The following is a 72,089-nucleotide window of genomic DNA, read 5'->3' as shown; positions in this document are numbered from 1 at the left end:
CATGACCAGCTGTACCCGATCATAATTATTATAGTGGATACCTCTGAATGATAATATGGGTACCCAAATGACTAAATATATGGGCTGTCATAGTTACAAGAGCAATGCTGTAGAATACTGCAGTACAGTTTATCTTTTCAGAAGGAACATTGAGTTCTATTTCCTAGTGTGTGTTCAGTTCAGTGGGCAATGGCTACATGCAGTTTCTGCATTCACATATCACTTCAGCTAACTGACTGTTATCAGAATGAAATGTGGCAGGTGCGACTTGAAGTTGGTGTAATTATTGTACAAACAAAGCCAGGCTAGATACGATATGTACCCATGCTTGCCTTAATTGGTTAGTGCTTGAATTAACAGCCTCAAAGCTGTAGTATAAGGAAGATAATTTGTTTATTGCAAAAATACAGAATCCATCACCTCTGTATAAGCCTGATTTGAAAGGAAACATAAGTGTTCTATCAACATCTTAGTCAAACGTTGGCCTACCTGTGCATTTTATTTTAGTTCAGTATGCAATATTGCAATCACTAAAGTGCATTATTAGGAGACTACATATATTTTGTTGTTAAAAATTAAATCAGTCTTTTAGATTAATAGGTATTACTAGTTCCAGATTTTGTTCACGATCTTCTTTAGGTCTATAAATATGCACCATTGTGATTTAACATTGCACTGTTAACATCCTTACTGCAAAATCATTTTCTCTGCTAATATGTTTACATTATAACTTTTTAATAAAAATGAAAACAAAAATGCAACAACCAACATGCCTTATGTATGTCTAGAATATTCTATTTATGAAATCTGATTAATGGTTTACAAAATCAAATGTAAAAAAAAAATCACTTACAGATTTGCTAAACAGACAAGAAGCAAAAGGCAAGTTTAACAGAGTATTCTTATGTACCAGTGGTAGTACGACAGTGTCAAATGTTAAAGTATATGACATTTAGCATCCAGTCAAGCACAGCACAACATGTAAACTATGTATGAATCATATTATTCAATGCATTTCTGAAATGTATTACAGCCAGAAATTGAATTGCATAGATTTATGTTGCAGCAATTATGTCTGATAGCTTTATATTGTGTTGTTCTACTGTGGCTTGAGTGTCACAGAGTCTCATTACAGTTAGTGTGACAAACATACAGCAATGAAATAGTCTTTTTGAATCTGTTTATGCAGTCATACTGCAGCAAAAAAACTTACTGCATCATCATTTTGTATGACTGTATCACAGCACTCTTTCAGTACTCATTAGATTTATTATGACTGAGTTAGAATTAATGAACATGTCCAGAGTATTCAGGTTTTTAAAGGTTGTTGTTCTTTGCTTGGGATCATTGACTTACTAGGCTAAGAACCATAGTCTGCAGAAACAATGATGCATAACCAATATACAATAGCTCACTAATGCTTTGATTTAAATTCAAACAATTTAGTATCAATTACATTTGAAAGACCATAGATCTGATGCCTTCTTACGTAAAGTGCTAAAAGAAAGAAAAACAGAAATGAATGACAGCAATCTAATGCATTTAATACAAACACTCATTTCTGTTTTATCAAGTTCATGACTGCGGGGACGCATCTGAGTGATTAGTGGGTAAACATCAGGAAAAAGTAATAACAGTTTACCTATATAATATCTTTTGGATGTGGTACAGAATCACTCTACCCACTCAGACACAGGAAAGACATGCAGAAAATACACATAACACAGTCCAGCTTTAAAATGGAAAAGAGATCAAGGATCTAAAAAGCAGTAGTGCAAACTACTGTGCCACAGTGCTGCTTTTAAAGCCATTTAATAGTGTTACCCTTCTTTTTCTACCCAGCAAGATGAGCCACAGTAGAAACTTCATTACTAATACGTTGGATAATTATACTAGGATACTTTGCTTTCTTTAGTAAAGTGCAAACCACAAATTAAATTAAACAATACACTAGTTGATCCAGTGGGCATTATTAATTTCAGGAATTGTATTTTGATCTAAAATAGACTAATGAGTCATTAAAAATAATAATACAATAAATAAAATACATAAAAAATAAGCAAACAAGTATTCTAACATTTATAGCTAAGCCTTTAATTTAATTTATTTACTTATTTGTATTTGTTTTCATGGGCCACTGACTTCCATGTGCCATTTTGAGACTCAGCCAGTCAGCAGTGTCTGGTTAATTGACTTGCTTAGAATTATACATTTGAGCAATGGAGGATGAGTGAATCAATCCTCGCACCACTGGACCATGGGAAACAGCTCATTAACAGCTCCATAATCCTCTAATTTTAATGAATTAATAACATCAAAATACCTTTCATTAATATTTTTACCAAATATTATTGAAATTTTACCAAATATTACTGATTTTTTTTAAGTGCCATAATGTGCTCAGTTACAAGCTTTTGTTTAAATGATTGCAATATCACTAGTTTTGTGTGTGTGTGTGTGTGTGTGTGTGTGTGTGTGTGTGTGTGTGCGTGTGTGCGTGTGCCTGTGTGTGTGTGTATGCGTGCATGGGTGTCTGTGTATGTGTAACAGCATGCACCAACAGGGAAAACACAGAAGACTTTAAACCTACCAATGAAACCATGACATTCCATTCTGTTTATTCAAAACAAAATAATTTATTGTTGGTAAAGATATTTCTTATATTTCCTTTCTGTCTAAACACTGAAGTCTGCACAAATGTATTTTTGTACTTTCAAAAATCATTTGTAATGACATCTGAGTACTACATATTTACTTTTGTCATAAAGTTTTCAGCGTATTAATTATTTACATTGCCTGAGCCATATTCCTGTTTAAAAAACATTGGCCATTGAGCTAGTATATCCTGCCTATCAATTAACTAAAGATATTTGTGTAGGAAGCACAAGCATATATGTTGGTTAAGTGAAAGAGAGCTGAATATTCACATTTCCTGAAATAACTCTTGAAGGCCAAAAATTTGTAATAAATTAAGAAAATGTGGGCATTTATCATCCAACAAGACAACAATAAATTAATAAAAAGTACCTCCACTCAATAGCAAATTAGAGGCATTAAGTGTGTCTTTTCCTGTTTAGCTATAATATCTAAATATTCAACTTATTTCTTTACACTTTAAAAATATAAGAAAATGTGTTTATGCACTGTACAGTCATTGAGAAATACAGATCACTAGATGCACTGGCCTTCAGTCTTTCAGTTTTACACCAAACCATTATAATCAACATTATTTTTGTTATTTTTTTATTGAAAATGTTTTATATAAATAGACTACTAAATGTAAAGCATAACTATCTTCAAACATCAGCTCAAAATAATAAAACACCAAATATGTTTTAAGGAATACACAGACTGAAATGATGGTGCAGATTCAATAAAGCTTACATGGTCCGTTAAAAACCTGTTCATGTCGCGGCTCTACAAGCACATGATAGCATACCATTTTGTATTCAGTAAGTGGCTCTACACATCTTGTAGAGTCATGTAAACATAGTAAACATCATGGCAAGCTAATTATAGCATAAGCAGCTGAATTGTGTGCTAATCAGCAAATCAAGATGGAGCAGCTATTCAGCAAGCTATAAAGCAACTGTGTAGACTATGTGCTACTTTTCACTGCGCATTCCCAAACTTATTGGAATACAGCCACAAAAACTAGTCTACACAGAAAGCATGTTAGGGGCTGCTGTTGCTTTTCTTCATGTGTATGTGCAACAGGCCCAAGTCTATGCTGCTGCTGCTAATAGACCAAAGAAAGTAGGATAAAGGTGTTTAGACTTCATTTAAATTTTTACAATCTGCATGAGATGGAAATTGTAGAGTGCTACAGGGTAGACAGAAAAACTACAGGAACTCTGCAACCTTTGTCTTCCTCAACTGAGAGCAAAGGCAAACCGAGGGGAACCAATACTAGTAGAGACTAAGGTATGTGTACCACTTCGAATTTTAGTGACAAGATCCTTCCAGAAGCCAACAGGAGACATGCTGGGAGTGTCACAGGCATCAGCATCCAGGATTCTACATCAGCTCCTGAATGCTATGCTACAACATGCCAGTGACTATATATATGTTCCCTGTACACATGAGGACAGAGCCATATCTATGCGAGAGTTCTACCCTGTAGCACACTACCCTGAATCCTGGGTGCCATAGAATGTACACATGTAGAAATCAAAGCACCATCAGGAAAACAGGGAAGTGTGTACATAAATACACAAGATTTCCACTCCATTAACTGCCAGGTCATGTATAACACCTAGGAAATCATCCCAAATGTGTGTGCTAGCAGCCCAGGCAGTTACCCTGACTCACATATCTGGTACAACTCTCAACTGCATGAGACGTTTTCTAGGGGGGATATCCCACAGGGTCATTTACTGTGGGATGCAGGTTATGCACTGGAACTGTGGCTGATAACTCCCATCAGAAATGTACACACACACACACACACACACACACACACACACACACACACACACACACACACACACACACTGAAGAACACTATAATGAGGCACACGCTCAAACAAGAAATATCATAGAGCATGTGTTTTTGCTACTGAAGTTGCAGTTCTGGTGCCTAGATACATCTGGGGGAGCCCTGCAGTACAATCCCCATACATGTGCAGTAACCTTCACTGTCTGCATCATACTTTACAACATTATCCTGAGAAGAGGACCAACAATGTGACGGGCCACACATCCTACCACCACTGACAAGGTCACCACAGCCACAGGTAGGTGAGGAGTTAGAGGGGGAACCAGCAGCTGCTCTAGGTGTAGGCAAATATAGGCATACACAGTATGCCCTCACTGTGGCTAAGAGGCAATGGATAGCACACATGCTCACCACCTAAGGAGCAGAAACCTTCATCAATGCACATACATACTGTGAAATTGATGCTAGGTAATACTCACAACCTTTACTTACCCATGTAGTGGCTATGGACTGATAGCATCAGACAGAGTCAGCCCCAAAATAAAACTCTTGCAACTGATGGATTTCCAAGGTAAATGTTGAACATGGGAACAGAACAACAAATTACTAAGAATACAAATGAATAGGACATCCTTGCATACTGTTACTTGCTAATGTTAGTAAGTATAAGGTGGGTGATTTTTACAGGAATGATATCAAGATGTGACAGCAGTGACATGTGAATACAGGTGTCCTCTATCAACTAATAGGCCTCATGCATCAAAGATTCACACATTCATACCTCTCAAAAGTACAGATTTTCACAGAATGTCCACTGTTTGGACTCATGCTTTTGTACTGGCAAATCATTAAACAGTGACGTTAAAAAATAATGACGCACATTTCAGTTTCAGACTTCACATCCATCAGAAAAAATCATAAAAATAGTAATGCAAAGCATGCTATTCTATCAACTGCCTAAGTTTGTAAGACCAAAATGTTTAAATGTTCTCACTATTGTTGAGCCTTTGTCCCACTTTTATTTATGACTTGGTCAAGCTTTGTTGGTCTAAGACATTGGGAAGGATGCACACATTACAAAAACCTGTAAGAAAGCAGTGCAATTTGCAAAACAGTATCACAAACACAGATATACTAAGCACTAAGTCAGCTGTGCACCCTGAGCATCAGACAAAAGACTTATATATCACTGAATCCAAAAGATATAAAACAAGGATATGACTCATTCATCATCATTTTCACAGGGTGTTGTTTGGGGATCAGGAGGCCAAGAATGACACAAAAGGTAGTGAGTGCATGTGAGTAAAAAAGAGAAACAAGCAGACATTTGGATAAAATATCAAATGGCCACTGAGACAGAATGAGCTGCAAACCTCATGACTGACCCATTTAACTGTTATGTGTGTGTGTATCTGTATGGGAATTCCAGGTGAAATCGGTGTATGAGTGTCTGCAGGAACACAGCCGAGCTGTGTATAGCTCTACATCCTGGTATATCAGACAGGAGTGAACCATGCATGGTAGAAGTGACAGTTCATCATCATTGTCCCCGAAAGGAACTGGCCCTGCCAGGAGTTGCACTGGCATATTCATGCACATGGTCAGATACAGTGCTGTTACATGAGCATGACTAATGTCTTCTGGATAAGCTTTCCTCATGAGTATGCGCAGGACCATGACCCCATAGTTGGCTGTGTCTAGGAGTGGACACCTCAAACACTGATGGAGCAGTGGAATATTGCCACTATGGGAGCATGATCAGGTACAGCCACATTGAGTAACATCAGCTGATGCATCTGACCTATGTTTGCATGAATGCCGCCCCATCCCAGCAGATGTTTCATCACAGACACCTCCCATTTCAATGTGTTAGTCATCTGATCCATTGAATCAGCAATATGCTGGAGGCAGTCATGCATATCAGACTGTGCCACACCTACAACCCTAAGCATTTACTTGGAGGCCCTATTGAAATGTGCCTGCACCTCCATGGTGACCCTAAACATAAGTCAAGAGGCATGGAAAGACACATCAGGATCAGGGGGAGGGTGGACAGTAGGTTTCATCCAAGCACTCCTAATAACCCTACTGTGTGGCTCCTTGCCCACACTTTGACTACAGCCAGAGTCAACAGGCACTGAAGCCCCAGTAACCACACTACACTGATCAAGAGTTTCACCTTCCACCTGTCCAATATCAGAGGGCTCAGTGGAATAGGTTTGCATAAGCCCATTGGTTGTGTCTGATGGAAATACAGGTGATGGCTGAATGTCATCCTCAGTGTCAAATTCAACCTTTATACCCATCAACTGTGCCTGTGTTTGTCCACCATCAACATCAGAGTCTGCTGATACTGTGAAATCAAGTGGAAAGTGTCTTACACTTCCACTGTCAGGATCACCCATGACAAAAAAAGAAGCAAACACAGGAAAGAAAGTAATAGCTACACTACTACAATGTAATATATGCTAACAAAATCACACTGGTGCCACTATCACAGATGGTAGAGCAATACACACGCAGTCTTGATACCCACCTCACAAATATGGATAAATGAATATTTCTGTCAAATGCTCATTAGTACTGAAATATAAATGCTTGGCTTACCATGTGCAGGTGACTCCACACTTGCAAATGAGAATGGTCTTGGGAGTTGTTAAGCAAAATATAAGGGCAACATCATCAGAATAACAATAACACGGGGAACTATTTATTGCCTTTATATGTACTTTAACAATACATTTAACTGAAACTTGGATGACACGTCCACCCCAAGTCCATGTGCAATGAACTGGAATGTGTTAACTGTATCAGTCTATTAATACCCCCCCCCCAAAAAAAAAGAAAAGTTATTAAAGAAACTTAACTGTTGCTTTCAATATTTTACTATACAAGATTTTTTTTTTAATTGACATATGTAAGCTTACCTGGAAGCTCCTCCTTGGACATACTGGTCCTTCCTGAAATAGCAGCACCACTGTCATTCACATGCTGTTGTGCACTTTTCACTGAGTTCTCTGGATCCCTGACAGTGGACAAGACCTTGATGTCAGTGGTGGCTCTGTAGCAAGACTCCCCTGGTAGCCAGCTGTCTACAGGCCACCGCAGCTGCTCTCCTCAGGGCCAGTGAAATCATATGGCTGGCCCTATGATGTACCTGATCTTATGACCTGCTGTGCCCCCCCAAAACCATCATTGTTATTCACCATCTGGTTCCAGATCTACATTCGGCCAAACATTGTCACACATCCTCTCTCAAGCAAAAAGGCACCATGTTGCTGAAAGGCTTGGACAATCATATCATTCTCAGTCACTAAAGGGGGTCAGTGGGAATTGGGACACTTGGGTACCATAGTCCTATGTGACATAAAACACAAAAGAAAGATACTACACATAAATATTACATAAATAAAAGTCCTGCTTAAATATGACACGTTAGTTTTTCAATATTAGTCACTGGAGAAACAAAATTTTGGTTATTAAAATATTAAAAAGGGTCATGTGGTTGTAACATATCAAAGTTATACACAAACCAAGGTTTGATCCAAGACACAGACTAGCAAGAGCAAAGCTAACATCTGTAAAAACAATGTTTTTGTTGTGGCAACACAGAAATGGAACTTGGCTACCGCACCCTCAAAACAATAGGCAAATGACAGTTTGTACAAAACAATGAATAACACATCAGTCAATTGTTGTAAGTACTTTCAAACGGTTACAAAAATGTGTGCACATTTACCACAGAAAAGTCAGTTTTATGTAATTACCAGTCACCTTTACCTGTGACTAGCACTCCCCTAGAGGTGTCTATGGGCCATCCTAGAGGGCTAACACCCCTGTGTCATTTACAATATAGGGCATTTACATTTAACTGAAATAACAAATCTGCTTCAGAAAACTGACAAACCAAAAGACTGAATCCCAAAAGACTAAAAATTCAAAATATTGAACACATTTTAATGCAGAGGGAAAGTGTCCCTTCACCCCTCATGTCAGGTGCTGTGCCCCCACACCCCCTGCTAACTATCTATACCAACCCCAAGATTGCACAACAGTGGAGAAGGGGCAAATTCCATCATTCAGTATTTTGAATTTTAAGTCTTTTGGGATTCAGTATTTTTTTTTCAGTCTTCTGAAGTAGACACAAAATAACAGAGTGTGAAGAGAAACATTTGAATCAGCAGTATTTGTGATAAAAGTAAATAAGGCTGTAAATCTGAGAAAGTCAAATGCTTTGACAAAAATGCATATGCCATCAGTAAACTTCTAAGAAGTGAAACACAGATAAAAGTTGCTTTTGTTATTGCATATACTGTACGTGTGTGTATATATATATATATATATATATATATATATAGATATAGATATACCCCCGGATTCATGAAGCTTGGCGCAAGTCCGGCAAGTCTTGCGCCGGCCATGCGGCGTAGATGTGGAGTAGACGCGCCATATGCATATTAATGAAGGCGCGCAGCTGCCACAGCCACGTGCATAGGAAACGTGCGTGAGTGCAAGGGGCATATCGAAGTTGCGCAGGGAGGCATGTCAATGTCGGCTTCTGAGGAGCAACCTAAACTGCTGAATATTATATTCTGCCAGCAATAGTAATCGTACCTATCAGTGTCCGTGGAGACTGAAACGTATGCAAAGCAGAGTCCCTGCTAACAGAAAATGAAGAGTCAAACACAAATGCACGGTAGGGAATAACGGGTCCCTACCCATGAACAAATGACAGGAAAACCATGTGCCTGTAGTCCAACGTAGCTATACCATGTGGAAGTGAAACATAAAAGATGTTAACGCGCCACCAGTAAGTACGTCCAGTCCAATGGAGTGGGTCACCAACTGACCCATAATATGAGGGAGGGAACATAGCTGTGCAGATGTGTCCATAACAAAATACATGAGGAGAAATGTAGATATAGGTAGTGACCGTATGTCTGAATCATATCCCACAAGCCATGTAATAGTCACTTACAAAAGGTATGTCCGTATTTCACATACCAAAAGTGATAGGAAATAGCATACGCATGCAAACGAAACAGAAGGAGCATATAAATGAGCCATAACAACACGGACACATGTAGGCTGAAAGGAACAGTATGATCCATACCATCGACCAAGATTACCACCTGTCCCATTTTGCGAGTGACAGTCCCTCTGTGGGCAGATGTGTCCTGACACAAACATGTAAAACTGGCAAATGTCCAGAGAATATAGGACATAATTCCTCCGTAGACATCATGCAATAGTTGCAGTAAACATATTTCACTGGACGTATAATACAATAAGATACTGAAATGCTACAAGAATAAGCTTAGATATAGGCAAGAATTGTAAGTTCTATCTGCCGAACTGACCTTGGGTATGTGTCAGCCTGTAAAATATGCTGTGTTCACCGCAACTGTCACAGTAGGGTTGCCACCCTTACAAATGGCCAAAGTGGGACATGTTTGGTACAGACATCAGACTGTACAGGCCGACACATACCCACGGCCAGTACAAAGGACTGAACATAACTGTTTTGCCTACAGAAAAGCGTATGCCTGTAGCATTTTAGTTGCTTATTCTGTTTCTCATAACAGTCAGGTATTTCAGATACAGAATTAACTGTTTAATGCAACTATCACATAAAATATAAGAAATATGTGTGTCCTAAAATCTCAGAGCATTTGCCATGTTGACAATTACATGTCAGGACACAACTGCTCAAAGAGGGACTGGCCCTCGCAAAGTGGGCCAGGTGATAACCCTATGTCACACTGTGGCCAATTGAAAAGGTGGAAACACAACCGTTCACTGTGGGGAGGCAATGTCCACAACGGTCGGATATGTGTAAGGATTAGCTTGGACATAGGAAAAGGTGCCATCCTACCAATGAGTAGAACAGGCTGGCAAAATCCGGAAGTCAGCTGTATAATCCGAATGTGTATGTGACACAGTCGAACGGGTAGTACCCGGATACACCAACCAAGTAATGAAAGTGAAGTAAGGGCGTGTACCTATGTGTGTGAGGTATAGTATATGGAAAGCAAACATGGCAGGGTAGTCCACACAACCATAAAGGTACCCGACACATGTAGGGTAGTCAATGTGTAACTCTGGCCGTGTCATGGGTCAACAACCAAAGTAGTGCTCTATGGGGTGTGAGTAATTCACGTGTGAGGGTGTGTGTTTAATGATAAATTCCTCAAAGGCGATACGTGTGTCGTATGCAGAAAAGGTTAACCGGAGGTGTATGAGGGGGCAGCGGGTGAAGCGGAAAGAAACACAACCTCATGTAGAAATAGCTGCAAGATAAGCAGACAGGCCATAGTGTAGAACACAATCTCACAAACATATGAATATGGAAATATGCGAGACAAATGTATAGATACCGCACCGTCACATACCCACAGATGGGTCCTGATGGAACTGGCCATAACAAACGCAACACACCTGGATGCATAATAGCCTACCTAGCATACCCTCCACAACACACAACCTGCCACTATACCAGAACGTCCACCAAATCCAGCCGTACTTGGTCCACTGGTTTGTTGCAGAAACAGCTACACACAGTGACCCCTACACATATGTAGTAGGTATTGTCACCCTAGGCAGTGTCAGGATTGCAAACCATGTATCCCCTGCAGGTAAAACCCCCTGCACGTTTTCGTGCATCCACAAAAATCTTCGTTATCCAACATATTTTCGTCTTGAGCAATTTTTGGGATATCCCTCATGGGATGACCAACTTGTGTAAATAGTAGAATGGGTATGACGACATGATATCTGGACACAAGTCAGAACGTGCAGTGGAGGTCCATGACACTGTTCAGCCCTAAGTGGGCATGCATAACCTACCACCCAGGATAAAATACCTTCCCGTGATGCACATGTCCAGACACGAATAGGAGGGAGAATATAATGCACACATTTGCAAAGTGGAAAATGGCATGTGGGCAAGGAAGACACTATGTAAACAGGTCAACCCTGATCAAGTATGAGGGACACTGACTGTGTGCAGTCGTGACTGACCATACCTGTCAACCTGTGTGAGCAAGATATCTGGACAGAGCCGTGAATATAAGTGAGACAAAGGTCCAAAATCAGGGACAATCTGTAAACATATCTCTTAGAAACATAGAATTTGATAGAATAACAGTTTGCACATTGGCATTAATGTCTGGAGTATGAAGTCTGAAACCCAACTGTCTGTCAGCACGTTCCGACTGCAGTCTTTAATGCTGAGCTACTGCTGTGCCAGAACACAACAGCATATTACAGAGGTCTGTGCCATACCACCCAACTGTCTGGATATTCGCAGAATGACTAGGGTCACCAATTGTCCCACTTTGCGAGTAACACTCCTTCTGTAGGCAGTTGAGTCCTGTGAAATAAATCAACACATAGCAAATGTCCTGAGAGTTTATTCCCTAATTTACTTTAATAGTCGCATAAAACGGTTATTATGTATGAATCCTCAATATGTTATGTGAAGTAGCATAAGCAATTCAAATGTTACTAGAATAAGCTATTATATGTACAAAAAAGGTTAAAGTTCAGTACTATGCATGGCTGTAGGTATGATTTGTCCTGGAAAATCTGACATCTCTACAGAACATGTCCCACTTTGGGCAGTTGAAAAGGTGGCAACCCTAAGAATGACCATAGGTTCGCCCCATAGTGTTGGTGTGTGCCTCCGACAATCTGCACCAGTGTGGTAAATAGCTGGGGATTGACGTCACTAAATAATGAGAAATATCCTGAGTATAAGACTCCACAACCTGCACAACAGTCATGCTAATGCAAAACCTAGCATTCTATCAACGTTCTAAGCTTGTAAGAGCAATTGTTAAAATGTGTCCCTAATTGTCCCACCATCGTGTAGGTTTTGCGCAGGTTCAGTGCTCTAAGAGGTTGAGAGGTATGTTCTGTCCAAATTTACAGGAACAGCCCTCACACTTGTGTAATGTACAACTGCATACCTGTAGTCATTTCATGTCCAAAAATAATAATCCCCATATGACTGTATACAGGTAATAGTCAAATGTGAATGGGAACACCCCTCATCGTGGAGTATAGACTATAACAACCACACCCATAATATGTAATGCCAACAGAATAAGCTGCTGACAGGTGCCCAAACACCTGTGTCTATAAACACAGGTAAAATTTCAAACTAGGGAGATAATCCCTGTCCATATGCTTCGTCTGGCATTTGACCTCGGCCAGGGAAGTTCTGTTCACCAGGTGGACAAGCCTAAACCCAGATCATTACATGACATGACATGCATGAAAGGAGAATACCCCGATGGTTTCCGAACTATTACACGGAAAGTACCAGTGTGACAGGGCCTGCAAGTTCTACACGTTAAACATGAATGCAGGTGTCCTTTGCAGGACGCCAAAAATTTATCCTGTACAAAGTGTCAACCGTCATTGATGCAAAAGAAGTCACACCTGCAACTACGATATAGGTGTACATGCAACAGTAGCAGGTGCAAAGGTAATAACACATGGGTCGATTGAATGTATGACATACGAGCTGATATCCGCAGAGTGGGGAGTGCTCAGAAGAGTCCCATACTTTATTATCGCTCACATTAAACATGTTTAATGGGTACTGTGGAGGTGTGTCAGGTATGGGAATCATGGGTATGCAGAATTGGGCCAAGGTGTTGGTTGGCATAGATCCATTAGGTACGCCCCATGGGAGTGATCAATATACCTATGTGGGTATAGCACACGCCTACATTCTCCAAAACGGTGCAACCCATCTACTGGATATTGTGTAAACCACTGGGGGAAGATGTAGGTACCTATATCAGTGTCATGTAGGCAATTATCATGGAAGGACACGCGTATGACCAAGATGGTAACCATACCTGCCAGAATGTCAGAATAAGACAGCTGGACTAAGGCATAGTACATGACAGACAAATAGGGACTATATTAAATATACCTCAGACAAAGTCAGACCATTGATAGAATAATTGCGTAGTCAGGAATACGAATGTTATGAGAGTTAGTAATCATGAAATAGAAATGTCAGTCATGATTACCTAACCGCACAGTCCGTCATGGCTTGCCAGCAATCTACCAGAAAGGCACATTATCATGACAAATGTAACAGAATCATAGGTCAAACCCCAGGGCGTATACCCATAATGTGTACAGGTGAGAGGTATGAAGGTAACCCGTCCTAATAAAATGTACAGAACTAGTGATACTAGGTGGACAGGTGAGAAGAAAGAAGTCAGGACAAATGACAAAACATGTACAAGTCATAAGCATGTTTGTCCACAAATGTGAATTACAATGTATGGCCTGTGAAAGTCAATGGGCAAGGTTAATAGACTCAAAAGACATGTGTCCCTCAGGGTGTCATGCAGTGTCACCGATACAGTGTCCAGTCCCCCATACTCATAAGTGAGCTCTGCCACTGACGGAAAGCACAAATACCGGCGTATACATAAGGTACATGATGGAATAATTAGTGTGGATAAGCACCTGTTGGCCTGTGTGAGGAATATAACCCAGTGGTTGGGTGTGTCCTGCAATAGGAATGTAATGGTAACTGGCCTGTGATGGCGCCATGTATTGTGTGTATTGACGTAAGGAAATAGATGTCCAGTATCAGAAACATACCTCGCAACTGTATGAATGTGCAGATGTATGCCTCATATGTGTGATGTGTTCCTCTCACAATCTGTACCTGTCAGCCAAATACCTGAGAACTGACGTCATTACATAATGATAAACATATGTGTTTAAGACCCCAAATCCCTCAGAAAGGTCATACTAATGCAAAACCTATAATACTGTCAACTATCTACGTGTAAGAGCAATATGTAGAATCTGCCCCTATCTGTCCCCCCATCATGTTAGGCTTTGTACAGATGTTTTGCACTAGGAGGGTGATAGGTATGATCTGAAACAGATACATGTCTGAGGAAACAGCATTATCGACTGCAAGATAACTCAGAAGATATGAAAAGCGCTGCAGTAGGATGTTCATCCGCAGGTATGTGCTGACATGTCAAATGACACAGCAGTCTACAGGAAGTACCTATAGGGTGTCACCTTTACCAGTGATGACAGTGGGACATACCCACAGTCATGCATACACCACAAATAGACATAGCACACAGCAAAGCCTAGGCCATGATACATGAAGCCTCCGGCGTGTATGGATTGAGTGAGAGTACAGCAAGGAAAGATGACTGCCAGGCTATTCAGCAAACACCTGCAGGGGCGTGCAAGACCGCCCGTAACACAAACATTGCACGGACAATGTTGGGATTTGCAACATACCCCATTTGTATGTGTAAGCTATGCAAATGATGTAATGATAGGGTTGCCACCTTTCCAAATGCCCAAAGTGGGACATGTGTGCTACAAACATCAGATTTTGCAGGGCAAAACATACCCACGGCCAGTACAAAGGACAGAACTTCTATGTTTTGCCTGAATAAAAGTCTATTCTTGTAGCATTTTAGTTCCTTATTCTGTTTCTTATAACATTTAGGTGTTTCAGATACAGAATAACTGTTTTATGCAACTATGACATAAAATATAGAAAACAATCTTGTCCTAAAATCTCAGGACATTTTCCATTTACTCACATTTTTGCAGGACACAACTGCCCAAAGAGGGACTGTCCCTTGCAAAGTGTGACAGGTGGTAACCCTACGTAATTATGCGATACATGAAACAGTAAGCTGTCTGTGCACGAGCAGTGTTATGTGCAGAAATGTACCCAGATGTTATGCGACTAACGTTTTGCATGTTGCTAAACGGAGCAATGACAGCTGCAAATACAGTATGAATACAGTTGAAGAAGCATGCCGATGTTCAAGTCCAAGGCCAGTGGCGGTTTTGTCCATTGGATATCAATGCATCAGTAGTTGTCCTCCCCGATCCCTGGTGTGGAAGCGTAGCACAGTGCCACGAGAACAGGCTGTGCCTCAAAACAAGACATATGGATAATATACATAGTAAATGTAGGTTTAGTTAGATTTAAGTACGCCATGCAGATGAATGGCAAGCTGAAGACAACATGGCTACTGCGTACTGGTACTTATGTGTGGAAGCGCTCTGTCAGAGATGTAACGAAGCATTTGTAGGCAGTGTGAGGCAAGTGAGACTGAGGATAGTGAATCACAACATGTCATGCCATATAGGCCAAGCCTCTACCATGTAGTGTAGGTTAAGGGGACTATTAGAGTAGAAGATAGGTGACAACATGAGTGTGTATGTACAAAACACTGTAACCTCACCGGAGCAGTGTCACATCTGTGCTGTCAGTACTCAGTGGAAGAGACATGTCATGAGCTATCCTAGGGAACATCAGGAGACTGACAGCATATGCCATGGATACCACCGATGTGACCTGCAAACCTGCCCACAGTGTGTCTGTGCCCGTGCATGCCAGTAAGCCCGAGTAAGTATGTGTGTGCACGTGTTAGCCTGTGTGCGCGTGTGGAAGAACGAGTAAGCTAGTGTATGAATGTTGAAGCCCGTGTAATGTCGTGTTTGCATTTGTAAGCATGTATACATGTGTACTACACACATCACACACGTACTGCACACACAGACACACATGCTGCCAATACTACACACATCAGTGAAATGGCACATGGATGGAGACTATATCATCAGAAGTAACAGTGCTGTAAACTATGCTACAGTGATGGCCATAGCTGCAATGCATAATGCCTGCTGAAGTACACCTGGAAGTAACACACTGTGTGTTAACAGCATGCTAACATCAATACAGTGGAATAAAGCCACCATGTGCAGCAGCACCAGGTTAGTCAGATCCTGCATCAATGTTACATATCACAGGTGGTGGCACAGGTGACATCATATGCACAGGGTGTGGTGTTAACATGTCCAGAGCAGTCAAAGAGCCATCCAATGTACACGTAGGTGTGTGTGTGTGTGAGGGACAACGGTTATTGCATGGCCCAATGGTGGTGCAATGGGTGTGTGTATGTGATAGCCGTAGCTGTTTGTGGTAAGTGTGTGTGTCTGCATATACACAGGTACAGCATGTGTCAGCCATATACAGGAGGTTGTGGGACAGTCACAGACCGTATCTGCCAGGCTGTAGAGATCCCCATTACTGGCCATGGACACCCCTACATGCTTCCAACACAACTCAGTCCTGCACCTGTCAATGTCTACACATACAGCCCTGGGATATGTATCACAACCTGTGGATAAACGTGCTTCTGTAATGTTAACCTGAGGTGCATAAAATTGACAGTTACTACAGATAGATATTAGGCATACTCACACTCCAATGTAATAACCACTGCTGACTGTTGCCAAGATCTGCATACGACCAGTCAAAGGTGCTGCACTAACATTGTTTCCAATGCCCGTGTAATACCCAGCAACACAATAACCGGCCTCTACACATGTATAACCCACGATCACTACAGCACACAGTATGTGCACTATCACAGAGCCATAGCAGATGTACATACATCCATGGTGCTCACATACAGACAATGCAGCAGAGTCAAGAGTGATAATCCCAACATACATATCTATATACAATATACATTATATATATATATATATATATATATATATATATATATATATATATATATATATATATATATATATAGATATATATATATATATATTTATATATATATATATATATATATATATATATATATACATATATATATATATATGTAAATAGATACATATATACACACACACACACATACACACACACACACACACACACACACACACACACAAACACACACACACACAAACACGTGGCAGGGTTGGGAGCAGAACATAAACATAAGCACTGTACCAAACAACAGCATCACGCAGTTACAAAACGCGCTACCATGATCAGTGGATCACATGATTCACACAGGCACACGTCTAGCCTGCAGACAGTAGCATCAAAGGCAAAGACGCTGCACGGATGTTATGGAGAGTGAATACTGTAAAAGCAATGTACTGTTGTCATGCAGCTGGAATCACACACACATACACACACACACACACACACACACACACACACACACACACACTTGGCAGGTCTTGGAGTCTAACATACACCTAACTACCCTAACACAGTACAGCATGATGCATTTAAAGAATGCTCTACAGAGATTAATAAGCACAGCAGTCCCAGAGGCAGTCATCTAGGTGTGTGACATCATCCGCAAAGGCAAAGACATCGGTAGCAAACTGCTGTGGTGTGCGGCATCTAAAAGCAAGACTGTGTCCCCAGGCAGATGGGAGCATGCGCGCAAACACACACACACACACACACACACACACACACACACACACACACACACACACACACACACACACTTGGCAGGTCTGGGAGTCAAACATACACCTAACTACCCTAACACACTACAGCATGATGCATTTACAGAACACGCTACTGAGATTACTAAGCACAGCAGTCCCAGAGGCAGTCATCTAGGTGTGTGTCATCATCCGCAAAGGCAAAGACATCGGTAGCAAACTGCTGTGGTGTGCGGCATCTAAAAGCATGACTACATCCATAGGCGGATGGGAGCATGCATGCAAACACACACACACACACACACACACACACACACACACACACACACACACACACACACACACACACACACACTTGGCAGGGCTGGGAGTCGAACATACACCTAACTACCTTACCATACTACAGCATTGCACATTTACAGAACGTGCTACCGAGATTACTGAGCACAGCACTCCCAGAGGCATACTTCTAGGTGGGTGACATCATCCGCAAAGGCAAGGACGCCGATAGGGAATGTATAGAGAGTGAGCAGTCTGAAAGCATATTACTGTCCCAAGGTGGACATAGACAAACACACGGCAGTGGTATGATCAGGGCAACCAAATATCTACGGAGCACTACAACAACACTACATAGATAAGGGACACGCCACAGACAGTACACCCTTCAAGACAGCAACCAGTGTGTTCAATGTAGGCATCCATCGTGACATTGTAAATGGACATCTGTTGCCTGGATGACCACCAGCACTATACAGGATGTCAATGGCCATGGCCACACGCTTAGTATCATATGTCTGTTTGGAATGTACTGTGTGTCCATCTACACAATGGCATACTGGGCATGCTCACACAGCAGTTACAAAGGGCTGTCTTGCATGCACACAGATTATAATCAAAGAAGGGTGCAATTTGGAATGTACTGTGTGTCCAGCTACACAACAGCGTACTGGGCATGCTCACACACTTAGCAGTTGCAAATGGCTGTCTTGCATGGCTGTCTTGCATGCACACGGATTCTAATCACAGAAGGGCGCAGTTTGGAATGTACTGTGTGTCCAGCTACACAACGGTGTACTGGACATGCTCACACACTTAGCAGTTGCAAAGGGCCGTCTTGCATGCACACGGATTCTAATCACAGAAGGACACAGTATGGTATTACTGTCCCCACGTACATGAAGGCCACTGACATGTATTGACAAGTACTCACTCAGGAGCTGTCACAGTTGCCTCAGGTGTAGATCACAGAGGTACACACCACAATCTACAATGTAGCCATGACACATCACCATGTCATTGGACCAGCAATACACAGCCATACATTAACACAACACCGTGTGACTCATGATCAGTGGACTGTACATAGGTCTACAGCAACTGTGCAGACTACACATGTACCGACAGGTTTCCATCATGTGTTATGCATTGCAATGATACCACTGTACATAACCAGGTCGACTCTACACATACCAGGGGACCTGGGTCTTACACAGCTGTGACAGATGACTGTTGCTGTACACCAACGAACACACATGTTTGGCTATGTCATACATGTAATTGCAGTGATTATGTGCATGGACCACACACACACCACATATGTACATAGCATAGCTTTTGCTGTCCACTGTGCAGACAAGTGGCTACAGCAATCATATGCACACAAATGGAAGGTGGGTCCATGGCTGTTAAATGCTAACAGTACATGAAGTAGCAATGTTGACCGAGGACACATTCCCTCTGTACTAGTTACCCATGACACCCATCATATCATACAACAGTAATGTGTTATGTATGTCAACACACATGGCCACCAATTGCAATACATACAAACATGGCTACATGACAGGCATGTAGGACCAACACACATGTACAATCTGTAGTGTGCATGCAGCTACCATGCATGTACAGTAGCTGATGTAAGTAACTCATCTGTGCCTAACTACAACATGCAGCTGCAATGCAGCCCCATAATTGACACCTGTATATGGTGACATACTGACAGTATGGTAGGATGTACAGCAGGTATGGATGGATGTGTGTACATAAAGTGGTGATGCACCTGTGTAGATGGAAGTTTGCCAGGGACGGCTCACAGATGTGTCACACACCTTCCAACCATGACATGTGCAAACAGTACGCTATGTTACCGTAACCTGGCGGTGGAGACATAACACCTACACAGCAGTCAGGTGTCACCGACAGTATGTCACTTGACACCTGTAACACTTACATCCTCCCGTGTGCATATAGCAGCACAATTGCCAAAGGTAGCGTTGGTACACATAATGCGGCCAATACTGCTGCATGTCTGTCAGACGCATCATCATATAGCAGGTGTATCATTCACAGTACTGCCATGTGTGTTTGCTTGTGTGACCATATATGCCGCATATGGTGTGGAATGCAATCCAATTGTCAAACACCCCTGTACACTGTTGTAGAAATCTGTACATACTGCAGTGTGGAAAGCATGACGTAGGCAGGTGTGGTGTGTGTATCACACACATCAACTATCCAAATGTGTATGACATGTGTGGTCTCCACAGTGTGTGTGTGTGTGTGTGTGTGTGTGTGTGTGTGTGTGTGTGTGTGTGTGTGTATGTAGGTATGTATGGCTGTCTGGTGCATGGAGTGAGGGTGTATGCTACCATACAGAACACACAGGATCCCTAACCCCTCATGGTGATGCAGTCCACTACCCTATTGATGCCATCGGTCCCAGCCACACTGGCTACCTGTACATGTACGTTCTCTGTGTCACATTGTATGGGTGCACAGTACTGTGAGGGTGATGACCACATAGGCAAGGGTCCTCACCTCAACAATATGGGGTGTGTGTTATAGTGTTGTTGACCCCATTAATGTGAGCATGTTCCTTTAATGTGACAGGGTATTACTGCTACACAGTGAGGCCTCATGCTATCAAGTGGCCTCTAACATTATCATTGGCAAGACCGCTGTGTACAACCCCTGCACCATGTCAACATACCTGTGATGTGACCTGGTATGGATGTCACGTCTCTAGCCACTGTAGCCTATTAAACTGCCCACATGCTTCTGGATCAGTATATGTGTGGACATCTGTGGTATGTTAGACTTTCAGACAGTCAGGCTGAGGCTACGTTTAGCATGCTGAGTTTGCCATATGTTCCTGTGAGTACTCCACAGTTACACATGGGAGACTGCAAACAGTGCTACCTGTAGGCACATGCAAGTAGACCATAAGGAGGGAACCAGGGCATCATCACCAACATACTGTTACTGTTGTTACCATGACACATACTGTGAACATATCACAATGCATGCTAAACCTGTACTACATGGTATGTCTGGCGCGTGTCACCAGTACACAACTAATGTAATATACATGTCTCTCACTATTCTCACACAACTATTGTAATATACACTTCTCTCACTATTCTTACACAACTAATGTAAATTACACTTCTCACTATTCTGTTCACCCTGTGCATCAGACCATTTGAGCATGTCCCTGCACCGATGTTGTGGATGACAGAGATGTGGCACAGGCTTCATCATATGCACAGGGTGATAATGTTTGCCCAGGGAATAGGCTGCACCAATGGATGACATGATGTGTGCGGGAAAAGTCCAGTGATATGAGTGGACATGTCTGTTCAGTATGCATGTGGTTGTTGTTGTGCCCTACAGATGTCTTTGCTGTGTGCGTGTATGTTTGCACACAGTTCTGCCTTTTGTGAGGCCTACACGGGGTATAATTGACAGCTCCAGATTGTACAGACCAGGTTGTACAGCTCACTGTGTCCGGCCACGGCCACGTGACCTGTGCCTGCCAGGGGTTGCATGGGCACTACGAGGCGGAGGTACGGATTGGCTACTATCCGATGACACATGTCCACTGGAACCATGTCCCCACTGGGAACGTCCAGGGCCACGTCCATGTGGCCTGCTGTGTCCTGGTGTGGATAGCGCAGCACCAGCTGCACTGCTACTTCTACCGGCACTATGGGAGCAGGCATGTGAGGTGGCATGCTCACGTTGACCTGCACTAGGTGGTGTGGCTGGCCTACGTCCATGTGGCCTACGCCTCACTCCTACCAGATGTTCCAGCACAGACAGCTCACTCTCATGGATTGCCATGCCACGGTCAAGGATTCCAACCATGTCACCCAATCGCTTATCAAGAACATCAGCAATCTGCTGTTGAGCATTTGCCAATGCCTGGATGTTGCTATTTAGGGTACGGATAGCAGCCCTCTGCAGCCTCTGCCCTTCCCTGGTGTGCCGTTCAGCACGTACCTGTGCCGCCATTACAGTCTGGAACATGCGTCTGATGATACCAGCTGCTGAGCTCTGTCCTGCAGGTGCATGTCTGCCAGAGGTCCTCCTACGAGCAGCACCGGCCACATGCCTGTGTGGCACATCTGCAGTCATTACACTGACACCATGGTGTGTAGACACACCTTCTGTAGCCACCACATATTCCTGTTCCAAGCTAACAGACGCTGACTGTCCTTCCTCTATGGCCACTGGTGATGCGGTATGTGCTGGCAGCAGAACTGTGTGTGGGGAAGAGGGGGACATAGCTGGGATGGCAACCGTTGGCACAGATTCAGCCCCTGACAACCCTGCCTGTACCTCATGCATATGTTCATCACTGCTAGTATCTGTGGGGACACTAACTTCAGATGGACCGTAGGAGGGTAACACACCTACATCACCTGTGAATGCAAAGAAAGACTCTAAATTACAATAGACACACACACACACACACACACACACACACACACACACACACACACACACACACACACACACACACACACACACACACACAGACACACACACAGACACACCATGCATGTGATTTGACAAATGGCATGCAGCATGCCTGTGGTACAGCAGAGGGCATGCAGCTCAGACATTAATAGTGTTGATAAGCATACCTCCCTGGGGTGCACACTACAGCAAGCAGGTATCATATCAGTAGCCATGCAGTTCACACAATCATGGTAGTATGCATGCACCCCCGTGATACACCATGTGGACCAGAATAGGATCACAGTACACATGGCTGATGTGACCTTGACATGTACTCTGCTGACGTGTGCATTAACATGCATACATGTCTGACACAATGGTGTCCTGACACATGTACAGCATCATAATGGGCATCACAGTGTGGTGTTGTCTGTATGCCCTACAGATAGACTGCATGTTTAGAAAATGTGCATGAGCATGGAAGGGTAGTGTGAGCCATCTACATTGCTATACAGTGTGAAGTACAGACAATGTGCCAGTGCATGGCATCTTGAGGCATCTATATTGCTGTACAATGCATAATATGTACACATTGCATAGCCATAACTGCATGCATACCCATGACATAACTGTGGATTGTGACCTATGATGCTGAGGTGTATACACACCAAACCATGCTGTGTCAAGTGACAGGTCACTGGAGGCCTATAGCTGACACCCCTGCACAACAACTACAGGGTCTTACCTGCCTGACAACCATGTCCACACATAGCGGACATGTCAATTCACCATTTCCCACATGACATTGGTGTACCACACGCACACGAGGTGCCCAGCTAATGGTGATGTCCTACAGCAGCAAGGGAAATGTACAGTATCTGTGGCCTGATGTGGTGTCAATGTCTGTGGAAGCTGTAAAGGTGACTACTGTCATGCTATGACACAGTAGTGATGTGCAACTGATCTTCTATGGCAGACTTCAGTGACACCTCCACTAGCTGTGCACAGGCTGTTAAGATGTCCACTGTACCACTTCAACTGTATAATCAGTCAACTAAGGCTATAGGTGGACCATGTGTGGACAATGTGCAACAGGGTGTATACACATCACATGTACTGTGTGGCTACATGTCTCTGGCCATCCCCCATGGCCATGTGTGCACATGTGTTGGCCAAATGTGTGCGATGGCCATCTATCTCACATGTCTGTGTTGTCCCATATGACATATACCCATAGATGTCAGATATGTCACCATCCATAGGGCTATGCAGACAACGGGGTGTATGTTTGGTATGTGGGGTATGGGTCATTGGATAGTGTGACAATATTGCAGCCAGAACACTACATGTCTGGGACATGTCAGATGGAACATCACAATGTGTGCACCCAATGCAGGGGCATACAACACAATGGTGACACCTGTGGGCTGCCCATATCACAGCTCACTTTGTGGTACTGTTTGCGTACCACACATGTTGTTCCAACGCATACTACATATGCCTGGATTGTAGAACACCTCCACCGTTCTATGCACAGCTGACCACACATGTAGCATTGACAAATACTGTGGTTTCAAGTTGGTCTATCATTACGTTTGTATATATTGCACATGGGTGTCCTGTGTGAATGATGGGTGCTGCGACCTGTATATCATGACTGGAACGAACATCAAGTGTGCAAGTGTTAACTGGCCACATGGCAAATAGATCTATGCTTTAACATGCCTGATACTGATGACAGTCTTACCTGCAACGGACTCATGTCTGTGCGGCATGCCAGAGGTACCTGTATAGGGGTGACACAGCAGTATGAACATTATCCATGACTGTATGACAGCCACAGGGTGCACTGTGCATGTTGACACATTCGCCTGTATAATAGCATATAGTATGCACATGTGTGCAAACACAGGGTAGCATACTGTAGTATGCAGCTTGTGTGCCCACATACCTTGCATATGTTGTTACTTTACATAATGTACAGTGACACATGCAACTAAATGGGATATAATAGCCATATGTGCAGTACTGACTTACCAGGCAATTCCAGGCTCATTGGTTGGGAGACACCCACCTCCACGATGGCAGCTACAGTTTCTGGATGCTGTTCTGAGGGTGTCCCCAGACTGGCCAGTAGCTCCTCGGTGTGTGGAAGTGGGGGCTGGGTTGTGGCCCACCACCTGTTCCACCTTGTTCCCTGGCAATTGCACTGGCATGCTGTTTTGCATGTCGTATCAAGTCCGTGCAGTGTCTGCGCACCTGCTGGTAGGTGCGGTTATGGCCACCCACATTGTTCACCCTCCTGCAAAGATCCTGCCACAGGTCGTCCCACTGCTGTGCATGCTGTGGCACATGGCTGAACAACACCTCATAGTTCTCATGGAGGTACGGGATGAGGACATAATCCTCCTGGCAGCTCTATGCCGGAAGGCGTGTACAAGGCATTATCTGTAAGACATAATGATGGTGACAGGTCACAGTTTCAGAGATGTACAGACATACTGCTGCACATACATTTATATGACATCTAGTACATCTGCGCAGTTATCTTTGCAAATCATCATGACACGGACATGAATGACGTGGTTGTGTCACACACATGTAACACCCGTTGTGCATTGGATATCATCACCAGATATGTGTGTCACCTCATTACAGTGTTCATACTCCATGTGAATGATGTCTTAATGTGGGCATGTCTATTTGCCTGCACTGGTATTCTTAACTATCTGCACATGCCTGGATGTGTCCACGGTAATGCTGTTGACCTTGATGCTGTGTATATGTCACATATCAACACAGACACAGCCTTAATGGACTTGAGCAGTGACAATGCACACATACGCATGGAAACCTGTACATGCGTTTTGCCATATACATCTACATGGCACTGTAAGCTGCTGAACATCCTGCCACGGATCGCCTGTGTTGCACATGTGATAGACATGGGACAATGGCTAGTCGGACGTCATTTGCAGGAATGGTTATCAACTATAGCATGTACGGGCAAGGTTTCCTATCTGTATCCAACAGCCATATTGCCACAGCGAGGTGCATCAGTGCCACATTACTGATCCAGACAGGTGATACTACATCTACCATGCGGTCATCACACCATGTATGACAGAGATGACATGTGCAGCTTTGATGGACAGGGTTGCATGGTATGGCGGGAGTATTCACATGTATGGCACAGGGATCTGTCCAGCATGTGGCGATCCTAGTAGTAGGACAGTGGCTGTCCATGATATATGTCTTTCAGATCAGGATATGGACAAGTAGTATGTCCAACATCATAGTGTAGCACATGTCTTTATGCAAGGTAGACAGCATGCTGCATAGTGGAGGTGAGGATTGTGAAGGCTGGTATCGCCCATCCACACATGGCCAATACCACTTAAAGGTGATATGTGATCCAATATTGGTCACCCAAGTGCTGTGTATGCCTGTCCAATGATCTCCATGCTCATGGATGGCACCCTGACATGACATGAGTACCTCATATGACTACCTAAGGGGCCTGGAGACATCACCATGTCAGGGATGTGTACTGCACAGCACCATCCCTTACACAGTGTACATAATGATGACCACAGCCTAGGTGGTAGTTAATGTGTACAGGGATGTTCACCTAGCAGTGAAAATGCTGATATCATCCATCAGAATGTGCACATATGTCACACACCTCACCCACACAGCCCATCCCGTATGTTGTTCACAACACTGACACAGCTATTCCTCATAGGTCATGGCCATTCACATCCTTACATACACAGATGCCTAACATTTGTCTGTGTGGTATGGGCTACAATGAGGGTGGAGTACAACACATTAACCCTGTTCTACTGTAGCTGGCACTGGTGTGATATGCACATGTCACTCTGGCACCATTTGTAGTTTTGAGTCTGTCAAGAGGCCACTGGTAGAACACTCCTGTGACATACAAAGGTATTTGTAATCAAGCATCCGTACTGTCTTGTACATCTGTGCTGCTAACATCTACAGTGATAATGGTTCATGGACATGCACACCATACTCAGCAGGGTTATAGTGTGGTGCCACACATTATGACTGTTGTCACTACTTGTGGGCTTATATTATCCAACATCCTATCTGTATTTTATGGTCAGGCTAGGCACTTGTACAGAACTTGTGAGCATGTCATGAGCTACTGATTAATATAGCACCCATTCCACACCATTTCCCACAGGTACACTGGCTGTGCTATGATTTCCAGCTTGCTTATGGTACAACAACTGTTGCACACACATAACTCACGTATCCTGTGAGACATGGTTATATATACAGGCATGTCCAACTGTCACGTACCAGTGTTATTGCCTGTCTATAAGATGGATATGTTGTACATGTGGCAATGGAGAAATTGTCTCATGTACACATTCAATGCTCACCTCCCGACATACCACACTGCAGCCTGTGGGGGATGCACTTATGCAGCCCTGCTGGGGGTAATGCTGTCACCAACCCTGACTGCACTTGACAGTCATGTGGGGATGTGTAACATTCGCAACACACCACACTCATCACATAGTCTCACATGATCTCCACCACAGGGCACACATACAAGGACAACATGTGCAGTACCTCTCCATACTCTGTGTAGGCACCAGAGGAAGCCCCCATACGGAACACAACATCACCGACTTATAGCCCACAGACTCATGTGTGCCCATCACATACAGCCAATAGTGTGTTATAACATACACAACACACCAGTCATAGGTGACTCTGTAGGCAGTCACACTGCAGTTCCACACAGCAGGCTACACAAGGCGATAGTCGCTTACATCTTGCTGTCAGGTAACTGGTTCTGCAACATGACCTATGCACCCATGCCACACCTCACCAGGTATGCTGTGACTTGTCATTCTCCATGTTAGTGTGACTGCCCTGAGATGCCACTTCACAGACTACGTGTGCAGGGACATGCAATAGCTCGCCAGTCTTGTAGCCCTGAAGGTGTGGGCCAAGCCCTGGGGAGCATTATGCATTCATCCAGACCCAATACCACTGTACAATGCCTGACTGTGTCACTTCAGTAGTTGCCTATGTTTCTGCTGTCATTCTGCAGGCATCTGGCATCTGTCCACTTTGACTGACATGGACAAACACAATGCTTTGGCACAGATGACCTGCACCTGTCAGCCCTGGGAGTACAGCTCACATGTAAGGCTCTTGCTGCTTCTATACTGCCTGTCTTGCACAGTTTCCAATAACAGTCACCGGCAGAACGGGAACTGGCAAGCACGACATGGGGTCATGTGACACAATGCTTGCATCTTCCTCTGTGATGCACGCAGGCAAGGCACACCTTAGAATGCACCACTCCAATATCTCTGCAGTGACTGGGTCCTGCCTCTCATCTCTGCAGAGCACACCTGCAATGACAGGTTATAGACAGACCATACCTTTCAGGCACATACCTGGACTGGCACACCCACAGCTGAGGTGTTCCCACATCCCACTATGTTGTACACACATCCTGGCTAGTTACTTAGCACAATGCATCAGAGGTGCTCCACATGCAACTAACTGTGTCCGGAACCACTATACACATTGTAACAAGCTACAGATTCCACTACATACCCCACGGTTACCAGACCTCATTTGTTGGAGTACTGGACAGTAGGGCTCAGACAGCTACTACTGATGTGTGACTGACACTAACCCACACTTAACTGGGATAGCCACTCATGTACTGACACATCCTTGAGTCATAACCTCCACTCGGCTGGATAAAACCATACACACCACCTCCAAGACCAACATTAACCTTGACATGAACACTACCAACATGTGACTGGTGTTCCACACCTGTGGTCATCCCCTCATTGATGGATTCTGAACATATGCTAATCAACCTTGTTAGCCACATCCCGGCACCACCCCCTTCACAGCATACACAGTACATGAGTACTACAACACCTACTACAGACATCTTATGACAGCAGTTGTTAATGTCATGACACCCGTGCAGATGAACATTGCACATACAAATGCTGCAACACACCCCAGTGCACTTCAGTAGCATGTACACAACTGCATGGATCATGCTATGCCACACAGAGCCATGATGGTACACACCAGATAACAGACGCCACTCTGGTGGTCAAGTTCCATGGACATAATGTACAACAACAGGTGGTGGCTGTTGCACAGTGGTGTACAATCCCATGGGTGGGGTAGCTCACTGGTCAGCCTCGGTAGGGCCACGGGATCCCTCATCACATACTCCATGACTAGCTACGTAAACATTACTGCGACACATTCCAGGGCGTACCACAAGGCATTATGGTGGTATGTCAGTAGTCACTGGCAATACCCACATCTGCTGTCACATACAACAGTCACTCAGGAACATTACAGACCCAGGTGATGTTGGCAACATGCTGGTAGATGGATTCAATGCTAACATTACACACTCTCACTCACTACAGGGCCACAATCCATGCAGGAACATTGCGGTGTCCCTGCGGTCACACCTACACAGTACTAACCTGCACTCTATATGTCCTGGGGCACTGGCCACATGTCACCTTCTTAAGTCCCAGGCCATGATGTCCACAAACCTCTGAACAACATGTCTCCCCACTAGGCCACCATATTCAGTAATAGCCTTGTATCAGACATTGTGGCCCCTGAAGGGCACACAGCAGCATTCATCACACTCCACACAGGTGGCACCACAGTGCACAAGTGGGACTGTAGTCCTACACACCTGACTGAACTGTTCTGCATGGCTATGAGGCACATCATCAAGGACGTCATTCACAGAGACATTGTTGGGCTCCGGTCCTTTGATGCCACCCGGGCTGGACTTGTTAGGGCCAGAGCATGGCCCCTACACCTGGTGGACTCCTTTCATACAGTTACTAGGGTAGTTGATGATGATGCGGGAGTCCACACATCTTACATTGTCCTCTCATTGCCTCTCAGCACCGTTCTCCATTCTGGTATTGACAACATACACATCCACCTGCACATCGTACCCTATGTCTCAGGATGTTATGCAATGTGGCTCAAGGACAGGACACACAATGAGGGTAGCATAACATAGTACCTACTGCATTTCAGTTATATTTGGCATACCACAGTCCTCAGTCATAGGGCCCCTCATGTTCAGTATATGCTTCCCTGAGGTACAGGCTAGCACAGAGGGACTTTCCCTGCCTAGCTTTACAACCACCTGCACACAAATCACCATGATTGATCCACCAGCTGATACTGACTCCATCTATATGGGTGTCACTGTGACAGATACCTGATATGAATATCATGGCCTCAAGCTGCATGACACAAGGTCCATGGACATCACCTTTGCATTACACCATTCACCCACTATCACATAGGTGGAAGTCCCCTACATATGTGTCACATTGTACATGTTTGTAGTACACACATATGTCACACCCACTACTGTGATTACAGTATTGCCACTGTGGCGTGGACATCCTTCTACATGGCCACACTTATCTGTACTGGGTGTGTAGCTGCTACATAGCCACCCATTGTTCCTCTGAACTCAAGACTTCTACACACATTCAAGGGTACACCACCCCATTTAGGGTGTACCTTACACAACAGCTACAGCTTTACATACCACAACATTAACATGCCATGAAGTTTATTGAGCTCTGACAGCTAAGGTATGCGGCTGAACTATGGACACCACGTCTGTACACATTTGCATACTACATACTCAGGGGTGACCTCTGCTGAACAGACAGGGCCCATGTCCAAAACAATATTAATGGATATACTCCACATACGCGACATACACAGATGCCACTGTGAGCAACATGCTCATGGATATGTGCACACACGCAACAATGAGTGGGATGTGCTTGAGGGTTACATTCCCAAACTGGACACTCACCATGCTTTGGAACATGACTCCTATGTACATCACGCAGGGGCACTCAGTATCACTGTTCATGTGATACCTCCCTTGGTGGTTAGGACACACATGTACACCAGGGATCACTGCAGTGGCTGTACTGTGCAGAGGTGCAGGTAACACATGGCTCTGCTGATCACAGGACACTACCCTAGAGAGGTGCCACTGGTGTGAACACTGTGGTTGTGCTTACACATGGACTTACCAGACTGCATAGTACCCCACTATGAACCTGTGAAGCTATTACATGTCCTTTGTGCATGGTTACTTGGTAGCCTTTCCATTTAGATTAGCTATTATGCTATTACAATGCCTCATGCCTACAAACCATATGTATCCTGTTATTGTACATGCCAATAGACGATACCTGTGGTATGCATGATATGCCTGTTATGCTGTGTAGAATATCTGACATATCTACCTACAATACTATATATTACACATATTTTACATAGTATCCCATAATGCAAAGCATACTTGCACAGCGGGACCACCTTCGACATGTCATTGTCGTTATATGCCCATACACATGCCAGCTGTGACAGTATATCAACATATACTATCCCTGGCTATGGCACATACTTGTTGGACATACCCTACCACTGACGGCAGGTTGTATTTAATTGTTCTGTTTAAAGCCCTCATGTAGCATCCCTTGTGGTGTCTGGGATGTGTACCTTGTGGCCCACAGCTGGATGCACAGTTTCTACAAGCTTAAGTATGCTCAGCAAGGCATCACTACATAAATACCTTTTCCCACGTTATGCATTGCGGACACTTTTAATTAATGCAAAACAAGCTATACATACAGTAAATAATTAATACAACACATGCTATACATATACTTACATACCGAGTGTTCTACATACCTTGTTATCATTACGTACTTTCATCTCTATCTCTCTCACACTGCTTACACGGGTATTTTGTATGAGTATATGGTTTGAATGTCTGGCAAGTCTTCCTTATATATGTTGATACCTGTAACATGTGGTTTCCTGGCGCCTATTGGTGAGTCTGAGTGACTAATTACTTGCATATCAGCTTTGCAGCTACTACATTCGCCAATTACATGGCAACAGTGGGGTATAATTGACTTCTCCACTTGGGCGTAGGCCATTTGCCCTACCTTCGGGGAGATGGCCTGTATTGCGTTTTGTTATGTGTAATTGCAACTGCTATGCATAGAGACAAGTATACTTTGGATTCATGTCCCCCATGGATTGTGTGTGACAGCTAGAGTATGTGGTTCAACATGTGGGTGTACCTGTCATCCCAACGTCTGTTAATGGACTATTGCGAACAAAACCTCTAACATCGCCGTTTGTTCCATTATACAATGGCTGCAATTTTGCATGGCGCCTTTAATTGTTTCTCTCACAAGGTATGTTGACGGTTCTGCAGTTGTAATTGACTGACTGGATGTTTGTGCTGTTATTACAGTCTGTATTGCTATAGTTTCTAGTGTGGGAGATGTCGGTGGGTGCACGTACCATATACAGGTTTGTGGACCTTGCATTTCTACATATTCCATATATATGTGTGTGGGCTCCGTCCCTTATTAAAGAGCTATCGGTTTGTAGACTTATGTTATGGGATTGTCCATTGGGCCATTGTTAATTGGTTTCTATATAGTATGCAGGTGAGGTTGATACTTCCATACCTCTGGAATTGCAGCGATATGTAAAGGGATATGTCTACATGACAGCTATCCCCTGTATGTCTGTCCCAGATATTTGCAGTCATTGTGGTTGTGTTGGTAACAGAACCTCTTTGCCATGGGTTGACACCTTTTCATATGGCCATTGTTGGACACTTCCGGGACACACAGCGGTGTTTACAGGCCAACACATAGCCACGGTCAGTACACAGGATAGCACATACTTTTATCCTCAATACATACCTATTGTTGTTGGACTTTGGCTACTTATCATATTGCATGTAACATTCACGTTTCTTACATACAGGCATAACTATTTAATGCAACTATTACATTATGTATGGGACATATTAATGTCCTATGATCTCGGACGTTTGCCCTTTTTAATGTTTTATGTCAGGACACACCTGCCCAGGGAGGGGCTGTCCTTCCCAATGTGGGACAGGTGGTGACTGTATGCCTATGGCTAGCTATACCCACACCTACCGTAATCATCTACCTCTGAGTTGGCACTAGCAGACACATGATGCAAACACACATACACATTACAATCACATGGGGATGCACACGGCACCCTCAACACACACATACACAGACTACGGCACTCACACACACAGTTGAACACAGTACCTACGTGGACCGCAACACCGGCAGCGGTACCGAATTATCCATTCATATCATCATACTATTACTCACGGTTGTACTGTTCTCTTTCGGTCTTTCAGCCTCGTGGTTACGCATGTCGGTATGTTATACATTCCATAGTTGGCGGTATCCTAAGTATTTGTACCTCCAAGGTATTATGACTGTCGTTGACCTATCTATATATTTGCAGATATCGCTGAATCCGTATATATCAACATATATCACTCTATCGCCCTTTCTATCTGTATTATATATATGTATATATGTGTACATATATATATATATATATATATATATATATATATATCTGACGGGGAAAGTGACAGGCAAGCTACACCTTTCATTGTGTACTTGTTGGTGTATACTGTTTCGTGGACTCCGCACGTTTGTGTCTGTACCTGTCACATTACACACCTGGCATAGGTTAGGGTTGCCAGCTGTTCCACTCTGTGAGGGGCAGTCCCTCTTTGGGCAGTTGTGTCCTGCAAAATATTTGTAAACATGGCAAATGTCCTGTGATGTTAGAACATACTTATTTCCTATAGTTTATGTAATAATCGCATAATACAGTTATTCTGTATCTGAACCAACAAACAGAATCCGTACTGGCCGGGTATATGTGTCGGCCTGCAGACATCTGACGTATGTCCCACATTAGTACTTTGAAGAGGTGGCAAACCTACCATAGGTACATCTTGCCTAGGAATAGTGTTAGGTGATTCTATACATGATTGCGTGTTCTACACCTAGCAGTGGTCGTTTTACCCTTCAGAGCAGACGCTATTAGTACAGGGGTATATAATGCTGGTTTCACCTGTTCTGGACATCATTCACCGTGATCTGCATGATATTCGGAGTAGCTTATCCCTGTTTTGCGCATATCCATATAGTCATGTTTAAACATTGCTTACCAGCAGTGGGCAATGCATATTCCCGGTTACGTGTGCTAAACATATGGATCTGATGACCTGCAGACAAGCCACGCTGCTTTGCAAGGGACGGCTTGCATCTGTCACCACTGGGCTTCCGGATATTGGGTAAGGCTCTTGCCACCCCCATAGTGCCTTTTTAGGCAAGGCTCAAAAGACAAAGCCACCTCCTTAGAAAACAAAAACGGAAAAAAAGTAAGGATAATGCTGCTCAACACCAGAAGTCTAAATCTCAAGATGCAGGCTCTCGAAGCACTCCTCAGTATGGAGAACATCGATGTCTGTGCAGTAACTGAAACCTGGTTCAAGGCTCCTGAGAGCACCCCAGCACTACCAGGCTATACCTCATATCATGCTTTTCGGCTCCAAAACTTGGGCCAAACCAAAAAGGGAGGGGGAGTGTCCATATTCATCAAGGACACCCACACCTCCAGGTTAGTGGCAACACATGAAGTATCAGAGACCATCCAGGTGCAACTAACCATAGGCAAAACTGCTATACAACTGGTAGCATGTTACAGACCACCCTCCCAATCTCAGGAACCCCATTCAGCCTTCCTGAAGACATTGGAGGATATGAATGTCTCACCAAACACCATCATACTGGGAGACTTCAACTACCCTAACATAGACTGGGTGCATTATTCTAGCCCAAACACCCTAGCCCAAAGGTTCCTGGAATTCATAAATTCAAATGTAATGGAACAGCTAGTCACCTCTCCCACAAGGGGAGATAATATACTAGACCTGATCATCACAAACATGGGGACAAAGTGCTCCACACCAGAAGTATACCCCTCACTAGTGAGATCTGATCACAAACTAATCACCCTGGATATACATATCCCACTTCCACCCCCAACACAAAAGACTATAGTGAAAAACTTCTCAAAAGCTGACTTTACACTTCTTAAAACTGAGATGGTATCCTTTAAGCCCACTGGGCCAGTGGAAACCACATCCCACAATGCAGAATCCTTCACAAATGCTTTCTACGGACATCTCCAAGAATGCATGGATCATGCAATCCCAAATAAAACCAAGACCCTCTCCACCAAGGGCAGGAATCCTGTCTGGTGGACCCCAGCCATAAACAAATTGTATAACAAATGAAGGAAGCTACTGCACGACAGAGCAAAATCCCATAAAGCGAAGGCATCTCTGACAAGCACTAGTAGAAAGCTACGTTCTCTCATAAAAACATCCAAGGCCAACTTTGAGAGAAAAATCGCTATGGACACTAAAGATAACCACAAGGCCTTCTTCTGCTATGTTAGAAACCTGGGCGGAAATCCTCAGATATGTTCAGAGATAGTTCACAATGACAAAAATACACTGAACACACAGATATTGCCAACATTCTGGCAGACAGGTTCAGTGCAAATTTCTCCCCTCCCTCACCCCCAAAAGAAGAAATACTTATCCCAGCTGAATGTAATCTCCCTGTCATCTCAGATGTCCAGGTGAGAACCGCCCTCAGCAAAGCTAAAAACACAGCATCAATGGGACCTGATGGTATCTCAGGTTGCGTGCTACGTGAAATCCAAGAGGAGCTAAACCCGCACATAAAAATGCTATTTAACCTTAGCCTTACTACAGGATATGTACCTGAACACTGGCGTACAGCAACAGTAGTCCCACTCCACAAAGGAGGCACCTCTACAGACCCTGGTAACTACCACCCCATAAGTTTAACCAGCCTGGTCTGCAAAGCTATGGAAAGAATCATTATGGAACTCATAAACAGAGACATTGGGGACTTACAGACACTTGATCCCACCCAGTTCGGCTTTGTAAAGGGCAGATCCTGCCTTTTGAACCTGGTTGACTTTTTTGAAACAGTCACTAGAGCCATTGATGAGGGCAAGGCAGTCCATACAGCCTACCTGGACTTGGCTAAAGCTTTCGACACAATACCCCACTCTGGCATCATAGACAAGCTCAACAGCTTAAATGTAAATCCATATGTCACAAGATGGGTTGCAAACTGGCTAAAGGATAGAACCCATAAAGTCAAAATTGCTGGAGCCATGTCAGACTCAAAGTCAGACACAAGTGGTGTCCCACAGGGCTCTGTCCTGGGACCCCTCTTATTCGGCATTTATTTCTCAGATGTGAAAGCAAACATGGGAGGGTTGTGGCTGACAAAGTTCGCAGATAACTGCAAACTAGGTGCCATAGTCGATACACCAGCTGACACATACATCCTACAGAAAGGCCTCACTGAAACGGACAACTGGTGCTGGAGTCATGGCCTTAAACTAAATGCCAAAAAATGTATAGTCATCCTCTTTGGGAAAAACAAAGTACCCACAAAATATTACTTAGACAGTAACCCATTGAGTACGAAAAAAGTAATCAGAGACCTGGGGACCCAAGTTGATAGTGACCTCTCATTTGACACCCACATTATCAAAGTGGTTAGAAAGACTTTCTACCTTTCCCACCTTATCATGAAGGGATTCACATCCAGATCAAAGGAGGTCATTGTACCCCTATACTCCTCCCTTATCAGGCCCATGATTGAGTACAATGCCCCATTTGGTATGTACCTCACCCGGTACTTGCAACAGCTAGAGAGACCCCAAAAGTACCTCACCAAGAGGATCAAGGGTCTCCAACATATGTCATATGCTGCCAGACTAAAGAAACTCCAGCTCTATTCAGTAGCATATCGCCTACTCAGAGGTGATCTGTGCCTGACGTACAAGGCCATGTCCAATCAGGAATTAATGGACATGCTCCACCTCAAAAAATCCAAATCCATCAGAACCACGAGAGCTAAAGATTTAAACCTCAGCACAAATATGAATAGGACATGCTGGAGGGACAGATTCATAACTCAGGGGCTTCCCATACTCTGGAACAGAATCCCAGTTCATGTTAGGCAGAGCCCGTCACTGACTCTATTCAAGAGAAATCTTGATGAGTGGATGGGAGATCGTAGGTTTACCCCAGGGGTCATCTCTGTGTCACTACTAGACAGAGGCACAGTAAACTAATTCTATTATGTAAGGGGGTCTTCACTGTGTCACTACTAGACAGAGGCACAGTATTCTAAATCTATTCTGTACACTTTTGTACCATTGCATGGGGTGGCAAAAGCCACATCACTATGGCTAGGCTTAAAAATGCCCCAGGGCAGATAGCCTAGTACTAAACTATGAAACTATGAAACTATCCGACATGCATTACTCATGCCTTCGCAATTACGTTACATCCCTTGCGGGACATGGGACTGGGAACATGCACGACAGTCACTGCATTTAACATATGGCCATCTGGGATATGTACACGTGTTATGTCGTTTTGTACATGGAGTACACTACAGCTGTTACTCCATACTGCAATCACATGGGTAACTCAGTTAGTTTACATATTGATGAGTCCAGTTAATGGTATGTCCAAGTGATGTTTACTGTATGTGCTCCAGCATTGGGTATGTATATCACAGTGAGCCACACACGATACTGTGCTACACCTTCAAACGACCATGGGTGGAGCATGCTGGGGTGACAAATACCTGTCATGGGTACACCCCATGCCTTGACACAACATCCATGATTATATTATGTGGAGCCCCTCATTAACGCAGCAGGGACTCCGTGCTGAGTGTCTGCAGAACAGTGCTTAAACACATGTGCTCCCACAATTGCCTCTGCTTCTCTATGCGACAGTTGGTTACTCGATGTTGTGGCAACAGCGGACACTGTTTGCCCCGTTTGGTGTATGGCCTCTGACAATCGGCCATGTACCCACCGATGTACCTGGGTACCTATACACACAGCACCAACATATGCTGATAGGTGCATGTACTGTTCAGGTGTTGACATTCTGTGTTCCAATAGCTGTTGTGTGTACAATGTTTGTGGGCTGCCTATGTAGGATTCACACAGTGGGCCACCTATACATTACAATTTACAGGTGGTTGTGCTTGTGTGCCATCCATTTTACTGTGTGTGCAGGTGGAGAGGTGTGTCAGTCCGTAGGGGCCTACACTGTCAGCGTATGTGCTATACGTTCCCTCTTTGCCAAGGCGTAGGCATATTGGGCATGCCTCCATCTGCCTACTGGTGCTGGCACAGTGTGTTAATGGTCTGAATCCCTCTGTGCCTGTGATGGCCTTGGCAAATGTGGTGGGCTATGAGGGCCTTCACCATTTTGTCCCTGCTGCAGCTGTTTCCGCAGGATCATATTATGTAGCATGGCACATACTATGACGATGTGGGCATATGTGCCTGGAGAGTACTGCAAGGTTCCACCAGATGTGTCCAAGCACCGGAACCGTGATTTCAGCATCCCGAACACATGCTCTATGATGATTCTGGTTTGTGCGTGTGCCTCATTATGGCGTTCTTGCATGGGTGTGTGTGCATTTCTGATGGGAGTCATCATCCATGGTTCCAGTGCATAGCCAGCATCCCCCACAAGGTGGCCATGTGGGATGTCCCCCCTGACAAATACCTGATACAGCTGTGAGGCATGCCAGATATGGGAGTCATGGTAGCTTCCAGGGCTGCCAGCACACACATCCATGATTATGCCCTGGGCATTGCACACGACCTGGCAGTTGATGGAGTGGAATCCCTTGTGGTTTATGTAGCGCCTACCATGCTCACTGGGTGGTGACTTGATTTGTATGTGTGTGCAGTCTATCGCACCCAGTACCTCCGGGTAGTGTGCCACACGGTGGAAGTGATGCATATTGCTGGCCAACTCCTCCTGAGTTCGGGGGAAGTATATATGCTCATTGGCATGTGGTAACATGGCATCCAGGAAATGGTGTAGTACCCTGGATGCTGATGCCTGTGAGATCCCCATTATATCTCCAGTTGGCCTTTGGAAGGTACCTTTGGCTAGTATTCACATGCTTACACATACCTTTGTGTCCACTGGGATGGGTTCCCCTCTGTTATTTCTGGTTCTCAGGCGTGGCCGGCACAGCTCCACTATTTGCTGTAAGATGTCCCTGTCCACCCTGTAATGCTCTACTATCTCCAGATCATATAGCCCCTGGTAGGTTACCCTTGGTCTGAACACTCTTCTCCTCCTCTGGGGCCTGCGGTGGTTGTCGGCATCATCCTCCACAACAACGTCAGTCTCTAACACATGCTGATGAATCACAGCTACGGCAGCTCCTAACATGTACATTTTAAAAGTTCCCCATGTGTTTGCACCTATGGTGCGGTGTTTGGGAATTCACAGGTGTGTGTAGGGTGCTTTCACACTTTATACTATTGTGCTGTGAACACTGATGATGTCATAGGGTGTGTATGTACGATCATAGCTACAGGATATCTTATGTGTTTTACTACCGGAAATACTATTGTGGTGCCTTTGGTGATGAGTTACATTTGGCTGCCGTGTATTACCTCCTCACCTTCCCTTTACATTTCTGCACGTTCCACCTACTATTTTTTGGCATGCATATGGCAGCCTGCTTTAATTTGTACTTTCCTAGACCTGGCGTATCTTGCATAATGTGTGCTATTGCCAGTCTACTGTTGGTTTGCTTTTGCTCTGCTATGACGGATCTCCTATCATTGCAATCCAATGCCTCCCCTCCTTTCTTTGCATTCCAATGCCTCCGCTATCCTGTTTTGCAGGTTTCTGCAAGCAGACTTGACAGCTGCCGTCGATTGGCTGCAGTGAGTTGATTGGTGGTGATTGCTCATTAGTATGCCAATTACCCTATTTTGGCATTTCCTTCTTTTCTTCCCCTGACCTTCCTGTTTGTGCTATTGTTCGCGCCACGTGCATCCGCTTACTGGGTTTCGGGCACGTTTTCATCCCTGTACACATGCGCTTTTGGGTACCATGTGTGCTCTCAACTAAACGATTCTATACCTTCCTCCCCACCCCTGTCCTGCAGCTTTGCTTAGCAACGGACAGGCCAGATTTGCATTGCTCCAACATGCTTACTGCTACGGTGGCACACCCCTCTGCTGATGTCATTTATCTCCTCTGAGCCACTTCTCTATGTTATAGTGCTGCGTCATATGGTTCAACCTCCATCCGGCGGGACATTTGCGATTCAGTATTATCTGCCTCATTTGCATGGCATCGACTACTAATTCATAGTTACTGCGCCGAACACTGTCGCAGGCCCTTAGCAACCCTTGCACCTTGGTTGTGGTGTTCCATGCCTACCATTGTGTATTATGGTGTACACCTGATTTGTATTACATTGCGATTTTATGACATTTTTATATATTTTCTTTATGTTCCAGTTTGCGCACACATGCCCTGCGGTTGTACTTTGCATTACTGTGGACATGACATTAAAGTTGTTTTTTAGGTGTTGTGCATCCTTTCTTATGCCATTGGCTGTGTATTTAGCAATTGGCATATGTTAACTTTGTAATACATGAGTCTGGTCCACTTCCATAGCTCAGATGTTCTGTTTGGGAAAATGTAAACCGTGTTTTTTGGTTTACATTTCCGTGGCCTTACGCTACACCTGCACTACTTCATGGATCACTATATGCCTTCATTTGCATGGTGCAACACTGCGCATGGGGTGATTAGCATACCTATGCCGAGGACTGCGCAGTTCTGGCATACGCCGGTAGTGCACATGGTATTGGCTCATACCTGAATCACTCGACGGCCATATTTGGTGTTATTCCGCCTATGCTACGCCTGCGCCTGGTGCAAGCTTCATGAATTCCGGGGATAGATATAATATTTTTCCTAGTAACATGCGAGCAATCCTGGTCTATATCATTTTATTGAATTGCAATTCGGCAAATAGCAATTCATCAAACCTCTATTTAGTGAACGACACTAAAGTGAACAACAAAATCGTTCATAGGGTAAGGAAGCACTTGGCCAACACCACAACGTTTCCCTTTTCTCCACTATAGTGTGATCTCAGAGTTGTCATATATAGTTAGAGGGCCCCCACTTGGGTGGGTTTGATTTTGTGTGGTTTCTGTTCCAGTATGCCTTTGGAGAAGTGCTTCCTTACCCTGGGAAAGATTAAGTTTTTCGCTGAAATGTTATTCGTTAAATAGGCATTTGATGAATTGCTATTTGCTGAATAGCAATTCAATAAAATGATATAATCCCAAGCAATCCAGTATGTAATTAAAAAATGTAATCATACCTTACCAAGTTCAGTTGTCGTCTGTGCAAATCCAGAGTAATAGCAATCTTCTTCAGTGTTAGCCACATACACAGCTCTCCTCACCTTTAGGTTCCCTGGCTACACAGTTACCTTTTCATAGTGTAGATTCAGGCCTTTGAGCATGGTGAAGATGCAAATGAAGTGTGAACTCATTAGAATTGCAGAATCCCAAAATCTTGGCTCTTTGTAGCAGGTGTAAACATAGTGTAGGCACTCCCTCAGTGTTAGTGCTAATGGATTGTAATTGTGAATTATTACTTGCAGGGTGAAGGAAAACACAACAGCAATTCAGACTCTCCTACCTGAAGTGAGTTTTTCAGCCAGGTTACACTTACAAAGTGTTGAAGTAATTGTAGCAAGATTTTAATTGTAAGTTAGAAGCACACATTTCTCAGTTTCTATTTGCAAATATCCAAACTCTCCTGCCTTTGTTGAAAACTGTGTATTATTGTCATTTAATATTCTCATACATTTGAAGGACAGTTTTGCAAAATGCCTTACAGATAACGTGTCTCAGGTTACTGCTCAGATAAAAGAAGAATGAACACCATTCAAAGAGAAGACAGAGCTGCATTGCTGCAAGCTATAGTCATAAATGTTTGTGAGATCACTCATTGCACTTAATCTGAAATTAACACATATACAATTAGCTGAGAGTGTACACATGCCATATGTCTCTTTAATACTGTGGATGATTTGTGACCTTCTTGAATGCACATTGATTTTCACTGCTGCTGCAAAGCTGTTTCTGCAGCAAAGAAGTATAAGGCACCCTTACTGTGTTTTGTAGGGACATTGGTGTGACAGTTCAAATCCAGAATTGTATAAAATTGTTAATATGAACTAACATTTATTTAGTAATGTTACATTTTTTTTATTTTTTTTAATATCATCATTTGAGCAATGCATGGCTTAGCACAAAAAAGAGGAAAATGATAAATACAATAAATGTCATGTAATGTACTTCTAGGTTAAAGACTACATAAATTAAACATGAATCATGTTTGTGTGTAGCACACCTACTGAACATAGTGAACCGTTAGATGTATACTATCCGTAGATCACAGTTCAAGTCCCATATTTGTCTTTTTAGGATGAAAGCTAATAAACACTGCTCACAAGGATAAAACAAGGTGAGAATTGCTTGCCATGTTTGCACATTGCTTACAATCTCACAAACCTGGCCTAATGGCCCACATGCAAAACAGACAAGAAGCAGACATTCTCATTTTCAAATAGGATATGTTGTTGCATCTTTTGATTTCCATTGCACAAACCCACTAAGCGGCATTGCAGGATGGTTAGCAATCTTCTCCAATACCTGCAGGTCTAGAATGCCTGCTAACAGGAACTAGACATTAAACAATTTCAAAGCAGATACATTGTATCCTCTATGGTTTACTTACATGCAAACATGATAAGCAGCATTGCTGGGTGGTCAACATACATAATTAACAATGAATATAAAAATAAATATTTGCTTTATAAGTGTTCTTGTGGCAGCAGGTGTAAGTGTAGGACTGCAATACAGGTGAGTCTAGGTTCTAATTCAGCAAAGTCTAAAGTTGTATTCCTGTATTAAAATAAACATGACAACAATCAAACATAGAAATATCTGTCTACAGCAGGTGTATTAAGCATACACAAGATATCAGATATATACTGAATGTGGTACTGTGGGTATCAGTACAATTATGGTTCTACAATTGCACATTTATTTTCTGAAGTGTCATGTGAATCATGTTTGTGTGTAGCACACCTACTGAACATAGTGAACTGCGAGATGTAGACTACCTGCAAAAAGCTGTTGATGTCATAGCATACCCTGTCACTATTTTGATAAACAGAACCATAACTGAAGCCTCTATCCCCTCTATCTGGAAAATATCCCATGTCATACCATTCCATAAAGGTGGCAGCTCCATTGAACTGTCAAACTATAGACCAATAACTATCCTTTCCCCCCTGGCTAAAATTATGGAAAGGTGTATCCATAAACAACTCTTACACTACCTTATTCAAAATAATCTTCTGGCCAACTCCCAGCATGGATTTAGACCACAGCACAGTACCACCTCAGCCCTCCTCTCCTTTTCTAATGTTATGAATTCCAGCCTTAACAACAACAAACTATCTTCTGCCCTGTTTCTCGATCTTTCCAAGGCTTTTGGCATGGTTAACCACCAGCTACTCTTACTTATCATAAATAAAATATCCCTAAACAACCATGATATACAATGGTTTCAATCTTATCTTAGTGGAAAACAGCAGGCTGTCCTTTGGAAGGAGAAACCCTCCACCCTTCACCCCATTACCATTGGTGTCCCTCAAGGCTCTATATTAGGTCCCCTACTTTTCTCCCTCTTTATCAATGACCTCCACACTGTAATCCCAAATGCAACCTGTATACAATATGCTGATGACTCCACCCTGATCTGCTCAGCCTCTACCTTTACAGATCTCATTAGTTTAACCCAGAAAACCTTTAATACAGTTGGAAACTGGATCTCTAATCAACAGATGATATTAAACCCTAATAAAATAAAGCTATTGCTCTTCTCCCCTACTTGCAAATCCTCTCAACCTTCATTTACTATAACATCTAACAATGGGGCCATAATCTCACCATATATGTATATCAAACTCCTGGGTGTTATAATAGACAACAACCTCAAATATGATATGCATGTAAACCAAACGATTAAAACCATTAATAAAAATTTTGGCTCCCAATACAAAAATAAACCTTTTCTCACCCCTCTATCTAGGACTGCCATTGCCCGTTCCCATCTGCTTTCATCTCTACTCTATGCCACACCAATACTCACTAACTTGAACAAAACTGATCTCAGTAAACTCTCTAGCTGCTACAATCAAATTGCCAGGTTTGCCACATAAACTCCCTACAGGACACACCATTGTAAAACCCTGCACCTCTTAGGTTGGCTAGAACTCCCCAAGCTATTTTAATTTAATCAACTTACTGTAGCATTCAAGGTTATTAACCATCCAGAAAAAATGCCCTTCCTTAAAAACATCATCCATCCCTACAAAAACGCTAGGCCTCTTTGTTCCACTACAAAACTTTTGGTTCAATCTGTTAAAGCTAACAACCTCTCTGGAGAATCTTTGTTTGCAAATTCAGTAAGCAAAACCTGGAATTTGCTCCCATCTGACCTTACTCTGAACCCCTCCCTTAATCATTTAAAAAAAATCTAACCCAGTATTTTAAAACTCACTGGTTATGCCCTTACTCTAACCCTGACTAAAGCCTCATCTACTTCCATATCCCTGCAATTTCTTATTCATAGCAACTAACCTCTTACACTAAAAGGTTTGAAAAGAGAAACTATAATATCTTTGCAGATACTCTGTATATAAGCTGCACCTATAGGTTTGATAAGAGAAACCGTAACATATCAGTATATATTTCTGTATATAAACTGTATTCTTCATAAGCTTGAAATATGAGACTGTAACTTGTATGTTAATACAATATGTTTTGCATATACAGTAACTTGCTTGTCTTTATCGGTTTGTAGGTTTAGAGCTATTCTTCCTGGGCATCCACTTTAAATGGACATGTATCCAGTCGGACTATCCCAGTCAACAAATGTAAAATAAAAATAAAATAAAAACAAATGTCACACGTGTTTTAAACACAGCATTTTAATGCTTATGTATAAGTAATGAGCAGATCTGCCAAACAAGGTCTCAGTTGCAATGGGCACTGTGCACAATAATGATTACAAAAATATACTTGTAGTCCAACTTTCCCTGTGGAAACTGGTATAAGTTAATGCTCCAAATACAGGTGAGCCAGGGTTCTAATCTAGCACACTCTTAATTTTATTAATGCTTGTCCACTCACTTTTAACAAAAAAAAATAAATAAATAAATAAATAAATAAAAATAATTATAAATAACAATAAGCATGTATAGCAGTGGAACTCATACAAGTTACACGTGTAACAGACCGTATACTACATATTCTGATTCTGTAATTACAATTCTCTTCTGTGGCCTTGGATGGCCTTTAGACCTGAATGATAGTCAAACAAATATGAATGTATAAACCAGGACCTTGTCAAGCAACACACATACATGGGTAATGCCTCACTCTGTCATGTGTATTTATACATAATTCACAAGTGCATCCAGCAAGCACTTCTTCTGTGGCAAGAATAAAAAAATCACCTACCTGGAGGAATGTTTTTTTGCTTCTAATGCATAGGTTTGAATCCGACATTGCCCAAATTAATTTTATCAATGTGTAAAGCCACACAAAAAAGTGTCAGGTCATAAAATGGGGTCTATATCACATAGTCGAAGTGTCAAAACTTTAATTATGTAAATATCAAACCCAAAAGTTAAAAAACTGAAAACTCCAAACACTCAGAACAGCGATTTTTTTCCCAAGGAAAAAAAAATCGCTGTTCCGGTACAAAACACACAAACACACGAATGCTACATACTGTTTCTAATGTGGGAGCTTCACCCCCTACACCGCCTACACCCTCCCTACTTAAATATACCAACTCCAAGATTGCACCACAGTGGAGGAAATAGCAAAGCTGCGGAATGACCTACCAAATTCTTTCCCTGGGAAAGAATTTGATGTTCCGTGGCTTTGTTATTTTTAGGCTTCGAACTTCCCAGTTCGAAGTTTCGGCGTTCAGACATTTGTGCATTCAGACTTATGATATACACCCCATAAAATGTATGTCCCCAGTACGTCGGAAAAGTTGTATCAACTAATATTTACAGCAGCATCCAGCCCATAAACTAATGCCAGCTATCAGATTAACCTTCCTCTTTCAAAAACTGCTTTGGTCTCTGTTTGGCACTGTTGTTCTCTGCTTAATGTTGTGCAATCACGGTTACTGTGGCTGTTCTGGTTTGTGCATGAGCAGTAGAAGCAATGACATGAATTGGAGGGAAAGCACTTTTACCTATTGCATTTTGCCCTGAGTGGACATGTCTGGAGATAGAAGACTTGTATAAAATTTAAGCTCAAAGGCGGACTGTTGAGAAGTCCAGAATCTTTACTAGATTCCTTGTAAAGTGCCACAGCTGAAGGCTCTTTCTAGGGGACTATACCATCTCCCAGTACAAGTCTGAGGCATGGAATAGTCTGGCCAAGGCTGTCTCCAGAATGACTGGCAATCCATGCCCTAAAGAACAGTACAGGCACCATTTTGATTACCTCAAAATGTGCAGCTGGGATACACTCAACCAGGGCTAGCTGAGTTTAGTACTGCTGACATCCTGAAGATTGGGTAAGTATACAGATAAAGAGAATTTAAACTAGACAGACAGCTGCATATAGGCAAGACATATGCATAACGAACTTAATTTGTTCTCTTCTTTTTATTCCACAACCAACCAGGATATAATGGTGAATAGGGAGTCCAATGCCGAGTGTTTGAAAAGAATAAGAGAAGCAAGGGGTATGTATGCAGCACAAAATGACTATAATTTTATCTAAAGTATTCCTCTTCTATAAAGTAGAAGGCAAATTAAGCATGCATATCCTAACTGTAACATCAAGCATGCACTCTTCTGTCTATAGCACAAGCCAACTATAAGAGTCAATTCTAATACAGTAGTCAGACATGGGTTGAAATACTACAAGTAAGAAATATATTGTCAAATTATTTAAAACTATTACATAATAATTTCAACAGAAGTGGCATAAGTGTCTTGCTGTTAACTTATTCTGTATAATCTGACCAAGCATATGCACAATACATGCTCACTCTAAGGACTACTTTGAGCAATCATCAGTTATAGTCTGTAGTTGTTAAAAAGTGTACTTAAATGTAAAAGTAGAAATAAATTCTTTATATTGTAATAATTCATTGTATGTCAGATATGATGATACTAATTAACTCTTTTTTCTCTTACCACAACTCTTATCAGAGTTATTATTTTTATATGTGTGGTCACAATGTTTTCAAGTCATTAATTTCCAACAACTCACAAAATGCTTTACAGCACAGTGAGGTAGGCCAACCACTGTGGCTCAGCCTGCCCCCACTCCTCCAGCTCCTGCACTGATGCCCAGCATATCTGGGACCCAACCTGGCAGCACTACATTTGCTGCCCTGCAATACCTGGGCCTTCCAAATTAAGTAACATTACCCCAGCAGCTGGTGTCACGGTACCCTTGGGGATCAATGGTGGAGGTGGAGATTTTGTCATCCATCAGAAGTTGCCAGGCTTAGTGCATAAGGTTGTGAATTGCTCCATTGGTGCACACCTACAATGGATGGAGAGGATGCTCTCTGTTATGTTCCATAGAAAAAGACATCAAGCACTCTAAACACCTCTCCATTCAAGGTGTCCTCCACCTTGTTGTGTCCCTCACCATTCCTCTGTCTTATCATGTTTGTCCTGTTTGTATCCACTTCCTCACCTACCCTACCTACCTGACCCAGAAATACGAACTCCTTTTACCCAACATTCCCCACTTACTGAAGTAAAAATAAAAATATGGGCACCTGTCCCACAAAAAAATATCGTCACATACATAGCTCACCACTTCACAAAGGTGTCTTCTCTACACACTTGATTTGGCTATATAACATGATTGCATTGTTGTCATCCCTATTTGTTGAGGTGATAGTCTAAATTCAGCTAATATTCTATAAATATTCTTATTTTATACTATTGAAGAAGTGGATAGCTATGGTTCTTACCTCCCTCCTGTAGACCTGAGTGTGTGGTGTAACTTTAAGGAGAATGTCAAAGTGAGGGCAAGTGCATATAAATAAAGAGCATGTGCAGGCAGCAGTGCCATTTTGAGTGAACAGCCAGAGAGTTAATATGTATGAGTGCAGTAGTCAGTCTGTTTATAAGTTTATTTAAATTTATGTTACTAAGCCTCAATCCTGATGTGTTTCTATGTAATAAAGCTGCTTGAATCAAACGCATAACCATTCATCTATTTTATGCTGACTGGATGAGCAACATGGTGTCAGAAGTGGTATGCCTGAATGACATGGTGTCAGAAGTGGCATGTCTGAGCAACATGGTGTGAGAAGTGGCATGGCTGAATGGCATGGTGTCAAAACCGGGATGTCTGAGCAACAAGAAGCCAAAAAGAATCCAGAAGTAAAGCCATGAGTTGCACAGTAAAATGTAGGTATATAGAGGAATGACTCATCCTAATCTGCTCAAACAATTAAAAAAAGGTCAAAAATGAATTTTAGGTAATTAAAACTTGCATAAATGATTAAGTCACAAAGCACAAAATGCATTATTAATCAAACAAAAAGCAGGAATACATTATTGATTAAAATAAATGCTCAAAACCATAATATTTGATAAAATTATTTGAAATACTTATGAGAGTTTACAGAATTACTTTTGTTTTGCATAACGAGCATGTTAAAAGTAAAATGAGCACAAGAAAAGTATAATGATATTGATAGAAGTCAAATGAGCATAACGAGTATAATAAAACAGCAAAATGAGCATGGAAAAGCAAAGTGAATGCATTTTGTTTTTAGTAAACAACCAAGGTTTTTGATATGAGCTACTATTTCACATTGACTAAAGCTATTCAAAGTATAACTAGTGTTGTTCGAAGTATCTCAAAGTTTTTGCAGTGTGTGCTTTATTAGAGTACAATTATTTTGAAGAGTTTACATTCCGCAAAGTACAGTTATTTCACAAAGTGCAGTCAGAATACAGTAATTTCAAGAAGTTTCTTGTGCTGAGTACAGTTCATTTGTAAAGTACAGTCATATCGAAGTGTTTCTTGCACTGGGTTGTTTTGCAAAGTACAGTGATTTCAAAGTGCTCTTGTGCTACAGGGACTTACTTCACAAAGTGCAGTCATTTTGAAGTGCCTATTGTGCTGTTGAGCATAATTATAAGTTTCTGGCATAAACGTCTGACATATATGTGTGTATATTCATACATAATTCCAAGGGTTGTTATTACTGTGTGTTGGCATGGCAGATGCATTTCACAGACCCAGTCCACTTGTGTTTCATCATAATATTGCAGGGAATTGGAGAGTATTTGAGCAGGAATACAATATTTTCATTCAAGTAACTTTTTCTGATAGAGATGCACATATGAGGAGATTTATTCTACTTACTGTAGTGGGATCAGAAGTCATTGAAAAAGAGCATTAATTTGTCTATACACAAGCAGTATATATAGTAGAATGGGAAAACTGTCATATCGTTGTACAAGCTGAATCATGGGAGGACTCTGAGTACTTGGAATGTAAATTTACAGAAATGTGTAACCCTCAGACAAATGTTACTTTGGAGAGGCACTTATTTTATACAAGAGACCAAAAGCCAGGAGAAACCTTTGCAACTTATATTAATGACTTGATAAACAAGGACAACATGTGCAGATTTGGTGATTTGAAAGATGAGTTGATAAAGAACCGGCTTCTGTCTGGTGTTAATGCTGCAGTGAGAAAGATTTTGCTTTGAGACAGTGATGTAATGTTGAACAAAGCCATAGAAAGGCACACAAATTTGCTTACAAGTGATAAGAGCATGGTTTCAGCAGCCTCTAGAACAGACACAGACAGCATGCAGCATGTGACTAACAGAAACAGGCTGAAGCACATGGCAACTGCAGCCACTGTGGGATTTCCAGGGAGAGACCATAACTTTCTAGCAAGTTCTAAGACTATCTTATTAAAACAGATATGCCCCATGCAGTACAAGGGTGAGTCAGCAAATCCCAAGTCAAGTCTCATTGTTAAGTGTCATAATTGTGGTGCCAATCATAAGTCCAAAAGAGAAAAGTGCTTAGCAATTGGTCAGCAATGCCATAAGTGTAAAAAATGGAACCACTTTCAAAAGCTTTGCAAATCAAGCAAGTCTCGTTCATTTATTAACAAAGGTCACTCAAGAAAGCAGGTGCACCTGAAGAAGCAGATGTGAAAGTGCTTGTGCCTGATTAAAGCTTTATAACCTGGAGCCTATCTTGTGTCCTACTGTTGTTTTTGTAGATTTCTGAACTACCTTGGCCAACAGTATCTGCTGACATATTCAAGTGGAATAGTCAACATTACTTAGTGTTGGTAGACTCTTATTCGAATTGTTTCGAAATTGATTTGCTACCCAACCTAACATCCAGCATTGTCATTACTAAGTTGAAATGTCATTTTTCAGTCCCTGGTAGCTCACACAAAGTTATTTCTGGCAACAGTTCCCAGTTTATCAGTAAGCTATTTCATATATTTGTAAAAGAGTGGGACTTTATCCATATTACCAGTAGTCCTGAGTAACCACAGTCAAACGGCTTAGCTGAACATGCAGTATAAAGCGCAAAGCAATTACTAGAGAGGTCAAAGTATAACAATATCAATATTTTCTTGAATTTGCTTAATCTCAGAAATATACCCCATAACAATCTACTTGGCTGACCTGCTCAAAGACTTCTAACTAGACAAACCAGAACAATCTTGCCTATCAGTTCCAGTTTGTTGGTGCCTACGGCTAAAACACCACAGCAATCAAAGCCCAACTATTCAAAAAGTGTTCATTCCAGAAGTCCAACTATGATAAAATGAGCAGATTTCCTCATCCATTGAAAGCAGAGATAGTGAGGATGCAAACACCGAAAAAAATTTGATCAGACTGGTCAAGTGAGATGTGTATGTGCCAAGCTGGGATCTTACTTAGTAGAATCTGAGGGTATAGCATACAGAAGAAATTTGCAGGCATCTTGTCCTGGGGCGGGAATCAATATCAAAGCATCACACCTGTGATACAGACTCTAGATCTCAGAGCAATCCAGATGATGTTCCCATTGAAGGACATGCCTCAGTACCTATTCCCATTCTTGATGATGTTCCATATGTTGCTGAATTTGAAAATTCATTAAAGACAGTCCCTGTTGTAATCCCAGTCCTAATTTTTATGTCACATGATCAAGTCATATTTCCAGACCTAGTGTAAAATACACAGCAACCTAGACATGATTGTTTCACTTGTAATTAGTTCTGTATATCTGCATGTCAAAGGATTATTTCTATACAATTGCATATCAATGATTATTGTCAGTATTTATGCGCATGACTTATTTCTCAAAGAGGGAGGATGTATATCAGAGTGTGTGTTGTGACTTTAAGAAGCATTTCAAAGTGAGGGCACCTGGGTATAAATAGAAAGCATTTGCAGGCAGCAGTGCCATTTTGGGTGAACAGCCAGAGCGTTAACATGTATGAGTGCAGTAGTCAGTCTGTTTATAAGTTTATTAAAGTTTAAGTTACTAAGCCTCAGTCCTGATGTGTTTGTATCTAATAAAGCTGCTTGAATCAAACCCACAGCTATTCTTCTGTTTTATCCTGACTGCTCAAGTAACACCTCTCTCCTGCACATTCCTCTATTGTTTTCCCTTTGTTCTTCCCCCTGCTTGGCTCCCATTTCAACACTTTCCTCTCTACCCCATTTTAACAACTTTAATCTTATAAAAAAATACAAACACCAGACACATAAGTGAAAACATCCCAATGAAGTCCTTCACTGTTTGTCCTCTGTGTTTGTGTGAAGTTTGAATCATGCACCGATAATGAGTGACAGTGAATAGCAATTCAATGGTGTGGTTACCTCCACTCAATGCTGCTGAAACCTGCTGCACTAAGATAACACACAGTCAACACAGAATAAAGAATTATTTCTTTGCATTCTAAATACATCCTTAAAAGTATTAGATACTCCTGGATTTGAGTGCTATATCATCTGGGCTAAAAAGAGATATTTCAATGTACTCATAATTGCCGCCACACATCAGATAAACAGCAGGTGTGTCTCGTACAGTCAGTAGTATCCACGGTGTTTGTGTTTGCTCATCATTTAATAATATGCAAATGGGGAAAGCAGTATACATGTATATCTAGCATGTAATACTTATGTTTGCTGTCCATATAGTCTTCATCTCATGAAAGTACATGTAAACACACAACCAAAGGGAAGGCACTTTTTAAGGAAAGAACACATACTTACAGTGTAACCATGTGTCACCTACACCCATGCACTTAAAACCTGGTGTCTCATTACTTGTTCCCAAATATTTCAACTACAGTACATAAATAAATAAAAAATACTATTTATATACCATGTGTATCTTTATACTGACAATAAACATTCAGATTTTCCAATACTTTTAGTAATGTGGACATTTGTTTCCATAATGTTTGTAAAGCTGTCTCTTAAGGCATACCTGTACATTGGAAACACAAAAGCAAATACTACACTTTGCACACTCATCAGTCTGGTAACATGCACATATCTTGACAGTCATACATGGATAGCCATCCATTTCATGCAGGCCTCCCAACATATTCTCTCAAACAGACAATGATGATGTCATCCACTAAAAACTGTCCTGCAGCAGTCTAAAAGTCAGACTTGTGCTCTGGCACTTATGTTTAGTGCTGAGTTCTGTAGGTGGTGTGCCTAGTTAGGTAGGGGTTCTAGTTTCACTGCAGTCAACTGGTGCGTGTGTGTGTCTGTCTAATCAGAAGAGTATAACTGTGTATGCTGCAGTCATCAAACAATCCCATGGAGTCTCAATGTTTTGACTGTTGTACATGTGTACACATCCATTTAATTTAAGCCTCACATCTCTTAAACATCCAGTGATTATGTCATCCTGTATAAATTGTATTGCAGCATTGTAAAGGCCAGACTTGTGCCACAATGCTTGTATTAAGTACAGTGTTTCCTAGCTGGTGTACTTAGGTAAGGATTCTAATCTCATTACAGTGAAATGGTGTGTGTGTGTGTGTGTGTGTGTGCGTGTGTGTGTGTGTGTGTGTGTGTGTGTGTGTGTGTGTGTGTGTGTGTGTGTGTGTGTGTGTGTGTGTGTGAGACTGTCTAGTCAGCAAAACATGTGTGTATGCTGCAGTAATTATTACCAATATTTTGACACTTGTACATGCCTACACATCCATTTAACGTCATCTTCTCTCAAACATCCAATGATGATATTATCCACTATAAATTGTCCTGCAGCATTTCACACATCAGACTTGTGTTGTGGCACTTGCGTTAAGTACTGAGTTATCTTACTGGTGTACTTAGTTAAGCAGGGGTTATAATCTCATTGCAGTCAACTGTTATGCTTGTTCAGTTGGTTAACAATCAATATAAATTTTACACCTGCATATGAGACACTGCTGTCATCATCCTCTTCCCACCAGACACTGCTGATGTCATCACTTACAAAATGTTGCCTGACACTCTCAAAATCAAGCTTTTTCCATGACGCTAGTGTTAAATGCTGAATCCTCTAGTCAGAGTACCTTATGTAGGGGTTTTGTTCTCACTTCAGTCAACTAGTGTGTATTTGTTATTCTCAACAGATGCAGCTGATGTCATCAGTTCTAATGTGTCGCCTGACACTGTAAAAGCCAGACTTGTACTGTGGTGCTTGCATAATGTATTATGCTCTGTAAACGTTTAGGCAGGGGTTCTAGTGTCACTGCAGTCAACTGTCTATGTATTCAACAATCACTATGGTGACAATTTGTGAATGATATGTGAGTCCTCAGTTATGTCCAACCCTCTTTCAAACATCTTGTTATAGCACACAGTGATTATGTTCTCCTATGTAACATGCACTCTGACCGTACTCAAGACAAATCTCTGCTGCATCAGTAATATTAAGTTACTTTACCTACATATATAGGTGTTCTAATCTTACAGCAGGCAACTTGCCTGTTTATACATCGAACTATTACATTTGAGACAATTTTATACAGGGATGTTACTCCATATCCATGGCCTACTCTACTCACAACATCTTCTCCTCAGCATACAGTGATGCTATTGTACTCCATAAAGTGCAATGTGACAGTGTTATAGTCAGACATATGTGGTGTTGCTACTGTGACATTGCATGGCATTCATATTCTATACCTACATAGGTGTAATTTTCAAATCAGGTCCATTCTGCTGCTATGTGTATGTGTGGCTGTTGATACGTTATGGTCATTGTATAATCTTTGGGATAGCTCCTCATTTCAGTATCACTTCAGGTACCTTTCATATAGCCCCAAGGACCTTCCTTTTTCCTGTGGCCACATGACATCCTTCCTGTACAGGAGTGGAGGATGTCATCATGTTAAATATGCATATTCACATCATGAAGCAGAGTCCTTCCATGAGCCTCTGCATGCCATCTCCAGACCACTGCATGTGTGATTGTTAATTCTGTCTTGGTGGTGTGCACATGTCCCATATGGACAGTGGTGGAATGTAATGTAATCCAATAAGTATATGCTTATACACAATAGTCTCACTATTTCCCATAGTACAGATACAGGGATTTTTATTTACATGCTATAATAATGGCAATGATTTCATGTGATGTTGGCCATTAGCCTAATAATGTCTTATGACCTTATGAATGGTTGACATGTCAATTTTGCTGTCACTGACATACTGTAATGAAGTGTGGATGTATATTATGGCCTCAACAGGGTATTACAATCTGTGATGTCAGCTAATGTATAGATGGCCATTGCAGCCATTGCATTACATGCTCCTTCTATAACACCTGTACTAATATTTCCCCTGAAAACTGTTGACATGGTATGATACACTTGCATGTATACTGTTGGTTATTAGGACATGTGTTGTTGTAGTTGAGCAGATTGACCTACACAGTTCACTTTCCACAATCACAGTGACACTTGTAGTATGGCACAGGTGTGCTTGTGTCTACGTACCATCAATAAATGCTCTGTGACACACATCAATATAAATTCATTTTGGTTACATGGCAACATAAGCCTTGTCTCATACACATGCTGTTATGCAGTGAAATACACAACCAATGTAGCACATGTTTTGATACAATTGCAGCCTTGTGGTATTCATTGTATGTGCAGTTGTGTTGCTGTACCCAAGGATTATTGAGGTGGTCAGCAGCACCACTGTGTGGCTATTAGCATTTGTGTCAGGAAATGTTCTACATGAGCCACAAACAACTGATCTTTAATTTGTCCTGATATGAGTATATTCCCATAGAGGAGTGTACATCAACATGCATACTTCTGACTGTGGGAGGGGGGCATTACCTGATACATGCACGTATAGACACATCCTGACTCTCCTCATCTGTGAGATAGACCAACAAGTCATCATAGACCTTTTCTAAGAGGACACAAGTAATATCCTGATTGTTTAATGTCCTTGAGAAGATCACCAAGGGCATGCATGATGACAACAATATCATCCTGTGTAACTTTATCCAGCCAAAACATTTGACAGAAATTCACACTGAGGTATTACTGAGACATTTTTATAAGTGGCCATAAACACCTATATCATCAAGTGGGTAGACCACTAGATCACATACATGACAGATAAATATTTTGAAATGTATGAAGTAACCTATATCTAGAGTCCACTGATCAGGTCTGTACCTCAGGGCTCTGTCCTATGCCATTTCCTGTTCATTATTTAAGTCTTAGACATCAAGAATGACTTACACATCCTTTGACCAATCAGCTTTGTGGAGTACTGCAGATTGTTGATAATCATTGAATCCATGTGTGATATTAGTATAATACAGTCAGTATCAACACGCACAGTGGATTGCTGCCACAGCCATGGAGACACATGAAATGAACTGAAATAATGGGGAGATTCATTACGTTATTAAACCAATTACACAACCTAATTATACTATAGAAAGAACACTCCTATAAGCAGACCAAGTGGTCTGTTGTCTGTGTACTCCGGCAGATGGTATGCAGAACATCCACTAGCATCTGCCCACAATGGAGACTACTCCCTTGCATGTAACACAACTCCTGAGTATGTGTGGGACATCCACATCAAAGAACATGATAGTTCCATATTTCTCAGCCTTTATCATACCAGTAATTGAGTACAACTTTTCATGAACCTCACAGCACATTTTCCAGGGATGAGTTACTCAAGTGTACCACATTTGCCACAGTGAGCTCCCATCCATCTTATCAGCCATACCTAAGTATTCCCTTTGCTGCACAAACATTAGTGGTTGATGGTGCAGAACCACCATCAAGGTGTTGTACAAGATGCAAATGTGATGCATGATCCTGTGATGCACACAGTACATACACAGCAAATTGACAACATTACTGGCATGGGTTACTTTTATGACAATGTGGATTGTGTCATATATATGCCATGTACACCTTTCAACTAAACAGGGTTACTTATAGTCTCAAATACAGGTATAATAATGTCCCTCCTAACATCTTCAACAGATGTTAAAGTTTGAGGAAGGTGTGCTTGATTCCCTTCATAGATTGCTGACAAATCATAATAGATGTACAATACTTTTCTTGCAGAACTATCTATGATCACTCACAATCACATATTTTACCTCAAAGACATGGGATTACTGGTGGTGTTATTGTGATATTGTCCCTGATTGTGTGTGCTTCTGTCTACTGTTGAACATTAGTCTGTTACTATGTGTCCCACTTGGTTGAGACCTGTGCTGACATTACATTCATATTCAGTCCACTCATTTTGCACAGCTTCACAATAAGCCCCTAACCCCTATTGTATATACAGTCCCTGATATATGTCCTCTCTATTGTTCATGTTAGGATGCTTATATCACAAAGAATCTTGCATGACAGTCACATAATATACAATAACTATGCAGTCCGTACTGTATCACATCAATATGTGATTAGCGTTCATGCTACAGCTGTCTTCACTGACATGCCCTCATCTGCTTTACATTTCCATATTTCACCTGTCCTCGTCCCCTGTGTTTATTCCTACCATTCATCTGTGTGTCCCTTTACAATACACACTCTTCCCCTAACTATTTATTTATAATGCAATCTATGTACTCTTACTAGTCATTTACATAACTTTTATTCAGTATGCCCAAAACAGGTTTCCGCAATAAGCTGCACTTTATACACTTTCATGTAATGTGTTGGAACTATATACATTGTTTGTTAATAACCCTGGTAATCATTGTGGCATTCCACCTAATCCTACAGAACTAGTTTGCTGGTGTCTGTTTTGCTTTACATGGTTTCCTGGCCAGCAGCACTGTTGCTATCAACAAAATGATGCTTGTTTACATTTAAATGCAGTACATGGCATGCATATGTAATTAGAGCTGCTGCTCACAGCATATACATGTAAATTCCATGTAGGCTTCATGTTAAGCCTACGTGGAGTTTATTGAATCCCCAATGATATTTCAAAAACTGAGTTGTAACTGTGATAGTCCAACAATCTCTCCATAAATGAGCTATCCTGTTTTATAACAAGTGAATGGTCTTGTGTACCCTTACTGTAAAAATAAACATATAAAATGTACAGTTAAAACAAAAGTTATAACTTACAAATGATGAAAAAAATGATTTTCTAACTATTTCCATAACTGCCATGTTTATTCTTACATTTATTTATAAATGTGTGAATATATATATATATATATATATAAATTCAACTAATCCATAGTCCCACCAGGGGCTCCAATATCCTAGACCTGGTCATTACCAACATGGGAAATCGATGCTCCACACCTATGGTCACCCCCTCGTTGGTCATGTCTGACCATAAGCTAATCACCCTTAACATCCACATCCCACCTCCACCCCCCAGTAAGGAAACCTCCATAAAAAACTTCTCCAAAGCCATCTTCATGCTACTCAAGTCAGAAGTGACAAACTTCATGACACCCATGCAGATGGGAACTGAAAGTTCGACTGCTGAATCCTACACTAAGGCACTGTACGAGCACATCCACTCATGCATGAATCGTGCCATCCCAAATAGAACTAAGATGTTCTCCTCCAAAAAAAGGAAGCCAATCTGGTGGTCTCCTGCCATAAACAAACTTTACAACAAAAGGAAGAAACTGTTGCAGAAAAGAGGAAGATGCCAGGATGCAAAAAACTCCCTTACCAGCCTCAGTAAGAATCTGAGATCCCTCATAAAATCCTCCAGAGCTAGTTATGAAAATAAAATTGCCAAAGATTCCAAAGACAACCACAAGGCCCTCTATAACTATGTCAAGAATGTAAATTGCAATGCTCAGATCTGCTCTTAGCTACAATAGAATGGCATTAAATATAGTGATCCCAAGGGTACTGCCAATATCCTGGCAGATCAATTCAGTGCCAACTTCACCCCCGTCTCACCCCCTAAACGGCTCATCTCAATACCTGAAGATTGCCAAATTCCAGTAATAATGGCCACACAGGTAAAAAAACACACTCTAGATAGCTAAGAATACAGCACCCATGGGACCAGATGATATCCCGGGCTGTGTATTACATGAACTACAAAATGAACTGACACCTCACCTAAGTGTCATGTTTAATTATAGCCTCATTTCAGGCTTCATGCCCACTGAGTGGCACACAGCAACAGTTATCCCAGTCCACAAGGGGGATCTACCTTGGATCCTGGGAACTACTGCCCCATCAGTCTGACGAGCCTGATCTGCAAGGCCATGAAACATATTATCATGGAAATTATAAACAAAGATATTGGCAACCATCAAACACTAGACCCCACCCAGTTTGGGTTCATGAAGGTGTTAATCTTGCCTCCTGAACCTGATTGACTTCTTCAAATCAGTCTCCAGGGCCGTGGATGATGGTAAGGAGGTCCACACAGCCTATCTGGACCTCGCCAAGGCCTTTGACACCACCCCCCTTTCTGGAATCATAGATAGACTTACTATGCTGGGTATTAATCCCTGCATCACTCGATGGGTTGCCAACTGACTTACTGACAGAACCCACACTGTAAAAGTAGCTGACTCCAAATCCAGCTCCGGACAAGTGACAAGTGGAGTACCTCAGAGTTCAGGCCTGGGACTGCTCTTGTTTGGCATCTACTACTCTGAAGTACAGGCCAACACTAAGGGACTCTGGCTAACAAAGTTCGCAGATGACTGCAAACTGGTAGCCATCAGTGAATCCCCAAATGATGTGGATACTCTTCAAAAGGGCCTTACAGAAACAGATGCTTGGTGCCAGAGCCATGGGCTCAGGCTCATTGCCAAGAAATGTATATTTATCCCCTTTGGGATAAAACATGTACCCATGAATTACCACATGGGTGGCAGTATACTAAACGCCAAAAGTGTGATAAGAGACTTAGGGACACAAGTGGACAGTGGTCTCACCTTTGATAACCACATCGCCACAACAGCCAGGAAATCCTTCTGTGTGGCACACCTCATCACTAAGGGCTTTTCATCCAGGAAAAAGGAGGTCATTGTCCCACTGTACTCATCCCTCATTATACCAATTATAGAATTCAATGCCCTGTTTGGTATGTACCTCTCAAGATATCTGCAACAACTGGAAAGGCCACAGAAATACCTCACTAATAGAATCACAGGATTAAAGCAGATGCCCCATGCTGACCACCTTAAAAAACTTCAGCTATACTCTGTCACATATCGTCTACTCAGAGGTGAACTCTGCTTAACATACAAGGCCATGTCAAACCCAGAGCTGTTGGGCATGCTACACTACACGCTCCAGGGATCTAAACCTTGTCATCACAATAAACAAAACATGCTGGAGAGATAGATTCTTGACCCAGTGACTCCCCAGACTCTGGAATAGACTGCCCATACATGTCAAGGAGAGTGCCTCTTTGGCCCTCTTCAAAAGGAAACTTGACGATTGGATGGGAGAAAGGAAATTCCTCCAGAGGATCACGTCAGTTGCCTGCTAGACAGGGGTCCAGGGAAGTAAATAGTGTGGGAAGAAATAGCCAGGGAATTGTTATGGCTAGGCTTGTATAGGCCCTAGGAACCTATGAACCTATAAATCGAGACTAATAGACGAGGTGAACTTCTTGAGTTCAGAAAGTCCTATTTTGTTTAAAAAGCTTTAAAGTATTTTATAAGCCTTAAAAATTATTTATCAAGCCAAGTATTAAAAAGTGAGGATGGATTATACTCAACAGTAAAGAAACATCTGCCCCACAGCATATGTCATACATGTAACTAAGTGTTACCATTTTTTTCCAGACATTTAAAGTACCAGTACAATTTTGGGAGATTGAACCATCCACAATTCTTAGGAGCAGATAGTTTATGACATAGCATCCTAATACATTTTGAAAACTATACAAATTTACAAATATTATTATGTACATTATGAGAAATTTATAAAGAAGTATACATTGAGGAAATATTCATTGAAAACATTTCTGTTTTTATTTTAAAAGAAACATGAGTCTTCTTTCTGATTAAATCATATTACATTATGCAGAACAGTTTGACAATGATGATGTGATAAACATAATTGTTTTAGTTAGATGAAATTACTAAACATGTGAGATTAGTTGCATTTTGATGTTTTATAAGTCATAACATATAGGTTAAATACATCAGCATAAGAATGCACATCAAGAAGGTAAAAATTTACTATATGAATATTTGAAACTGTAGGTTGAAGTCTTCAAGAAGCATCAATAGCAGATGAACTATTAGGAGGAATATGCTGGGAAGATTGTCAATAGATATCCCCTGGGATTCAGTAAATTCTGCCTAGGGTTTGTGCAAAGTTTACATAGAGTTTACATGTACGCACAATGATGCATGGCGAACAGCAGTACTCAATGCATATTCATGCTGCGTACCACATTTAAGCATAAATAAGCATAGTTAGTGGCTGGCAACAGTATTGATGGCCAGGATACCATGCAAGCCAACACGCATAGCAATCTTGCTTAAGTTAGAGCACAGAAGGTCCCAGTTTTGCATGGAATGCCATGATGATCACCAGGGCTTAAAAGATAATAGTTTCCATAGCTCTCAATCTCTTTGTGCAAGACATCTGGACAAAGCCCAACATAATGGGAGGACAATGACCCAGCAATAGGGACATACTTGACATATTTTATCTTTGGAAATGTGCTAGAATAACAAGGGGTTTGTGTTAAGATACATTTTCTGAAGGATTTGAAGTCTGAAACTCAAATTTAAATACTTATTGAGTCACATCAGTCCTGAGATCATCACAGTGATATGGCAGAAAACCACAAATTTGAGAAGGAACACACCAAAAAGATATATAAGGCAGAAATCTGGACATTCTGTGAAAATCTGGACAGTTGAAAGGTATGATAGTTATGTATATGGTCCAAACACAGTACAGGACAGTGTATACAGTGTAGAGTATTGTGAAATCACATTCCTGTCATTCTGTACTGAAGTTGTGTAAATGATCTGTAGGGGTACATGGACTGCCACATAAAATAAACACTACGGGGAAGTGTGTGTATTTAATAGGGACACAGAAATAAATTGTAGAACTGAATACAGGTAAGAGGACAGGTAAAACAACCTTATGTATAGCAGATAAGGGCATGTCAAAGGAAGACAGTTGTAGCAGCAATACCAATGACATATCAGTGTGGTACAGTAGGGACTGCACAGTGAAAATGTACACATTGTGACTGTCACATGTGGTGACATAATAATGGGGAAGATGTCTGTGTGACATAAGCATCCTTACATGAACAATGCACTGGACATCTAACAGGGATGTTATATGCAATTAGGGTAGGGTGCATATTGTGAAGCTGTGCAAACTGATTTGCCTGAACATGAGTGTAATGTCAGAGAGGTCTCCAGCAAGTGGGACACAGGTAAAGCTTCATAGTCAACATTAAAAGAAGCAAGCGCAATCATGGACAATATCAGAATAATACAATCAGTAAACCCCATGTCTCTGACATAACACATGTGATTTAGAGTGATCAGAGATGACTCTACACGAACAAACTTATAAAACAATTATGACATGTCTGCACTCTATGAGGGTAATCTTGCGCTATGTCCTGGCAGCCCAACATCTGTTGGAGGTGTTAGGAGGGACACTGCTATACCTGTATGTTACATTATGATCAATACAGGCTAGTTGAATGGTGTACATGACATATGCATATATATCCCCAAATGACTGCAGTGTGAATAGCACCCCTATCCATCTAAGTGCACAGACTACAGAACTCTGCATTTAAGGCAAGCACCACAGCTCAACTGAGCATCTCTCAGATAACACTTTATAGCTGATTACATCAGCAGTGTCTGATGAGGAGAATATGGCAATTACTGTGTCCCTCATGCTGGTGTAAAAGATTGTCTGCAATGTCAAGCAAGTGCACACACACACACACACACACACACACACACACACACACACACACACACACACACACACACACACACACACACACACACACATCCTAGTTGATTGCAGCAAGAGCAGTACCCCCAACCTAAGTACACAGAATACAGAACTCAGTACTTTACACAAGCTCCACATCCCAAGTCTGACCATTACAAGACTGCAGGTTAACTTATAGTCTATGACATCAGCAGGACATGTTGGAGACAAGATGTTGGGAGGCCTGCTTGAAATGGATGTGCAGGCATGTGCAAGTATCAAAACATTGTCAATTCATGGTATTGGAGTTGTAACTGCAGGATACACACTTCTGCTCTTCTGGCTCGATACACACACACACACGCACACACACACACACACACACACACACACACACACACACACACACACACACACACACACACACACACACAGTTGACTGCAGTGAGAACAGAACCCCTGCCTATCTACGGTATACAGATTATAGAACTCTGTACATTACCCAAGTGCCTCTACACAACTCTGACTTATACAACACTGCAAGTCAACTTATAGTGTATGACATCAGCAGGGTATGTTGGAGACAAGATGTTGGGAGGCCTGCAGGAAATAGATTTGTAGGCATGGCCAAGTATCAAAACACTGTCAGTTCATGGGATTGTAGTGATAACTGTAGGAGACACACTTCTACTCTTCTGAATAGACACACACACACACACACACACACACACACACACACACACACACACACACACACACACACACACACACACACACACGCACACTTGACTGCAGTGAAAACAGAACCCCTACCTGTCTAAGTACACAGACAACAGAACTCAATATTTTATGTAAGTGCCACGGCACAAGTCCAACTTTTAAAAAAGACTACTGGTCAGCTTATAGTGTGTGACATCAGCAGGGCTTGTTGGGGAGATGATGTTGAGAGGCCTGCATGAAATGGTTGTGTAGGAATGTGCAAAACCAGTCCATGGGATTGGTATGGTAACTGTAGGATACACACTTCTATTCTTCTAGCTAGGCACACACACACACACACACACACACACACACACACACACACACACACACACACACACACACACACACACACACACACACACACACACACACAGTTGACTACAGTGAGAATAGACCCCCTACCTAAATACACTGACTACAGAACTCACTACTTTATGTAAGTGCCATGGCACAAATCTGATTTTTATACGCTGCAGGACAATTTATTGTGTATTACATCAGTACTGGATGTAGGAGAGATGATGGAGGCCTGCATAGGTTATAGCTTCATAGGTTCCTAGGAGGGTACTAAGCTAACAGCCTAGGGCCTTTACAAGCCTATCTTTGCAAAATCCAAAGTATCCCCATTGAGCATAGTTAGATGGTTGTTGTTAGCTGGGTGATTATATAATCAGTACCAACTGGCCTCTCCATGAGGGACATAGATGCCACCCCAGAGGTGAATTTATAATCACCCATCCAGTTGTCAGATTGGAGCTTGAATAGGGTCACTGAGAAGTACTGCTTCACATGTAGTGGGAGTCTAATACACAGGAATGTCAATCACTGTGAGATACATATGTTTCTGTATTATGTTCTACTTATGTAATGGGCTAGGTTAAGATCCCTGAAGCAAGTTATTGTTGTCCTATTTGATTTGTGAATATCCACAATTTACATTAGGGCAGGGTACTAGACTTCTCTGTAGGCCAGGCACAGGTCATCTCTCATCACCCTGTATGATACTGACTACAGTGACAGGGCTTTCTTTTTTTCCATATATGTCATATTAGAAAGGCCCTGGATTCTCATGGTCAGAAACCTCTGTGGTCTCTCCACTTGCTACAGGTCTCTGGTGAGGTACCTAGAGAAGGGATCATTGTATCCAATGAGCAGTCTGATAAGGATCAAGAACAGAGGAACTATGACCTCCATGAACTTGGATACGATGCCCTTAGTTATGAGGTGGGCAATGTAGAATGTGAGTCTTACCATTATAGACACATAGTGATTGAAATTTAAATTGCTATCAACCTGTGTTCTCAAATCTTGCACCACTGACTTAGAGTTTAGAGGCATGTTATGTATAACATAGTTAGCCGGGCTACTTTTTTGCCAAAGGGGACAATGAGGCATTTTCATGCATTAAGATTCTGTCCATGAGTTTGGGACAAATCATTTATCTGTCAGGCCTTTCTGTAATATGTTTACATTGTTGAGGGGCTTTAAATGATTGTGCTCAGTTGACAGTCATCTGCAAACTTGGTAAGCCATAGGCCATCTATCTTCACCTGGACTTCAGAGATTCTGATGTAGTCTCATGGACTTTGAGATGAAAGTGCTAAATAAAATCTACTTGTGTGGTCCTCATCCCCCATGCTGTCATTTTTTGTGGTATTTCAGACTTCAGACAAATAGTTTCCAAGTAATAGAGGGCTCAGCACAGATCCTTGTGGTACTCCACTGGTAACTGGTTTACTGGTGAAGGTGGACTCCCCAACTTCTACAGTGTGCATTTTGTTGGTGAGCCAGTTGACTACCCATTTAGTAATGCATGGGTTAATCCCCAGATGGGAGAGTTTCTCTATGATACCAAAATGGGAGATTGTGTCAAAAGGTTTTGGCTAAATAAAGATAGGTGGTATGTCCTGTTTTCCCTCATCCAGGGCTTTGAGGACATTATCAAAGAAGTACAATAGCTTCAATAAGCAATATCTACCCTTGACAAAACCAATATGGGTTGAGTCAAATATGTTGAAGGTCACATATATCCCTGTGGATAAGTTCCATGATGAATCTTTCCATGTCCTTGCAGATAAAGTTGGTTAGGCTTATGAGTCAATAGTTGGGTCAGGGTCAGTTGATGGATGTGTATGTATGTTCAACTGTGAAGATATTTCTAGTTCTGCATATTACCAGATTGACATGCATGGCATTTCACATATTTGATACTAATGTATGTAATAAAGTTGATATATTTGTGAAAAAGTACTGGTGACACCAGGATTCCAGTGCATGAGGAGAGGCAACATATGTCTACATTGCAAACTTGTGACATGTTTTTCAGTTTGTTAAGTTTCTAAATGTAGTTTATTGGCAGAAAGAGTAAAATGGACAGTAAACAGCAGTAATACATGCTATAGTTGCCTTTCCATAGTGCAACAGTGAGCAACAGGTTTGTGTGATGGTTGGCAAAGTGTTTGTGCATGCAAGATACACATTTCCATTAAGTTTTCCCTGTTTAAGTGTAGTTAAGCAGTGCACAAATATGAGTTGCATTGCTAAAATCTTGAGAGTTAGTACTGAGTGTATGAAACAAACTTGCTGCTTAGCTGACTCTGAGGCAGCAGGTGTAAATGAGCTGACATTTCTTTTTGAGCCCACATGATACCGGGTTCAAATCCAGGTGAATCTAAAACTTTTAAATAATAATGCAATGATATTTAGCATGTATTACTGTGTGTTGGCATTGCATGGAGATAACTGAGGAATTACAGAGCCATTCACCATCACTTGGCATTGCTGTGCAAATGAAACTCCACACAAACACAGAGGCAAAAAAGTGAAGGGATCCATTGCTTTTTCTGCTACTTATGTGTGTTGTGTGCGATTCTATTTTATGACCAAATTATAGATGTTAAAATGGCTTAGATAGGAAAGTGGTGAAATGGAGAGCAAGCAAGTGGAAGAAAAAAAGGGAAAGCAATGTAGGAATGTGCAGACGGGAAGTATATAAGAACCATAGCTATTCATTTCTTCAACAGAAAAAAAACTAATATGGGCAGAATATTAGCTAAATTTGGACTATCACCGCCAGTGAGAAGGGTGACAAAAGCATAATCATGGTATATAGCCAACTGGATTGAATCAAGTGTGTCAAGAAGACACGTGAGAAATGGAAAGCTATGCATGGGACTTTTTTTTTCTGGGACAGGTTCCCATTTTTCTTTTTTTAATTCAGTAAGAGAGGAATACTCAGTAAGGGACGTAAGAATTTCTGGGTCAGGCAATATGAGTAGATGAGGAAACAAATGCAAACAAACAAACAAGCCAAGAAGCAGTGATGGTAAGGGACACAAAAGATTGGGGGACACCATGATTGGGATGAGGGAGGGGATACCACAGGCCCATTACCCTTCAAACATGGAGACAGTGAGAATTGGGTCCTCACCCACTGGACTGTCAACACTGTCTCCTTACTCTACTGGTGGTTGCAATGCTTGACAGCTTTTTCTCTTATGGGCTATGAGGGAGAGCAGCCTCTTTATCCAGTGTAAGCATACAACAATGGTGCAGTGCATGACCCTATGCACCAACCTTGGCATCTCCCAGCAGTTGATGAAATCACCGCCTCTGCCACTGCTGCTGGAGGGTACCACCGCACCAGCTGCAAGGGCAGTACTATCTGAGGGGGCATAAATATCATGACAACTTCACCCCGCTGTCCCCCATCAGTAAATCAGGACATCCCCAGTACCTGTCCCCTCACCTTATCTCTAGGGAGCAGGTCATCACTGCCCTCTCAAAGGCACAAAATACAGCCTCCATGGGACCTGCTAACATCCCAGGCTGCATGCTACATGAACTCAGGCCTGAACTAGCAGCACCATTAGGTGCCCTATTCACCCAAAGCCTAAGTACCAGCTTCTTCCCAGCTGAGTGGAGGACAGCCACTGTCATCCCTTTGCAAAAAGGTGGAGCATTGACCAATCTGGGAAATTATAGACGCATCAGCCTAACTAGCCTGATCTTCAAGGCTATGAAATGGATTATCATAAACCTCATTAACAAGGGCATTGGCAACCTGCAAACACTTGATCCCACACAGTTTACCTTCATCAAGGGGAGGTCATGTCTGTTAAATTTGGTCAACTTCTTTGAGACAGTCACCAAAGCCATGGACGAGGGGAAGACGGTGCACACCACCTACCTTGACCTAGCCAAAGTCTTTGACAGTATTCCCCACACAGGTATAAAAGATAAAGTCTCTGAACTAGGAGTCAATCCATATGTTACCAGATGAGTAACAAACTGGCTCACTTATAGAAAATACCTAGTCAAAATAGGGAAAGCCACCTCAAGTAGTAGACCAGTAACAAGCGGCATACCCCAGGGATCAGTCCTGGGGCCTCTGTTATTTGGGATATACTTTTCTGAGGTACAGGCAAAAACCAATGGACTATGGCTGACCAAGTTTGCAGATGATTGCAAACTGGGCACTGTCATCAATTCCCCTAGTGATGTAGACATCCTCCAAGAGGGTCTCACCTAAACAAATGACTGGTGCCAGAAACATGGCCTCAAGCTGAATACTAAAAAAATGCATCATCATCCCATTTGGGGAGAGTGATATCCCCACAAATTATCACATTAATAACATCTGAAGCATGCAATCAGTTGTGAGGGATTTGGGCATCCAGGTTGAAAGCAACCTGACTTTTTACCAGCATGTTACTTCCTTTGTATGGAAAGCTTTCTACATGGTCCACCTTATAAGTAAGGGTATCTCATCCAGGGAAAAGGAGGTCATAATATCCCTGTATTCTTCCCTTATAAGGCCCATTATTAAGTACAGCACCACTTTTGGCATGTACCTCACAAAGCACATGCAGCAGCTGGATAGACCACAGAGGGTCCTCACCATGAGAATCCAAGGTCTTAAACATCTATCCTACACTGACTGGCTAACAGCCCTGTCCTTCTACTCAGTTTCCTACAGACTCCTCAGTCGTGACCTCAGTCTGGCATACAAAGCAATCTCAGACCTTGCCTTAGTGGGACTGCTGCATATCTGCAAGTCAAGCTCCACTCGAGTAACCTGCAAGCACAATCTCAACCTGGTCTGTGACATTAATAGGACCTGTTGGCAAGACAAATTTTTGTCCCAGAGATTCCCACATCTGAGGAATAGACTCCCTCTCTACGTCAAGCAGAGTACCTCATTATTCCTTTTTAAGTGCAACCTGGATAACTGGATGGGAAACAGAAAATACACCCATGGGATTCCACCTGTGTCCCTGCTGGACTGGGGGCATCAGGTGCTGACTTGGATAAACATGGGCTAAACTCTTGGCTAGGCTTTTAAGAGCCTCGGGACCAATAGCTTAGTAACTTCCTATGATCCTATGATCTATGACCAGACACATTGTTTTTGCCATTGTTGCCTCACAGCAAGAGGTTCTCCCATTCGATTCCCGGCTGGAGTGTGAGGAGTGCCTTCTGTGTGGAGTCTGTATGTCCTCCCTGTGGTTGGGTGGGCATTTGAAAGACATGCATAAATGGGCGTGCCCTTCATTAAAGGTTGAATGTCAAGCTGGCACCTTGGCGTTCGTGAAAATCTACTGCCAATCATTAGCGGACCGGAGTTCCGCTGTGGCGACCCCTAACCAGGAAAAGCCAAAAGACAAACAAACAACACTGATAAAACTGATTTTTACAATGTAGGATTCAAACCTAGGCTTAAAAGACTAAGCATTTTCTTCAACATAATTGATTTTCCATCTTTTCCATTTTTGCCACAGAAGTGCTTCTCAGACACACTCAGGAATCATTCATAAATACAGGTGACAGTTTGAGTTGTTACAAATGCATGTGTGTGACCTGACAATATTCTTGTATATAGATCCAGTTGGGTATGTATGTTATGTAATTGTAAAGTCCTTGCAAGTCAAGATTGCAGAAATTATACCTACAGAAATATAGTATACCTTCAGTTATACATCTTAAAACACAATAACTGTGTCTTAAACCTCATATGTATAATTCATGTCAGCTCAACTATCTATAGTGTTTTAAGTGAGCCAGAATATAATGGGAAGTGGAATAACAGTAAACAATGCATGAAATATCCTGCATTAGAACCCAGGACCATGTGTATGACAGTTCTACACTTAGGCCTGTTGACACAAGAATGTTGAAATGGCACTTACCTATTTTTCAGTTTATTGCTATAAACTGCTCTGTCACAAGAGTAAAAATAGGTTCAACACTAGATCCCAGGACCATCTGTACTCTAGCCCTACACTTACACCTGCTGCTACATGAGTAGATACATGACAGTTACATGACATTTCCATAATTTCTTACTCATTTTTAAGTTCTCTGTGTTAACTGCTTCACAATGCCACTTAGCATGTTTGTGTGGTTCCCAGCAGAATTAATTAAATATATTTGTTTTCAACTATTGGCTATCTGAGTCCTGTCTGCAGTTGCAGGAGAACCTTGTGAACCGCTGTGCAATGCAACTAAGTGAAGTTGCACTATGCAAAGCAAAAGATACAATAATGTATTGTTTTTGACCTTTACACTCTTACATAAGCCCTTTCTACAGATGTTCTGCAGGTGTTCTGTCGGCTTCCTCTGTGGCCCACTAGTCCAGTCTGTGCACTGCTAAGCATCATGCAAACAAGATAAGCACAGCCAAACCTGACATAAATTTTTCTTCATTTCACTTATTTGGGCTAAAGCTCTGTACCATGCAGACACTGGCATTAAAATAAATTAAATAGCAGGAGAAAGCAGGTGAAATAAAAAAAAACACAGTGTATAAAATAAACATTACAGAATGTTTGTTAATACACATGACATATTTCTACATAGGTCTGAATTTGAACTCTCACTCCTATGATCTTTCATAACACAGTAAAGGTACCTTATTTCTTTTTGTCACACAAAGAGCTTTGCAGCAGGAAATGAAATTTAAAAGGGAAAAATAGTTTAAATGAAGAAAAGCAATCTATAAAATAAACACTAGGAAATGTGTGTTGGTACACATGAAATATTTCTACATAGGTCTGGATTTCAACTCTCAGTTCAATGAGCCTTCAGAACACAGTAAGGGTGCCTCATCTCCCTTTGCCACACAAATAAATTTGGAGCAGGGAACTGAAATCTTTCTGCATACAACCAACTGCAACATAATCCACAGTACTAACAAACCATATAACAATTATTTGTACAAGTATTAATTTTGGATGTGGTGCACTGAGTGATTACAAAACCATTTATGACTATTGCTTGTTTAATGCAGCTCTGTCTTACTCTATGTTTGTTGCACATTCTTGTCTTATCTCATCAGTAATCTGAGACATAAAGTTCATAAGGCATTCTTTATCCTTATCCTTAAAATGTGTTAGAATATTACATGGCAATAATATACAGTTGTCAACAAATTAAGGGGTTGGTTGGATGTTAATGAACAGAACTTGTGAATTGTGTGCTACTTACTTACATTTCCAACCTTCATAAAATTATATACATTTTGTAAATCTAACCTGACACACCCACCGGAAGTAGATTAATCTGGATTGCTGTTGTTTTCCTACTCCCTAAGAGAAATAATCCACAGTTGCAATCCATTAGCAACAAACACTAAGGGACTGGCTGCACTATGTTTCAATCTCCTACACAGTGCCAAGTATTTGGGATTCAGCAATTCTAATGAGTTCACATCTCATTTTCATCTTCACGATGCCGACATCCCTGAATAAACATCATAAATAGGCAACCATGTATCTAGGGAACCTGAAGATGAGGAGACTTGTTTATGTGGAAAACACAGAAAATTGGCTAATATTTTGTGATATATCTGCACAGACGATTACTGATCTTAAAAGGTATGCTTGCATTTTTCAGCTATATACTGCATATCTTGACATGTCATTCAGAGAAATCTGTTTAATATTTATATATATATATATATATATATATATATATATATATTGTATACTGATGGCATGAACATGTTTGACAGGGAATTTCACAGGTATACATGATTGGGAATACCTTAAAATGGAATGCTCTGTGTAAAATCTATAGACATGTTTCAGGAACATTTAATTTTTTAGCACTTTTAGCATCTTAATGATAGTTTGTTAGCAAAATGAGTAATGTGCCTGTTCTTTTGGGATGGGAGAGCAAAGCTGCATTTCTGTTATGACATAAAGAAGGATATGTTTCTATTGTTACTCTCTCTTTTTTGGCATCTAGCCTGTTGTTCATATTTCAAATTTCTACACTGTTTTATGTTTCTCCAGTGGGTAATACTGAAATGCTAACTTTTCTGTTTTATCTGAGAACAATTATTTTGTAGCTACTGTATGTGATATGTATGTGTATTACCCTTCTGTTGTGTTTTAGGACACTTAGGACTATGGCAGCTGGGCATTTCAATCCCCAAAAAAACACCCTTCAGTGACGCTGAAAATCAGGTCATTGTGGAAACTTTTATGAGACATGATGCCTTTCTGCTTGAGAAGGGACATGAAGATATGTCAGGCAGAATGTACATTTGGCATCAGATAGCTGCAGATGTGAATTCAGAAGGTGGATACAGCATGATATATGATAAGATGTGCCATAGGGTCATTGACAGGATCTTATCTGTACAGAGGAAAGCAGCTGCGGTGGCCTGTGATTGGATGGGTACAAGTGGGTCTGCTACAGACCAACCATTAACAGCAAATGAAGAGTTCCTGTCCATTGTCAGGTATACAAACAGCTCCCAGGAAAGTGCAAAGCAGCATGTCCTTGACATTGGTAATTCTATTTCCGGGACAGCAAGTATGTCCCAGGAGGTGCTTCCTATTAAGATTTTGTATCTCAACTGTTACATACTGTTGTATAGTAAAATATTTACATCAATACTCTAGTTCTGTTTAATAAGAAATTGGTAGGGGGGGTGAAGATTGCTACAGTTACCAACACATTCTGATTGACTACACATGGGTCTTAGGCTGGGCATGTCATCCAAGTTCTTGTTGAAAGTATAGTTAATGGACATATAAAAGCAAAATGTTTAACCCCCCCCCATGTTATTGGTAATTGTGGTGATGTTGTCCTTACATTTTGCGTAACTTCTTCCAGGACCTTCTGGCATAGGGAGCATACCATCATCTGAACATGCTAAGACAAACATTTTTATGGCAGTACTGATGAGCAGTTCAAAGAAATATTTTAGTTGGTGATGTTGATGTCTGGACTGTTGTGTGTATTGCTGTATTGTCTAATAGTGGCACCAATGTTATTTTGTTACCATATAGTGGACTATAGTAGCTTAAGTGTTAATTTTTTCCTATGTTTGTTGCTTATTATCACAGATGATCCTGACAGTGGAAATGTGGGACTTCTACCACCTGATGTCAGAATATCAGCAGACTCTGATGATGAT

The sequence above is a fragment of the Protopterus annectens genome, chromosome 4.part1 (assembly GCF_019279795.1).
Source record: "Protopterus annectens isolate FY-2018-M chromosome 4.part1, PAN1.0, whole genome shotgun sequence".
Lineage (NCBI taxonomy): Eukaryota > Metazoa > Chordata > Ceratodontiformes > Protopteridae > Protopterus > Protopterus annectens.
Note: the sequence above shows the minus strand (reverse complement) of the source record.